The 70,957-nt window shown below is 44.5% G+C and overlaps 6 protein-coding genes across 9 annotated transcripts; 1 reads left to right on the top strand and 5 right to left on the bottom strand.

Moving 5' to 3' along the window:
* Positions 1–37,334: 37,334 nt before the first annotated feature.
* Positions 37,335–38,186, bottom strand: LOC120964850 (uncharacterized). Its single transcript, XM_040389836.1, has one exon. It carries the CDS (start codon positions 38,184–38,186, stop codon positions 37,335–37,337), a length of 852 nt encoding a protein of 283 aa, XP_040245770.1.
* Positions 38,187–44,869: 6,683 nt separating this feature from the next.
* On the bottom strand, positions 44,870–45,608 carry LOC109772598 (putative ripening-related protein 6). The gene is made up of 3 exons (XM_073499203.1): positions 45,553–45,608; positions 45,302–45,404; positions 44,870–45,244 (listed from the first exon to the last, which is right to left on the bottom strand). The coding sequence occupies exons 1-3, from the start codon at positions 45,606–45,608 to the stop codon at positions 44,870–44,872; spliced, it is 534 nt and encodes a 177-aa protein (XP_073355304.1).
* A 2,234-nt stretch (positions 45,609–47,842) lies between these two features.
* Positions 47,843–51,367, bottom strand: LOC109772608 (uncharacterized). Its single transcript, XM_020331290.4, has 4 exons — positions 51,171–51,367; positions 50,937–51,068; positions 48,929–49,330; positions 47,843–48,176 (listed from the first exon to the last, which is right to left on the bottom strand). The coding sequence occupies exons 1-4, from the start codon at positions 51,317–51,319 to the stop codon at positions 48,038–48,040; spliced, it is 822 nt and encodes a 273-aa protein (XP_020186879.1). The 5' UTR covers positions 51,320–51,367; the 3' UTR covers positions 47,843–48,037.
* Positions 51,368–51,451: 84 nt separating this feature from the next.
* LOC109772590 (uncharacterized) lies at positions 51,452–54,570 on the top strand. 3 transcript variants are annotated; one of them, XM_020331274.4, is made up of 6 exons: positions 51,452–51,653; positions 52,261–52,500; positions 52,701–52,770; positions 53,286–53,401; positions 53,901–54,141; positions 54,252–54,570. In XM_020331274.4, exons 2-5 carry the CDS (start codon positions 52,291–52,293, stop codon positions 54,138–54,140), a joined length of 636 nt encoding a protein of 211 aa, XP_020186863.1. In that variant the 5' UTR covers positions 51,452–51,653; positions 52,261–52,290; the 3' UTR covers position 54,141; positions 54,252–54,570. The 3 variants fall into 3 exon arrangements, with proteins under 3 accessions (XP_020186863.1, XP_020186864.1, XP_020186865.1); XM_020331275.4 differs by having other exon boundaries at positions 51,502–51,653; positions 52,267–52,500; XM_020331276.4 differs by having other exon boundaries at positions 51,506–51,644.
* Positions 54,571–54,686: 116 nt separating this feature from the next.
* Positions 54,687–58,571, bottom strand: LOC109772589 (cyclin-C1-1). 2 transcript variants are annotated; one of them, XM_020331272.2, is made up of 9 exons: positions 58,334–58,571; positions 58,115–58,221; positions 57,683–57,722; positions 57,052–57,096; positions 56,182–56,303; positions 55,981–56,098; positions 55,828–55,872; positions 55,098–55,245; positions 54,687–55,015 (listed from the first exon to the last, which is right to left on the bottom strand). In XM_020331272.2, exons 1-9 carry the CDS (start codon positions 58,363–58,365, stop codon positions 54,896–54,898), a joined length of 777 nt encoding a protein of 258 aa, XP_020186861.1. In that variant the 5' UTR covers positions 58,366–58,571; the 3' UTR covers positions 54,687–54,895. The 2 variants fall into 2 exon arrangements, with proteins under 2 accessions (XP_020186861.1, XP_020186862.1); XM_020331273.2 differs by having other exon boundaries at positions 55,981–56,095.
* Positions 58,572–61,108: 2,537 nt separating this feature from the next.
* On the bottom strand, positions 61,109–63,140 carry LOC109772597 (uncharacterized). Its single transcript, XM_020331280.2, has 2 exons — positions 62,967–63,140; positions 61,109–61,766 (listed from the first exon to the last, which is right to left on the bottom strand). Exons 1-2 carry the CDS (start codon positions 63,138–63,140, stop codon positions 61,182–61,184), a joined length of 759 nt encoding a protein of 252 aa, XP_020186869.1. The 3' UTR covers positions 61,109–61,181.
* Positions 63,141–70,957: the final 7,817 nt, after the last annotated feature.

Genomic DNA, 70,957 nt, shown 5'->3' with positions numbered 1-70,957 from the left:
CGTAACGGGCCTTGGGTTAGCGGGCTGTAAATGGGCTATATGCGAACAGGCCGTTAACAGGCTTTCCATGGGCCGGCCCGCCACCTTTTGACCAAGTCAAACGGGCCGGCCTTTTCACAGGAATGGGCCTCTGTTGGGCCGTGCCACGTGTCGACGTATCATAGGCGCCTTCTATCCAATGAGTGGATGACATCTGTCCCAGCGATGAGCCAACACGTGTTTCCTCCAGCCAATGATGATTTTACACGTGGAAAATCCCCATTGGTCGGGGCTGTTAACGGGTTATCGGATCCAAAACCCGACCCGATAGCTTAACGGCGTTCCGTTACGGTGGATTCCACGTGTCGGTCACCCTTGACGAAAGCACTTCTGTGACGCGCAATTTATCGTCATGGAAGTGGACACTTCCGTGATGGTAATTTTGGTAATGTCATGGAACACTTCTACGACAGCACAGGTATGACTATCTTGATTCTGTCATAAATTTGTCATGGATGTACATGCATGACAAAAAACGCGACCTACTGTGACAAACACGTATCATCACGGAAGTGTGTTTTTTTGTAGTGGTGAGAAGTAGTAGTACTAGTAGTTAGTGTGTGTGTCTGTGTCTGAGTACGAGCATGTACCAATACTACTAGTTACTACTGTAGTTTTTAGAGCAAATTACCAATACATTAGCCTAGACTAAATGGAAAAATTCCTATCCTAAGCATCAAATGGCATCTCTTTCTCTATAGGAATTGAGATGCATGTCATCTCACTTCCTATTATTTTCATATTCCTATCCTATGAACGAAAGGAGGCCTCTGTTGGAGTAACTACTGTAGCTAGCAGTACTGCTGGTACAATAGTTTTCTTCAAGAAGCGGAATTCAACGAAGTCATGATGGTTCCTTCGTCCGAGCAACTTCAAAGTGGGAAGTGGGCCTGTGATTTGACGGCTCATTAGTCATTGTTACTCCGGCGCGACGACCTGGGTGACTCTCCCTTGGAGTTCTGTGTGCATGGCAAGTGGACCAGGATGGTCGACGTCCCACATGTTGGCGAACGGAAGTATTCTTTCCGATATCGAGGACCAATGAAACCGCATGGTATAGTATCACTGCTGATTGGTTCGCAAAAAAATAGTATCACTGCCGATTTATAATTATTTTTTATTTCTGATGAATGCTAGCGTTTCAACTCTTACGACGAAGGGTGCTAAACACGGCACGTGCTGGATGTCCCACACGTCAACGAAAGGAGTGGGACATGAACAGCGTGGTAGAGCCCAGCGTAAAAAAACAGCGTGGTAGAGCGTCTCCACTTCTTCCACTTCTGGGTCGGAGACCACACGTAGTAGTACTTAGTGGTATGAACGATACAAATTGCAACCTGGAGAGAAAGACATGTCTAGTTGGAAGGTCTCGGGGCATACACGTAAACAAATATAGAAGTTAATATGTGCCTCCAACTAATATAGTAGTAGTAGAGTACTTAGGCACATACTCCATAACATCACCGTGCATTGCACGTACAACATTTAGTGGTAGTACGTAGTAAGAGACAAATGCCGCCCAAGAGTTCCCTTCTCGACCTACTTTTGGGTGTTTGGTAAAGTGTATGGAGGGTGCATGAGTCCACACTAGTTTAGCACAAATACACTAGAAGCATGCATGAAGAGGGGTGTTGAGTTGAGCATGCATGAAGAGGGAACAACTATGCTGAGACGAGAACACAACCGAACACACCCTATATGCCACGCATGTTCATACCATTTGTGCCTTTCTACTTCACTTACTGCGCTACATTACTCAGGTTCGTACGTCCACTCCTGGGTACATGTCCGTCTCGTAGTTCCAGTCCCACGTGTTCTTCATATAGATGGAACGATCCTTGCATAACACGTGCACCTTGATGCTAGATGTCTCGCGTGTTGGCAAAAGGATGAACAAAGCTCACGTAAAAAAAATAGAGTGGAAGAACATAGATTCCGGATGACCGAGAAGGAGCAAGGAACCTCGTGGTGGAGCGTCTGCACTCATAATATTTAATATTATTCAGCGATATAAAATTAACCAATCATCTCCACAGTGGACTGGAAGAGTACGAAACACGGTTGCCCAGTGTAGTTACATCATACTAGTACATGGCTAACCCACGCTATCACCATATTTCTTGGCTTCCGTGCGACACCTATCTCTAGTAATCCAGCAGCCTGTATCGCTTCTCCCTCCTCGTCTCTATCAAAGTGCGGCGGGCTGGCGTTTCTGCCGTCTATTGAGGTCGGTTAACTATCCCATGTTAGCGACATGCCAAGAGCATTCTAAAAAAATTCCTTTCACGTTCCATTTTCAAAAAGAAAAAAAATCCTTTCACGTACGAATTTGCCTGTATGCTTTGAGCAACTTGCATGTCCTATACTGCTCCTGTTTGATACTCTAACTTAGCTAGAGGTTAGACTAACTCATGACTAACCCTGAACTAACTGTAGCCAAAGAGGTGTTTGGGTTACAGGGTTAGATTGACAATAAATGCACTTCATGGAGAGAGAAAAGTGATTTTTCAGTGGTCCCAATGAGAACTATCTCCAGTTAGCACCTCTTGGGTGGGATATTTTTTTTGGTGGGTTCGGTGCAACTTGCTCCAATTTAAACCCTCATCTTGGATACTTTAGGGCTATTTGAGCCCCAACTAGCTCAAACTAACTCTAACCCATGGATCCAAACAGGGCCTATGGCCAGTCTCGACGCGGAGCACTTGCGTGCACCGGGAAGCGGCGCTCTCTCGGCCGTCGCGCCACTTCAAAGCCGGTGCCAGTGAGAGGTCGCCTCTGCTCTGGCCGGGCATTAATGCGGCACTGACGCTCCAGGGTGACGCTGACCGTTTCACGCGGGAAGCGCGCGCTGGCAAGGGAGTATATGTTTTGAACCGTTTCAGGTGTAGTACTGGTAGTTTGCAAAACTACTCAATTATTGCACTCAGTTTCCTAAGAAATTGTGGTAAAAAACGTTACTCCACAGCCCGCTTCCCTTCTCCTTCCTCTTCCACCGCCCGCGCACGTCTGCGGGAAGCGACCGGTCAACCCTTATATAGGAGTGCTAGCACAAAAAGATGCATGCATGACCACTAAAATTTCCATATTAAAGCGCCGCTCTGGCGGGAGTATGGCGTATGTTGTTACCTTCGGCCGGCCCATGGCTACCGGGCGACGGCGACCAGAGAAGAGGCAGCGGGAGGGGAATGAATGCAGCTACTGTTTGGGTTCGCCTTCCGGCTTAAATAAATGCATAGCATCACGTGTACCCGCGGGTGCACAAATTGTAACATACGTGTCTGCTTAAGTGGGCGTCACATAACTGGTGTGTGTGTGTGTGTGTGTGTGAGAGAGAGAGAGAGAGAGAGATTCTGAGAGACAGAGTGCGTGTGTGCGACTCTACTCTTCGGACATGTACTCAACCTTTTGCATCGGGATATAAGTATAATGGTATTTACTTTAGCTAGTGATTTACATGGCCATGTTAACGTGGTTGTGTCAAAAAAATGTCACTTCCTGCTCGTGATTTGCGTTATATAATTACAAGCAAGTTTCTCGTGCATTGCACGGAACATCAATATGCATTTTTTTACAGAACACCTGTTGTGATTGACCCATGCAGGAGTAATCCCATGTGTAAAAACTAATGATATCTTGAGAATTTTATCGGAAACTGGTATCTTGAGAATGTCATCGAAAAATGAAAGATGAGAGATAAGGCGAGGAGGAGTGGAGCGTGGTGGTGACTGGTGGTCGGAATGGGCGGAGGCATGGGGATGGACGGCGCCGGCAGGCGGCAGCGGCCACCATGCATGCTAGATTGTTCCAGAGACTTATTCCTTTTTTAATTGCTGAGCAATGAGGTTGCGGGAGATAATGATGTGGAGAGAGGTGCGGGTATCTTTTGTAAAATTATCATAGTTTGCTTTCTATCCTCAAATATTGATCATACGGTCTGTATTACAAGATGGCAGGCACACCATCACCGCCAACTCGTTTTTTATAAGGGTACAGATGATAAGTTTACTGACTACTAAAGTAAAGTGGAATTTGTCCATGTTATGCAAGTAAATAAAGGTGATTGTTTATCATACGGGTAAGGTTGGATGAAGGGTGGTAGGAACAAATGCTCCGCCTAGAGCATGTGTGTGTGAGATGGAGTCTTAGTGTGTGTGTGTGTGGGGTGTGTGTGCGTGTGAGAGAGAGAGAGGAGAGAGAGAGAGAGATGGAGTCTTAGTTTGTGTGTGTGTGAGAGAGAGAGAGATGGAGTCTTAGTGTGTGTGGGGGGGGTGCGTGCATGCATGCGTGCGTGTGTGTGTGTGTGTGTGTGTTTGTGTGTGAGAGAGAGAGAGATGGAGTCTTAGTGTGCGTGTGTGTGGGGGGGTGCGTGTGTGTGTGTGTGTGCGTGTGTGTGTGTGTGTCGCGGGGTCCTCTGTGGAGGATGTAATTTAAGTGTGCATGGCTTCATCATAGAGAGGTGATGTGTATGGCAGAGGCCACCAACGATGGGGTGCGGGACAGAAAATGCCCGTAGAGACGGAAGAGAAGGTGTGTGCGCGTGAGAGGAGTCGACATCGAGAGAACGTGTTTGTTCGAGAGACACCGAGGAAGACTACTATATATCGATGGTGCATGTAGGCGGGAATTAAACAAAGGGATGGTCTTATTGGTTTCGGGGATATAGGGGAAGAGTGAGAGGCGGGGGGTAGCTAGAAGGAGATTGTTAAGTGTGAGTGTGTGTTTTACCCATCCAGGCGGAAGTTATGTGCACAAAAGAGGAGAACGATTCGATGTGGCGTTAGGATTGAGGGTAATTAAATGTATGGAGACATAGAGACCTTGAACATGCATGTGTGAGAGGTATACATGTATAAGTGGGATGTGTGTGTGTGCGCGCACGCATGATCGAGATAAAAGAAAGAAGACATAAGTCATAAAATCAACGACATGGGAGAGACGGATCAGTATGACAATATGCATGCATGTGAGAATGCAGGGAAGAAGGGCCGACAATTGAGCATGTGTTTTTGTCTTTAAGAGATAGTGGCGTGGGCTGGAGCATGCATCTATGGCGAGCAGAGGGAGTGAGGCGCAACGATTGTGCAAAAGAGACCAACCTATAAATGCATATGTATGGAGAGACATATATAGTGTGGGTGATAGGAAGCAAGACTCCGTGCGAGAAAGAAATGTTGACGGAGAAACTACAGATAGATACAGAGATGGAGATGCTAGCTAGAGGGACATCCGCTAGTTTGGGTGTTGGAGATGACCGTCGGGTGGTTCAAAGGGTAAAGTTATATATGTGTGTGAGAGGGCACTTGACTACATGTAGAGAGAAACATATGTAGTGTGCGTGATAGGAATCAAGAGTGAGGGCGAGAAAGAAGGTTGATGGAGAAATAGATAAATAGAAAGATAAAGATGCTAGCTAGTGTGCGTTAGAGATAGGAGTCGAGTGGATCAGAAGGCTGGGTTATGTGTGTGGGTGTGAGAGAGATAGAGAGAGGGTGCATGTGAGTCACATACAAACAGATATCAGAGAGAAATGAGATCCAGAGAGACGGAGTTTTGTGTCTGCGAGAGAGAAAGATATTTCACAACGAGAGTGATAGCTAGAGAGACATACGAGGGAACGCAAGATATCTCTAGGGAGAGAGGGTGTGTGTGAGCGACATACAAGAGAACAATGGAGAAATATGAGACCCTGGGAGACAGAGTTTGTGTTTGTGTGTGAGAAAGAGATATTGAAGAGGAAGAGTCGTAGGTTCTCATATCTAAGGAGCGAAAGACATCTCTGTATGAGGGGTGTGCGAGTGGCACACATGGGAATAGTAGAGAGAAATGAGACCCCGGGAGACAAAGTTTTGTGTTTGTGTGAGAGAAAGAGATTCCACGTGGAGAATCATAGTTAGAGACACATAGCAGGGAGCGAGATATACTTAGAGAGAGATAGAGTGATGAAGGTCGAGGGAGAGAGTACCGTCAGTGTGTTACGAAGATAAAAGATCATTGTCGACATACAGGTAGCACGAGAGATACCTGAGAGACGATGAACGCGTATAGGTCCAGAGAGATAGTCCTATATAAGCATGAGTGATAGCTATATGAGACGAATATCCGGATTAAAGGGGATTCAAATATTTAAACTAGAGATCACGACATCGATAATATCATAACGCAAATTGGTGTATCAAACATGCATATTCATTTGAATTTGGGCACACGTGTAATGTTATATAGTTTATCAATATTGGTGATCCATAGATTCTTCAATTACAAACAATGCATGGTTTATATGCAATTAATGTCTAAACGGGATTATACTATATGTTGTGTGTGTGAAACACATTATACATGTTTGAGAAGTAAACAAACCCGCATGAAACACACATTAATTGGTGACAGTTAGCAAGGAATGCATACATTGGATTTCAACATAAAGTGGTTTCAAATATTTGAAAATCCAAATTGATGGATACAACCTTATGAATCTGAGATCATGCCATTTGTTAACCATATTTATGTATAAATGGTGGTGTGCTTTTGAAAGTATATATAAAGAAATGATGTATATAGAATGTAATTCCAATTGAAAATGTATCCCGCCCGAAAAAAAAATAGAATACAAACGGGATTCGAATTGAGTTGGCACGGTAAACGTGCACTCTGCAAAATTTGAACGAAGCGGGGAAAGTCGCAGTAACCGTCCGAAACCAAAATCTACGAGATGGAAATCACTACTGCCTATCCCTGCCACGCAAAGCCTATCTGCTGGATTTCTATAGGTTTCGATAGGGGTAGGTTTGTAATTTCACCCAAACGTGACGTAACCGCCTCTCACCCGGATTCATACACGGTGGGCGCCAAAACACAGTGTGTCCTCGGCCGAAATCGACTCCCTCCCCGATTCATATTCATACATGGTGGGCGCCAAAAACAAACTCTCGTCGGCAAATATTCGGTGTATGCGAGATTACCGTCCTATCCCCAACCGACTAATGTTGCTGTGATGTAGTAGAAATTTGAAACGGGGGCTAAGTTTGTAAATTTCCTCGCATTTGAGACAAAAGCGCCCTGAATACATGGTTCCCCCTTCCTCTCTACCTCCCTTTTCCCCATTCGTACTCCGTGGGCGCCAAAACACCCTCTCCACCCCACCCTCCTCCGTCCGCCGCCGTCCGCCACCCCATCCACCGCCGTCCTCCTCCACCATGCCGGAGCTGATACCCCGACGCCGCCGTCCATTACAAGAGATCGACCTCTCTCATCCACGGCTTCGGACCGGGATCCTTGCATCCCGTCCTCTCGCTTCATCCCCGCAGTCGTCCACCTTGCCGGCGCCGCTCCTACGACCGTCTCATCCACCGCGCCCCGCCGCCACCGTCTACCCTCCTAGATCTGCGTCCACGCTGCCGACAGCCATCGCTACCGCAGCACCGTCAAATTCTCAGCAGATGCATACACGGCGCCGCACCAGAGGCGGTACTCTTTCGTATTTGCTCAACTTATTTATCGCAGCAAAAAAATAGATCGCCACTGCTTTACTCTGATTTCTTGTCTTGGTTGCGAAGTTGCCTTTGTCCGGTTTGCACCTTCAGATCCTCCATGGCACGCTCAACACTATACTCCCAATGCTTATGGTTTTCCCCTTTTATATTCCACACTAGTTAAATCACAGTAGACTAAATTTCAAAATTGGGTCAGTCGATTTTTCAGAGCTCGCCGGAGTTCGCCGGTGCAATCGAAGGGGCTCGGGTGGTTGTGGGGCCTCGCCGAATGAAGAAAACTCGACGCGGGTGGGGGTTGGGGCGGGGGTGGGGGTGGGGGTGGCGGAGGAACACAGGCGGTGGGGGCCGGTGGTCCGGCCGGCGGCCCGTGCGGTGTTCTGTATGGGAAGAATCAGAGACGAGGAAGAAGAAGGGTTAGGAGACGTAGGATCTTCATCCAACCGTCTGAAATGGTCGAGAGACACCTGGGAGTTGCATTCTTAATGCGCTCTGGTTCATCATGTGTGGGCACTGCACAACCAACATTTTATTATCCAAAATCTGCTTGCTCTTCTTTACCATGTTCCTCTTCCGTTCTTCTTTAATATGTACTCTCTCCGTTCCTAAATACAAGTCTTTGTATAGATTCCACCATGGACTACATATGGAGCAAAATGAGTGAATCTACACTCTAAAATGTATCTGGATACATCTATATGTGATCCATAGTGCAAATCTCTACCAAGACTTATATTTTGGGACGGAGGGAGTATGATAGTAGTATAGTATGTTCCTTGTACTGAAGATGAGCAGGGACATTTGCAATGTAGAGGTCTATACGGTCGGTTGTGATGGACACTTTGAGCCTCTTTTTTCGTAGGATCTTGTAAACATAGGAATAGGATTTGTAGTGGCCTGCCCACTTGAATCCTATAAGAATAGCAAGGAAATGCGGGGAGCTGTGTCGCCTTTGAGAGTTACACTGATATTAACAGTACCGCACCTTCACTTGAAGAGAGCTGGTATCCGAAGCCTTTCCAGCCGTACCGGCAATACTAGCACATATATTCCAGCAAGTTCCACTTTGCTGATTTTACTCTGATGCTTAAGGTTTTCCCGTTATATCTACACTATGATCTGTGTAGCTGCTTTGTGTCGCACTAGCAGCAGTCCACTCTTGAAGCTAAACACTGCAATGACTTACAAAATTGGCACCAAGGCATTGAGTGCCATTCTGGATGCAATGAAACTCATACGCTCCCCACCTGTTGATTCTTGTTCAGAATATGATCCTAATGACTATTCTAACCTCGAGGAGTCAAAGGCAGATGGCCTGTCTTGTTCACCCATCAAGGTGCCTGTTCTAATTTGGTAATGTTTTATTGATTGCGGGTATCTTGCATATGTTGTCTTGCATTTCTTCTACTTTGTTGCACCGCCATCTGCTTAGTTTACTCATTATATATGTCGAGATGCCATGCCCATCCATTATCAATACATATTCCATCTGTCATCATACCATGTTTTTCCACTCAAATGATGTTCTTGTGCATCAGACATCAAAAAGGAAGAGGGTGATTGCCGAACCTGAAGGAGCACCAGCAAAGTCCTTGAAAAACGTGGTGGTGCCGGAGAAATCAGACAGCACCCCACTTATATTGGCTGTACAACCAGTGACACAAAACGTAGGACCGACTCCAGCAGACTGTACCCATACTTCACTGGCCACACCACTAGCCCCACCACACAGGACCTGCACTCCAGCAAAAGGTATACCGATTTCATTTGCCATAGCACCAGCTGTACCACAGAAAAATCCCACTCCGGCAAAAAGTACAGCAAGTCCACCGGCCGAAGACCTATCCCAACTGCAGAGACGGCCAATTCCTGCAGATTGGAATCCCATTCCATTTATTTCCAGTTTAAAAGACAATGCTTTCAATGTTTTTAGGGACTACGTGCATATATTCCCATCATGGGAAGATTATTGTGAAGACAAACACCATTTTCACATCTTCCTGTCCAACTTACGTGTAAGTGCTATTATTCATGGTTATTATTTTCCTGTTTTCTGCTGATTGAACACATCAATGATTTACATTACATTGTTGTAACTAGGCAAGGGTCAATCTGGATAGTCATGATGAGCAAAGCTTGCTTGTGCTTTTCAAGGAAGCATTGCAGCAGTATCGGTGTTACCTGAGGAAATCACACTTTGATGGCAAGTCTATAAACGAATTTCCGATGAAGTCTCCTGTGCTAAATTTAGAAGACATTGAATGGAAAAACCTTGTTATGCACTGGTCTCGTTCCCAGGATGAGGTACTGTCTATGAAATCACATGACAATTTGAACTTCTACTTTTCCGCATGTGCCTTACGGATCTTTTTTGCAGGAAATCTGCTCGAAGAAGAATTCCGATTTGACAAGAACGACAGGATATCGCAAATATGCTACCCGCTGCTTGCTCTTGTTAGTACTTGTTGTCCTGTATCACTGTACTTGCATACATACCTGGTTCATTATGTGACAGCAGTATGCATGATATCTTGCTTATCAATTGTTCGCTCCAAATTATCTGATTTGTATGAATGGTTACATTAGTGTAGAATATATCCAATGCCAATGTTTTTTAGCTTTGCATTGTTCTTGTAAGTACATGTCGTCCTTTATCAGTGTACTTATAATGACAGGTAGTTGTTCATGTACCATCACTCTGCAGCTTATTTTCCTTTGCCCTCCATTTTCTACACATCAGATCTATATTTACTCTTACCATAAGGTTGGTACTGAAGAAGTTTAGCTGTGCATTGCTCTTGGCTGTACCTTTTGCCTGTATCGCTGCACTTACATTTATAGCTACTTGGTTATGTAGCATCACTCTTCATCTTATCTTAAATATTCTCCATTTTTTCGTATATTATCACATCTATATTTACTCTTAACAAAATGTAGAATAAAGGCAATGCTTTTGAAGAATATTCTGTGGTAAACTTCTTGAATTGCCCCCCCCCATCAGCATGGACAAGGCCTTTATAGAGCCTGTCTTCACCAATAATGTAAGTTTGTCCATCTCAAGCCTTCAAACTTTGTTGTATATATTTGGTTAGGCATGACTGCAATAGTTGTTTATTTTTTGGTGTTTGCATCAAATTGCTTGTTTAAAGTTTATTATGTAGTTCATAAACAAAAGTTTGTCCTTTCTCAATTTAAGTTTTCAGTTGTACAACCAAGTTCCTTCTTCATACCATGTAAATTAAACTATATAGAGCAAGTGATCTTCTTTTGCACTGCATGTATGCTTCTGTTCTTCACCCGTAATCCAGTGGTGTGGTGAACCTACCCACTACAGCACAATGTCATATTCTGCAATGTTATGAACAATGTCATATCATTCTACTATTATTTAAACCGTCTCTTTATTTGCAAATCTGAAATGGTATAAATTGACAGCACACTAACCATTGATACTTATGAGTTCTTGATCTGTAATCCAGTGGTGTCGTGAAGCTGCCAACTCCTTCACAATGTCATTTCCTGCCATGTCTTGACCTGAACAATACCATATTGTGTTAATGCAATTTTAAACTGTGTCACTTTATTCGTCAGTAAGAAATGTGATGAATTCTCAGCACTGATACTTTTATGTGCAAAACCTGTCATCTATCTGCTTGTTTATCTTTCAGAGTGAGGAAGATATAAGTGTTGAACAAGCGCAGTCTCATCATCTTGCTCAGCTGCTTGCGCTGCAGCTCCTCAGCAGGGCTAACCTTTCTTGAACTCTATTGAAGTGTTGTCGGTTTTGTATATTATTTTGTCGGCGTGTTTATTTGCACTGGTGGCGATCTTTGATGCCCAGTGTATGTAATCTGCTGTCTGCTTGTGCCTTATTATCATAGTGGCGAACTTTGATGCCCAGTGGATGTAATATGCCGTAATTTCTTTATTGTATAGTCTAGGTTTTTTCTTATTCACGATGTTGCAGTTATTTTACTGTATATATATCCTGTCTTCGCAGTAAACCGGCCAAACCGTAAAATTACGGTACATAATCGGGCCGTCATGCAATCACGATGTAGGTTGGGCCTGAAACGTGTCGAACAGCTCACGGGCCGGCAGCAGCCCGAAATGAACCCCGACCCATGATTGTGCAAATCAAATCACGGGCTTTTAACAGGCCAAATTTGTCTCGGTCCTTGTTTGGCCCAATCAGATATCGGCTACGAGCAGGCCGGATGCAAACCGGGCCGTAGTTAGGCCCAACTATATGACGGGCTTTTAACAGGCCGAAATTAATATAGGGCCGAAATGTTAAACGGGCCTTTAACAGGCCAAAACTAATATCAGGCCGAATTACTAAGTGGGCCTTTAGCAAGTGGGCCCAAAAGCATAGTGTCCAGTTGACTGGCCGAATCTGATATGGGCCATAATTGAGCCCAAAGCCTCTTAAAGGGTCGGACCTGATCTGGGCCGTAATTTGGCCCAGAACGTGGTAGGCTTTTAACGGGCCGGATCTCATATGGGCCACTATTAGGCCCGGAGCGTGGCAGGCCATTAATGGACCGGATCAAATATGAGCCGGCATTTGGCCCAAAACATGGCAGCCAGTTAATGGGCCAGCCTACTAGGGTCCTCAAAATCTTGTGGGCCTACAGCTAGGCCGGCCCATTAATGTCGGCGAAATCTCGTGGGCCTTTAGCTGGGCCGGCCCATTATGATCTGCAAGAATCTTGTGGGCCTTTACTTGGGCCGGCCCATTATGGCACACAAAAATCTTGTGGGCCTTTACCTGGGCCGGCCCATTATGGCCTGCAAAATCTTGTGGGCCTTTAGCTGGGCCAGCCCATTATGGTCCGCAAAATCTCGTGGGCCTTTAGCTGGGCCGGCCCATTATGGTCCGCAAAATCTTGTGGGCCTTCAGTTGGGTGACCCATTTAAACTTGATGGGCCGGTCCACGTGTCAACATATCATAGGCGCGTCCGCCCATTGGATGAGTGACACCTGTGCCAACGCGGACCTGACACGTGTCTCCTCCAGCCAATGATGATTTTACACGTGGAATATCCCCATTGGTCGGGGCTGTTAACGGGTTATCGGATCCAAAACCCGACCCGATAGCTTAACGGCGTTCCGTTACGGTGGATGCCACGTGTCGGTCACCCTTGACGAAAGCACTTCTGTGACGCGCGATTTATCGTCATGGAAGTGGACACTTCCGTGATGATAATTTTGGTAATGTCATGGAACACTTCTACGACAGCACAGGTATGACTATCTTGATTCTGTCATAAATTTGTCATGGATGCACATGCATGACAAAAAACGCGACCTACTGTGACAAACACGTATCATCACGGAAGTGTATTTTTTTGTAGTGTCAAGCACTACTTTGCAAGGAGACGAGTACTGAGAGAGCTGCTTCTAGAGAGGAGGCTAAGATGGAGCAACTGGTGGTAGACTCGAACACTCCATTGTATGATGGTTGCAATCCTGAGGTGACCCGCTTGAGTTTCACTCTCCAACTCCTGAAGACGAAGGCTAAAAACAAATGGACCGACACTAGCCTCGATAAGCATCTCAAGTACCTAAAGGATGTTCTTCCCGCGGGGAATCTATGTCCTACTAGTGTTGATGAGGCCAAGAAGATCGTGTGCCCTCTTGATCTGCCGCATGTTAGATACCATGCATGCATCAACGATTGCATAATTTATCGGAAGGAGCACGCGGAAAAAACATGTTGTCCGGTGTGCAATGCTTCTCGATACAAGAAGGCCGGGAAGAAATGTCCCCAGAAAGTTGTATGGTACTTACCGATCACTCCCCGTCTCCAGCAGTATTTCGTAGATCCCAAGGAAGCAAAGCTAATGCGCTGGCACGCTAAGAGGAAGAAGCCCGACGATGGAGATGATCCGAAGCTGAGACACGTCAAGGATGGAAGCCAGTGGAGAGCGTTGAACAGCTTCTATCGGTATTTCGAATGTGATGCAAGGAACATCGTGCTTGGCGCGTGTACCGATGGCATGAATCCGTTTGGCAACCAGAACACCAACCATAGCACATGGCCCGTGTTTGTATGGATGTACAACCTCCCCCCTGGTTGTGCATGAAGTCGAAGTACATTCACATGAGCATGCTTATTCAAGGGCCTAAACAACCAGGAAATAATATTAATTTATATCTAGGGCTACTTCAAGAGGAGTTAGACACTTTATGGAAAACACCGGCCAAGACATGGGACGCCAACAAAGGCGAGTATTTCTACATAAGAGCCGCGCTGATCACGACGGTGCACGACTATCTCGGTTATGGATATGTCACGGACCAGGTGTGCCATGGATATTGCGGATGCATGCAGTGCATGGATGATACGACGCCTCAGCGGCTAACATCAAGGAAAGATGGCGGGTCTGGGAAAATCGTGTACATGGGGCATCGAAGATGGCTTGAACAGGACGACCCGTGGAGAAACCGTGGAGATCTATTCAATGGTCACGCTGAGCATCGAGGACCTCCACGTAAGCGGAGCGGTGCCGAAATCGATGAGCTGTTGAAAAACTGGAAGGAGTGTCCCGCGCCGGGAAAGACGATGAAAAAGGCGCCGGAGCCGCTGCTGAAGGTATGGAAGACGAGGTATGTGTTCTGGGACTTGGAGTACTAGCACAAACTCGATACACCTCATTGCCTTGATCAAATGCACATCTGTAAGAATGTCCTTGAGAGTTTTCTCGCGACACTGATGAACATGCCGGATAAGACCAAGGATGGGCCGAAGGCAAGAAAAGACTTGCAAGATTTGAATATCAGGGAAGATCTGCACATGCCGCCCCGTAAACAGTCAGACGAGACAAAGACGGAGACAGAGGCGCGGGAGAAGAAGGGCAAGAAAATAAAGAAAGAGGATTATTGCCCCCTTCTTGCTTCACCTTAAGTCAGGCTGAGATCGATCAATTCTTTAAGTGCCTTACCGGAGTCAAAGTTAGTTCTGGTTACTGTGGCAAGATAAGCAGATATCTAGACACGGACAAGAAAAGGTTCAGCGGGATGAAGTCCCATGACTGTCATGTGATGATGACGCAGATACTACCTGTTGCCCTTAGAGGGATAATGGACAAGCACGTCCGTGACAAGCTTATTGGTCTCTGCAACTTTTTCGACGTCATCTCTCGAAAGTCGATCTGTCTGAAACAGCTCCAAAGGCTATAGGAAGAGATCGTTGTGATACTGAATGAGCTTGAGATGTACTTCCCGCCCGCGTTCTTTGACGTGATGGTGCATCTGTGTGTCCATATTGTGGACGACATAATAGACTTGGGGCCGACATTTCTGCACGACATGATGCCGTTTGAGAGGATGAATGGGATCATCAAAGCATTCGTTCGTAACATGTCCCGTCCGGATGGAAGCATCGTCCAGGGCTATCTGACACAAGAGTGCATCTCTTTCTATGAGAATTTTCTATATGGTGCAGACCAGCCGCCTGATGTTAGTGTTGGTTTGCCCATTAACAAGCACGATGGGAGGCTCGAAGGAGAAGTTCACTCCAACGGTCGCACGGAACTGCACGTGGCATACTCAGATCGACGCAGCGACTTTGACATAGCAAACTTGGTAGTGCTACAACACCTAGACGAGGTAGATCCTTTCGTTGCACTGCACAAAGAAATTATCGCAAAGAAATATCGTGACCGGGGGGTATGCAGGACGGACGCCGAAGTTACTAGAGAGCACAACTCCACTTTCCTGCATTGGTTCAAAGAGCATATTATTGCTAATCCCCCGGAGGAGGGCTCTAAGGACGGATTGCTCATATATTCCTTAGCACATGGCCCCTCGCCCAACCTCCTAACCTATCAGGCATACGATATCAACGGATACACATTCTACACGGAGGCCAAAGATATGGACAGTGATGATCAGAACTCAGGGGTGACGATGGAATGCATGACCGGCAGCGACAACGGCGCAACTGAAAGATTTTACGGAAGGGTCGAGGAGATCTGGGAGCTTGACTACTCTGGACTGCACAACACGACGATGTTCCGTGTCAGATGGGCAAAGAATGTCGAAAGAGAAAACCGGAATTTCACTACCATGACTGTACCCGACGCCAAGAGCACTGCCGTGAACGCTATCACAAAAAATGAGCCATGGGTACACGCTAAGCACGTGACACAATGCTTCTTCATAACCGACCCACGCAATCCCAGCTGTGTTGTCGTGAGGAGAGGCAAAAGGAACATCATTGGAATGGATGGAGTCGCCAACGAGGAAGACTACGATCAGTACGGCAACCCAATGAGGGAAGATGATGATGATGATGAAGTATACGTCAAAAGAAGAATCAATACTACATTACCTAGGAAAAATCGTACTCCATGGAAAAGGCAAAGTCACAATGAGGGGCTCAATTATTCTTCAACGAACAAGAAGGGAAAGAAGCTGACTCAAAAACGAAAACGTCAACGCCGAGGAACCGTATGTTATCGGTCAAATGATGTAATATATATGTTCCTATTTTGTATACATATTTAACCGTCAAATGATGCAATATATATCGCCTTCAATTCCCTTCGATAACTGCTCTCGGAAAAAAAGTGAGAGAAAATAAAGGAAAACAAAATAGAAGGAAACAAACAGGAAAACTGTTATATAGGTACTGGTTATAGCAGCAGCGCTTTTTTGAGAAGAGAGCTACAGCTAGTCAAGGTCGCAGTAGCGGTTTCTACACGAAACCGCTATAGCTACCTGGAGTAGCTATAGCGCGTTTTGCCTAAACGCGCTACTACTGTGCCCACTTAACCCCGAAAATCCTCACTCCTCTCTTCATCCCGCCTCTTTTCCCCCAAATCCCCACACTCTCTCTTCCCCCGCCGCGCCGCCGGAGCCCTCGCCGCACCTCTGCGCTCGCCCCCGACGCCGACCGACCCCGGCGCCGGCTCCGGCCCCCGACCCCGACCCCGGCGCTCGCCCACGGCCCCGACCCCGACCCCGGCTCCGGCCCCGGCGCTCGACCCCGACCCCGACCCCTCCCAACCTCGGCCGTCGTCGGGCCTGCACCCTCTGTAAGCCCCCCACCTCTCCTCCTCTCTCTGGTAGCTAGGTTTTTTGGTTAATTTAGTTAGGTTTTAGTTAGGGCAGATGGTTAATTAGGTTATATATTTAGTTATGCATGTAGCTAGGTTTTTTCTTCAAATTCTATATTTTTCTTCCTTTTATATGCAAATTTGAAGTCGACATGTGATATGTGGACATCTGATGTTTTGGACATGTCATATTTGGAAATTTGGACATGTCATTTGGACATGATGATTATGTGCAGGGTAAATGATCCGAGTGGCCTATGTTACACCGGAATGTTGATTCATTTCCGTTCCGGTGAATTTCAGGCGCTCGATATGTCCATTTTTTAGCAAAGGTCATGCCGAAATTTTCCGTGAATTTTGCCATGATTTGTGCTAGATAGTAGGCATATCGAGTGCTGGGAAACGACATTCCGGCAAACATAGATTTCTTTTTTATGTCATTTCTCATTTTTTATCATAGTTTTAGAATTAAACGAGGAGACTTAATCATAGGAAACATGTCGAACAACGAAGAAACTGGGCCTTCTGACAAAGATGCAGAAGAGATGGATTATGAGGGTGAACAAGAGTACCTCGACTTTTTGACTGCTAAGAAAATGCAAAGTCAAGGATTGCAGGTCGGCCTCGATGATGGTACTGACGCCGACATCGACACCGACGGCGCCGGCACCGATGGCGGCGCTGAGACCGATGGCGGCGCCGAGACCGACGGGGAAGGTACCGGCGCCGATGCCGCTACCGAAAAGAAGAAGCAGAGGATACGAAAACCTAACAAACTAGGGATTGGACGACTGGTGATCAAAAAGATGGCACCTGGCAAGTTTGAGCCATTAGAGCCGGAAGAACCTCGCAAGTGCTATGGGAACCAAGTAGGATGCATCCTACGGGAATGCGCGAGCATCAACGACGATGACTTAAGGAGTAAAGAACATTTGACGCAGTTGCTCCTGACGAAGTTGCACAAGAGATTCAAGTTCCCCGACCGGGATGATAACATAGAAGAACCGTGGGATGATCCGAAGATGAAAAAGATTAACAATCACGCCATGGGCATGTTCAGCAATGATTTGGCCTCCTGGAAAGGGAGGGTGAAACGAGCTATTGAGGCTGAGGAACCCCTGTCCAAGATTCTGGAGGAAAATCCGACACTTACGGAAGAGGAGTTCGAAAAGTTCAAGGACACTTGCACTACCGAGGCAGCCAAGTCTAAGGTTGCGAAATTCAAGAGCCTTCGGCAAAGGAACACGGGGAAGCATCGCCTCGGAAGCCGTGGCTACCTCAGTAAAAGGCCCATATGGGATAAGGAGGACGCGGAACGTGAAGCCGCGGGTATCCCAGATCCCTTCGCGAAGTTCACCAACCCCTTGGAGCGTGACTTCATCAGGGCCCGCTACAAGTGGGACAAGGAAAAGAAGGTTTTTTACACGGACCAGATCACGAGGAAATTGATTAGACTACTGGTAATTATTCTTTTACCACCTTACATTTAGCTCCAGATCTAGTCGACTACACATTCCTAAACGGTTCACGCTCCTTCTGCAGGAGAAGCAACACCAGCTTGCAGCCGAAAGCCCTACTTCTCCGATGAGGCCCAAGTGGGACACCCCTCTCAACCGGGCCTTGAACGAACTTAAGGGACTCCCTTTGGGCCAGCGGCCGCAATATGGTCGTGTGCACGGCGGTGGAGACGGCGCCACGTGGAAGGTGTTTTACAACGAGGGCCCGGAGGCCAAGAAGCAGAAAAAGAAGTTTAGTCAGGCGGACATCGACGAGAAGGTGAAGCTTGCGGTCGAGAAAAAAGCAGCTGAGGACGCGAAAAAAACAACCGAGGGGAAAAATGAGTTGCTACAGCAGGCAGTCAATGCAGCTGTAACTGCCTGCAGAAATGATTTCGCTACTAACTTGGTTCCAGCTATCATCAACTGGACGAAGGAAAATCCAGACAAGACGGTACATGATTTCCCGTTGCCCAGTTTCGTCGGGAGCAACTCCGTGAACAACAACACCACCGCACCATCACTTGCTCACACAACCGGACCTCCTCTCGCAGTCGCTCCCGCTCATAGCAGCCCATCCTCAGTCACTAGCACGCTAGGTGGACCTTCGTCTTTGGCTGAGCTCGACGCCCTCACGGTAGTTACATGTCGCACCAACATATATATATATATATATATATAGAGAGAGAGAGAGAGAGAGAGAGAGAGAATATTCCATTTTCGTTGCCTTTCGGATGTTTTACGCCACAGACATGTGTTTGCAGGCCGAAGAAACCCCGTGCACCATACTCTACTTGATCAAAGGCCAGAAGGTGGACGTGGGAAAGGGGATGATAATGAACCCCTTGCAACCCACGTTCCACAACCACCCGATCCCCGTTGGGCACTTCAGAGTTAACTTGTCCAGTGTGAAATCGGGGCACGAGCATTTGCCTCCTCCAGGACAGCCTGTGGGAGAGGACGACGAGACCCAGCCACGGATTGGAAGCTGCAAGGGTTGGGTGCTGCTATGGCCGAAGAATCTTATCGTCTGGAGCCGGCCGAGAGCACACCAATAACCACACATCAACAATCATGTGAGGAGACCACCACCCCGCCTACGCAATTACCAGCTCATGTAGTGCCGGGTGAGAGCAGCGGACGATGTGATGAAGGGGGTGCAATAGTACTGGCTGATGTAATCAGTCCTGTAGAACATAGAATGGATGATGAGACGGAGGTCGACCCAATGGGTTTCCTCAATACAAACGCGTATGACTGTGACATAGATATGATGAGTCAACCATATGACGAATCGGGCTATCAACATGCTAATGAGGATATGGATGATCTGCCCGGGCAGGAAGGTCGTAGCAGGGATTGCAAAAAGTCTCTCTTCATGAAATCCTCACAGGACACGCCTGAAGATGCCGCCTCAACACAGGCTCAACTAGCCGAGGGTCGTACAGTGCTTAGCCCGGGAACACTGGGGCAGGGGTTAAGGAAGGGTCTGGAAGGTGTGCCCAAGAAAAAGGAGAGGAAGAGATCGGGGAAGATAGCTGCCTCCAAAAAAGCCAGAGCACATAGCAGCCAGATGATGGATTCTGAAGAGCGTGTACCCGTGAAAGGTGCGGCCATGTTCCATCTCACGGGAGAGCCGATGCTACCATCGAAACCGCTGGAGGCACTATCAGGGGATCTCAGGAGACTGCACGACCATGTGCTGTCGACTGAGAAAAGCCTACTAGCCTTGAAGGATCCAGGATATCCGACATACGCGGCTCGTGTGCCTGAGGGGAAGTGCTACGTCGACACATGGCCCGCGGAGGTGTTCTTCCTGCGGTTTGATCATATCTTTGAGATGTTTTTGACAAGGCAGCTCGATTTTACAATCGTCCGCCTTTTTCCGCTACATATGAGCTCCGTCATGAAGAGAGAAGAAGTCTCGCAAATCTGTGTGGCGGATCTATACTACATGCATGAGTCTTTCTTGAGTCTCGGCGACTTTGAGCGTGAAACTGCTAGGGACTACCTCCAAAACATCATGGTACAGAATAAGGACCAGGAAATTGTCCTCCTGCCTTATCATCCAAAGTAAGTCAGTTCCGGACAACCCTTTCGTACATTTCAATCATTCCTTCTCGCTCATATGGAGAATAATTTGAGGTGTATTTTCCCCGCAGCAACGGGCGTGCCGTCCTTATCGTTCTTTACCCGCGAGTCTCCAACGCCGTGTATTTCGATCCTTCCAGAGACTACGAGAAGAAGGACTACACCCACATAATGAATATTCTAGATGATGCTCTCCAAGGCTTCAGCATTAGAGGTGGCCACATGCAGATCAGGAAACAAAGGAACAAGAAGATGGGTTTCGCGCATAAAACTAACTTCTGCTGCATCCATGTCCCAAAACCAAGCAAGAGGGATGGATTCTACATCCTCCATCTCATGATTGAGTTCAACACGGATCACCAAAAGCTTCGCATGACAAGCAGAAATGATGATCATATCCACAAGTGGCTAGAATCTCATGGAGAAGGGGATTATAAACTTAGAGATGACTTCTTTCGCATCCAAAGGGACATTGCGACGATCATCATGAAAGAAGTCGTCGATGAGAAGGGGATGTTCCACCACGGCCCTATATCGCGAGCTGACGTCCGAACTCGCATAGGCATGCAACGTCAAGACCTCACGCCGTTCAAGAAGCTAGGGTCCATCCTTGATGATATGGAAGGATGGAACTTCTAGTGATTTACGATGCCGATGATGACGATATGTGTCGGTTGAAATTGTATACTTTCTGTAGCGATGAAACTTTGTGATGTCCACGGTCCCTGCCGAACTTGCGTAACGCTACTTTGTTTGTTTGGGTACGATGACCTGTGTACCTCTAGTTAATTAGTTTGCATACTGTATGTTGCATCTAGTTGCTAATTAACCTTTCTTTTTCGTGTTGCTCTAATATATTTTGTTGCATATGATTGTACATCCTCTTGATGAAGATGCATCTCTAACAGGTACCTAGTTTCTTGATGGCGAGATGGCGGTGCTATGTCGTGTACAAAGGGAAGGTTCCGGGGGTGTACAACAAGTGGCCTGAGTGTCAGGCGCAAGTGAATGGGGTCTCGGGCGCCAGCCATAAAGGCTTCAAAAGCAGACAAGAAGGAGAAGCTAGTTACTTGAGGTTCACGCTAGCGCGAGAGAGGACTCGTAACCGCCGCCTCACGTACTGCATAGTTCCACTCTCACTCATAGTGATAGCTCTTCTCGCGTATACCATTGTTTAGATGGATGACGTTGTAGTTGCAAGTATTCGAGACTTGCATGTATCGCTATTATCGAGATGATGACAAGATACCACTTTGTGTGATTTGATGATTATGATGAGACTATTTGTATGTATATGCTATGATTACATTTGTGGTCTCACAGCCATTTGTATGTGTATCATGATGACATTTGTATCTGCTAAAGATTCTTGTATAAAGCCTGTTCAAATACAAAACAAATATGCAGAAAAAAAACAAAAACTACTAAAATTAGCAGTAGCGAGTGGAGAAAAGTTAGCAGCAGCGCCACAGTACCAGTAGCGCGTCCAGGCAAAGCGCGCTAGAGCTATTAGCAGTAGCGAACTTCCACGAAGCGCGCTGCTGCTACACTTGTATAGCAGTAGCGCGGCTATGCACGCGCTACTGCTACGGGTTAGCTGTAGCACCTTATTAGTAGCGCCGGTCCCCGCGCTGCTGCTAGCCTTTTCCCTAGTAGTGATTATATCCTTAAATTATTTCCGTTCTCATTAAACGGTGATGCTAAAACATGGTTTAATTCTCTTGATCCTGGTTGTGTGTGTAGTCCCCAGGGTATGATTTACTACTTCTCTACTAAATATTTTCCCGCTCATAAGAAACAAGCTGCTTTAAGGGAAATATACAATTTTGTGCAAATTGAAGAAGAGAGTCTCCCACAAGCTTGGGGGAGGCTTCTCCAATTACTTAATGCTTTGCCTGATCATCCTCTTAAGAAAAATGAAATACTTGATATCTTTTATAATGGACTAACCGATGCTTCCAGAGACCACCTGGATAGTTGTGCTGGTTGTGTTTTCAGGGAAAGAACTGTTGATGAAGCTGAAATTCTATTGAATAATATGTTGACGAATGAAAACAATTGGACACTCCCTGAACCAACTCCTAAGCCAACTCCGAAGAAAAGGGGTATTCTATTTCTCAGTCTTGAAGATATGCAAGAGGCAAAGAAATCTATGAAAGAAAAGGGTATTAAAGTTGAAGATGTTAAGAATTTACCTCCTGTTGAAGAAATACATGGCCTTAATTCATCACCTATTGAAGAAACACACGGTCTTGTTAACCCGACACAGGTAGTAAAGGTAAAATCTCTCTATAGATATGATAAAGCTGAAACCCCGCCTACTAAGTTTGCTAGCCAATGCTTAGATGAGTTTGATAATTTTATGGTTAAGCAAGAAGATTTCAATGCTTATTTTGGTAGAAAATTAAAATGCAATGCTTATATGATTGAACACTTGAGTGATTATATGTCTAGAGTTAAAGGTGAACTTAAACTCATTAGTAAACATGCTTCTATGGTTACCACTCAAGTAGAACAAGTGCTTAAAGCTCAAAATGATTTGCTCAATGAATTAAATAATAAGAAGAATGATAATGTTGTTAGAGTTATGACTAGAGGGGGTAAAATGACTCAGGAACCTTTGTATCCTGAGGGCCACCCTAAGAGAATTGAGCAAGATTCTCAGAGAACTAATGTTGATGCATCGAGTTCTTCTAAGAAGAAGAAAAAGAAAAATGATAGGACTTTGCATGCTTCTAGTGAACCTGTTGCTGACACACCTGAGAATCCCAATGATATTTCCATTTCTGATGCTGAAACACAATCTGGCGATGAACATGAACCTAGTGATAATGTTAATGATGATGTTCATGTTGATGCTCAACCGGGCAATAACAATGATGTAGAGATTGAACCTGCTATTGATCTTGATAACCCACAATCAAAGAATCAACGTTATGATAAGAGAGACTTTGTTGCTAGGAAGCATGGTAAAGAAAGAGAGCCATGGGTTCAGAAACCCATGCCTTTTCCTCCCAAACCATCCAAGAAAAAGGATGATGAGGATTTGAGCGCTTTGCTGAAATGATTAGACCTATCTTTTTGCGTATGCATTTTACTGATATGATTAAAATGAATCCTTATGCCAAGTATATGAAGGATATTGTTACAAATAAAAGAAAGATACCGGAAGCTGAAATTTCCACCATGCTTACTAATTATACTTTTAAGGGTGGAATACCTAAGAAACTTGGGGATCCAGGAGTACCAACTATACCATGCTCCATTAAAAGAAACTATGTTAGAACTGCTTTATGTGATCTTGGAGCCGGTGTTAGTGTTATGCCTCTCTCTTTATATCGTAGACTTGATTTGGATAAGTTGACACCTACTGAAATATCGTTGCAAATGGCCGATAAATCAACTGCTATACCTGTCGGTATTTGTGAGGACGTGCCTGTTGTGGTTGCAAACGTCACTATTTTAACGGACTTTGTTATTCTTGATATTCCCAAGGACGATAGTATGTCTATTTTTCTTGGAAGACCCTTTTTGATTACTGCAGGGGCTGTTATTGATTGCAACAAAGGGCAATGTCACTTTTCATGTCAATGGTAATGAGCATACGGTACACTTTCCGAGGAAACAACCTCAAGTCCAGAGTATCAATTCTATTGGAAAAATTCCAACTATTACTATTGGAGGTTTTGAATTTCCTCTTCCTACTGTCAAAAAGAGATATGATATTCTTATTGTTGAAGATGTGCATATCCCCTTTGAGGTAACATAGTGTTATTCGAAATTTCTCCGGTTTCATGTGATTCAGAATGAGTTTGTTAACAAGACTTGATCAACCTTGTTAGTGGATTCCTTTTGATGAGCATGAGATGGATGAAGTTAGAAAGCACAACCTTCTGTACCCTCCTTTTACTTTATGTTATTTAGATTAAATAAAGCAAAAATAGTATATTCTGTCCGTTTTCTGAATTATCCGTGCAATAAAAAAACACCCCGAAAATAAAAGTTCTCCAAATGCCCTGAAATTGAAATATGATTTTTTCTGGAATATTTGAGAATATCTGGCACTGAGAACACATCAGGGGGAGCAAGCCCCTGGCCACGAGGTTCCAGGGCGTGCCCACCCCCTGGGCGCGCCCCCTGCCTCGTGGGCCCATGGTGGCTCCCCTCCACTTATTCCAGCCACCACACACTCCTTCTTCCTCCCAAAAAAATCACCAACCAGCTCAAGCACGAGTTCTAGCTCATTTTGCTGCAATTTTCGATCTCCTAGCTCAAAGCTCCACTCACAAAACTGCTTTGGGGGATTGTTCTTCGGTATGTGACTCCTCCAATGGTCCAATTAGTTTTTGTTCTAGTGCTTTATTCATTGCAAAATTTTGCTGCCTACATGACCCTGTTCTTGAGCTTGCATGTCAAATTTATATGGTCCCAAGTAGTTCTAATGCATGATATAGTCTCTAGGCACTTGTGGGAGTAGTTGCTATCAATTCTATTGAGTTTGGTTCACTTTTATTTTAAGTTACTAAAATTTTCAGAAATTTTTCAGAGGAAGAAATATGTTTAGGAAAATGTACCAAGGTGGTTCTTCAAGGAAGCAAGGACCCAGGCCCGCAATATGTGAGCCGGACCATGAACCACCAAGAGAAGCTCAAGTGCGGCCTTACGAATGGCCGTCAGAAGATCTCATGGTTCGAGCGGGAATTAAGGAGGAATTTGATGCATATGTGCGTAATGCTGAACTCGAGGGCTTCACGCTAGATAAGTGCCCTCAATACTATCACCTAACTGATTCCTTTGTGAGAAGGTTCAAATTTTCATCTTCACGCAATTCTCACACTGTCCTATTTGATATCTATGGCCAATCTTATACTATGGACTTAGAGGATTTTAGTACTGCTTGCAAACTTCCACAATGGGGTAGTGTTAGTGAGCCTCGCAAATATGAGTTTAGAGATTTTCTTGCTAGTATTACAGTGGGGGAATCTAGAGATGTAACACAAGCTACCATAGGAAGCATTCATTTTCCTGCTATACATTATTTTGCTCTCTTCATAGGTAGGTGCATAAATGGTAAGGATGAAGCATGTCACATGTGTGTCCCTGACCTTAGTGTTCTCAAGAGTGCTGTTTTAGGAGATAAACAATATAACTTGGGGGCCATTGTTGCACGGAGGTTGCATAATAATGATTTAAGTGGAGACTTGTTTGGTGGAATTTATGCAACCCGTGTGGCTAATTTTCTTGGAATACCCATATATGAAAGTGATATGGAATTGCCTCCCACTTATCTAGGATATGAGGCTATGGTTCGCCATCAGTTTATTGAGAGGAATGAACAACCTCTCCAGTACCGACTAATGTTTGACAGGCGCAGCATTTTCCATGTTGCTCTCCCTGCTCCTACTTTCTTTGACTTTCAGACAAAAGGGAGATTTATTATAACCAGGGAGGAGGCGAACGAGTATAAGAGGAGGACGGAGACAGCTCGTCTCCAAGCGGCAGCTCATGAGGTGATAGCTGCTGCATCACAGTATGACCCCAACTATAACTTTGGATATCCGCCAGGTCAGCCATGGCCATAGACCAACTTAGGCCAAAAGCCTAAGCTTGGGGGAGTACGTATTTCTCACCGACATTACATTCATGTTTACACACTCATTCCTAGTTGTCGGTGTTCATACTTTTTCACTGTAATATCCATGCTAGTTTATTTTCTTTTTCTCGCTTTCTTCTTGTGTGTTTGATAAACCTTAAGAAAAACCAAAAAAAATTAGTTGTAGGTTTTTAGTTAGTTTACTTTTCATGCTTGTAGTAGTAATAATTAAAAAGAAAACCCAAAAAGATTTCGTGTTCTTCTTTTGCTTGTTGGGAGCTTTCCCATGTAAATAGTTTTATTTCTTTTCTTTTCCTTGAGGGTCGATAGGAAAAGACCATAATGAAAATGTTGAAGTGGCTCCTATATGCATTATTGTTGATTTGACAAAGAGCCCATATTACCTTGTCTTCTCCTTTGTATCAGATGCTTGCAGATTCCAGCTTAGTCCAATGCACGTGCACTATTATTATTATTATCATCGTTCGGTCGTGCAAGTGAAAGGCAATTATGACGATATATGATGGACCTTGAGATGAGAGAAGCTGGTATGAACTCGACCTCTCTTGTTTTTCTAAATATAATTAGTTCATCGTTCCTGATACAGCCTATTATGAATAAACATGTTTGCAATGACAATTAGATATTATACTAGCTTATGCCATGATTAATTAGCTAGGAGTTTATAATGGTTTACCTTGCATGCCAACATGCTATTAAAATGGTTGTGATGTGGTATAGTAGGGTGGTATCCTCCTTTGAATGATTCAAGTGGCTTGACTTGGCACATGTTCGCGCATGTAGTTGAAACAAAATCAACATAGCCTCCACGATATTTATGTTCATGGTGGATTATATCCTACTCATGCTTGCACTCAATGTTTATTAATTTTAATGCATGTTCATGACTGTTGTCGCTCTCTAGCTGGTCGCTTCCCAGTCTCTTTCTAGCCTTCACTTGTACTAAGCGTGAATACTGTTTGTGCATCCAATCCCTTAAACCCCAAAGTTATTCCATATGAGTCCACCATACCTTCCTATATGCGGTATCTACCTGCCGTTCCAAGTAGATTTGTATGTGCCAAACTCTAAACCTTCAAATGAAATTCTGTTGCATGCTCGAATAGCTCATGTATCAACTAGGGTTGTCTGTATCTTCCATGCTAGGCGGGTTATTCTCAAGAGGAGTGGACTCCGCTCCTCACTCACGAGAAAATGGCTGGTCACCGGGATGCCCAGTCCCATGCTTTAAGCAAATCAAATCAAAATAATTGCAAACAAAACTCCCCCGGGATTGTTGTTAGTTGGAGGCACCCGTTGTTTCGGGCAAGCCATGGATTGATGATTGTTGGTGGAGGGGGAGTACAAACTTTACCATTCTGTTTGGGAACCGCCTATAATGTGAGTAGCATGGAAGATATCGAGATCTTTCGGTTGTTATGTTGACAATGAAAGTATGCCGCTCAAAATATTATTCATCTCTATTTCAAAAATTGAGCTCTGGCACCTCTACAAATCCCTGCTTCCCTCTGTGAAGGGCCTATCTATTTACTTTTATGTTGAGTCATTACCCTCTTATTAAAAAGCACCAGCTGGAGAGCACCGCTGTCATTTGCATCCATTACTATTAATTTATATTGAGTATGACTATGACTGGATCTCTTTTACCATGAATTACAATGTTTAGTCAGTCCTTGATCTTCAAAGGTGCTCTGCATTTATGTTTTGCGGTCTCAGAAAAGACTAGCGAGATACCATCTTGTTATATCATATTATGATTGTTTAGAGAAAGTGTTGTCATCCGAGATTTATTATTATTGCTCGCTAGTTGATTATGCCATTGAAATGAGTAAACATGAGACCTAAATGTTATTGTGAATATGGTTAGTCATAATCTTTGCTGAAAACTTGACTGCTGGCTTTACGTATTTACAACAACAAGAGCAAACAGAGTTTGTAAAAGTTTTTCTTTATCACTTTCAGTTTATCAACTGAATTGCTTGAGGACAAGCAAAGGTTTAAGCTTGGGGGAGTTGATATGTCTCCATCGTATCTACTTTTCCAAACACTTTTGCCCTTGTTTTGGACTCTAACTTGCATGATTTGAATGGAAATAACCCGGACTGACGCTGTTTTCAGCAGAATTGCCATGGTTTTATTTTTGTGCAGAAATAAAAGTTCTCGGAATGACCTGAAACATCACGGAGATTATTTTTGGAAATAATAAAAAATACTGGCGAAAGAATCAAGGCCAGGGGGCCCACACCCTGTCCACGAGGGTGGGGGCGCGCCTACCCCCTGGGCACGCCCCCTGCCTCGTGGGCCCCCTGGAGCTCCACCGACCTCAACTCCAACTCTATATATTCACGTTCGGGGAGGAAAAAATTAGAGAGAAGGATTCATCGCGTTTTACGATACGGAGCCGCCGCCAAGCCCTAATCTCTCTCGGGAGGGCTGATCTGGAGTCCGTTCGGGGCTCCGGAGAGGAGAATCCATCGCCATCATCATCATCAACCATCCTCCATCACCAATTTCATGATGCTCACCGCCGTGCATGAGTAATTCCATCGTAGGCTTGCTGGACGGTGATGGGTTGGATGAGATTTATCATGTAATCGAGTTAGTTTTGTTAGGGTTTGATCCCTAGTATCCACTATGTTCTGAGAGATGTTGCTATGACTTTGCTATGCTTAATGCTTGTCACTAGGGCCCGAGTGCCATGATTTCAGATCTGAACCTATTATGTTTTCATGAATATATGTGAGTTCTTGATCCTATCTTGCAAGTCATTAGTCACCTACTATGTGTTATGATCCGGCAACCCCGAAGTGACAATAATTGGGACCACTCCCGGTGATGACCGTAGTTTGAGGAGTTCATGTATTCACTATGTGTTAATGCTTTGGTCTGGTACTCTATTAAAAGGAGGCCTTAATATCCCTTAGTTTCCAATAGGACCCCGCTGCCACGGGAGGGTAGGACAAAAGATGTCATGCATGTTCTTTTCCATAAGCACGTATGACTATATTCGGAATACATGCCTACATTACATTGATGAATTGGAGCTAGTTCTGTGTCACCCTATGTTATAACTGTTGCATGAACAATCGCATCCGGCATAATTATCCATCACCGATCCAATGCCTACGAGCTTTTCACATATTGTTCTTCGCTTATTTACTTTTCCGTTGCTACTGTTACAATCACTACAAAACTATCACTGTTACTTTTGTCACCATTACCGCTACTATCATACTACTTTGCTACTAAATACTTTGCTGCGGATATTAAGTTATCCAGGTGTGGTTGAATTGACAACTCAACTGCTAATACTTGAGAATATTCTTTGGCTCCCCTTGTGTCGAATCAATAAATTTGGGTTGAATACTCTACCCTCGAAAACTGTTGCGATCCCCTATACTTGTGGGTTATCACTACCTGTGTCGGGTTATCAAGACCATGTATTTCTTCAATAGGTGGTAAATTCTTAACATCTTCAGCTTTAATACCCTTTTCTTTCATAGATTTCTTTGCCTCTTGCATATCTTCAGGACTGAGAAATAGAATACCCCTTTTCTTCGGAGTTGGCTTAGGAGTTGGTTCAGGAAGTGTCCAATTATTTTCATTAGTCAACATATTATTCAATAGAAATTCAGCTTGATCAACTGTTCTATCCCTGAAAACACAACCAGCACAACTATCTAGGTGGTCTCTGGAAGCATCGGTTAGTCCATTACAAAAGATATCAAGTATTTCATTCTTCTTGAGAGGGTGATCAGGCAAAGCATTAAGTAATTGGAGAAGCCTCCCCCAAGCTTGTGGGAGACTCTCTTCTTCAATTTGCACAAAATTATATATTTCCCTTAAAGCAGCTTGTTTCTTATGAGGAGGGAAATATTTAGCAGAGAAGTAATAAATCATATCCTGGGGACAACGCACACAACCAGGATCACGAGAATTAAACCATGTCTTAGCATCACCCTTTAATGAGAACGGAAATAATTTAAGGATATAGTAGTAACGAGTTTTCTCATCATTAGTGAATAGGGTAGCTATATCATTTAATTTAGTAAGATGTGCCACAACAGTTTCAGATTCATAGCCATAAAAAGGATCAAATTCAACCAAAGTAATTATCTCAGGATCGATAGAGAAATCATAATCCTTATCAGAAATACAGATAGGTGAAGTAGCAAAAGCAGGGTCATATTTCATTCTAGCATTCAAAGATTTTTCTTTCAGCTTAGCTAATAATTTCTTAAGATCATGTCTATCATTGCAAGCAATAAAATCTCTAGTAGTTTCTTCATCCATAACATAACCCTCAGGCTCAACAGGCAATTCATATCTAGGGGGAGAATCTTCATCATCACTTTCATCAATATTATCAGTTTCAATAATTTCATTCTCTCTAGCCCTAGCAAGTTGTTCATCAAGAAATTCACCTAGTGGCACAGTATTATCAAGCATAGAAGTAGTTCCATCATAAGTATCATGCATAGCAGAAGTGGCATCATCAATAACATGCGACATATCAGAATTAATAGCAGAAGCAGGTTTAGGTGTCGCAAGTTTACTCAAAACAGAAGGAGAATCAAGTGCAGAGCTAGATGGCAGTTCCTTACATCCCCTCGTAGTTGAGGGGAAAATCTTGGTTTTTTCGTATTTCAAGTTCCTCATAGTGATCAGCAGATATAAATCCCAAGTGACTCAAAGAATAGAGCTATGCTCCCTGGCAACGGCGCCAGAAAATAGTCTTGATAACCCACAAGTATAGGGGATCGCAACAGTTTTCGAGGTTAGAGTATTCAACCCAAATTTATTGATTCGACGCAAGGGAAGCCAAAGAATATTCTCAAGTATTAGCAGTTGAGTTGTCAATTCAACCACACCTGGATAACTTAATATCTGCAGCAAAGTATTTAGTAGCAAAGTAGTATGGAAGTAACGGTAACGGTGGCAAAAGTAACAGTAGCAGTTTTGTAGTAATTGTAACAGTGGCAACGGTAAAGTAACTAAGCAAAGATCAGTATGTGAAAAGCTCGTAGGCATTGGATCAGTGATGGAGAATTATGTCGGATGTGATTCCTCATGCAATAGTTATAACATAGGGTGACACAGAACTAGCTCCAATTCATCAATGTAATGTAGGCATGTATTCCGAATATAGTCGTACATGCTTATGGAAAAGAACCTGCATGACATCTTTTGTCCTACCCTCCCGTGGCAGCGGGGTCCTATTAGAAACTAAGGGATATTAAGGCCTCCTTTTAATAGAGTACCGGACCAAAGCATTAACACTTAGTGAATACATGAACTCCTCAAACTACGGTCATCACCGGTAAGTATCCCGATTATTGTCACTTCGGGGTTAACGGATCATAACACATAATAGGTGACTATTGATTTGCAAGATAGGATCAAGAACTCACATATATTCATGAAAACATAATAGGTTCAGATCTGAAATCATGGCACTCGGGCCCTAGTGACAAGCATTAAGCATAGCAAAGTCATAGCAACATCAATCTCAGAACATAGTGGATACTAGGGATCAAACCCTAACAAAACTAACTCGATTACATGGTAAATCTCATCCAACCCATCACCGTCCAGCAAGCCTACGATAAAATTACTCACGCACGGCGGTAAGCATCATGAAATTGGTGATGGAGGAAGGTTGATGATGACGACGGTGACGGATTCCCCTCTCCGGAGCCCCGAACGGACTCCAGATCAGCCCTCCCGAGAGAGTTTAGGGCTTGGCGTCGGCTCCGTATCGTAAAACGCGATGAATCCTTCTCTCTGATTTTTTTCTCCCCGAACGTGAATATATAGAGTTGGAGTTGAGGTCGGTGGAGTTCCAGGTGGCCCATGAGGCAGGGGGGCGCGCCCAGGGGGGTAGGCGCGCCCCCACCCTCGTGGACAGGGTGTGGGCCCCTGGTCTTGATTCTTTCGCCAGTATTTTTTATATATTCCAAAAATATTCTCCGTGAAGTCTCAGGTCATTCCGAGAACTTTTATTTCTGCACAAAAATAATACCATGGCAATTCTGCTGAAAACAGCGTTAGTCCGGGTTAGTTCCATTCAAATCATGCAAGTTAGAGTCCAAAACAAGGGCAAAAGTGTTTGGAAAAGTAGATACGATGGAGACGTATCAATGAGTAGTCTATCATCCTAATAAGCCAGGCTATCACATACACCCTCACTCTTAGGAACCGACGTCCTCGTCGGGCCACAAGAACGTTCCCTCTTGGCACATACGTCTGTGCATCCAGTCTGGCGCATGTGCCATGTCGTGTGCCACGACGGGTCATAAACGTCATGCACTACATGACCCCGCACCTTTCCGCAAACATTAGTGCAACCGCGAGGGTCGGCTCTGATACCAACTTGTAACGCCCCGGACACACCCGCCGGTGGTTGTTACCCCGACAGATCAATACTAGTCTTTTCTGTGCACTTTGTCCTCACTCGTGCGCACCCGGGAGCAACTTCCTGGTAGGTCACCCGTCCTGAAATTACTCCAAGCTGAGCACGCTTAACTTTAGAGTTCTGTCCAAATGGGCTTCCGGAAAAGAAGTTATTCCTTATTGATATGAGTAGTCTATCATCCCTAATAAGCCAGGCTATCACAACAGGTCATCAGATATGGTGGCATAGATCCAAAGAACCATCGTGATGTCAGCGTTCCTCCACACCACATCCTCGTGGAGAGGATCGGTATCCTACAGGATGTGGTCCTCGACGTTGAATTTGTCGACAACAAAGAGGAAAAGTTCGCGCCACTTGGAACAATTGTCGACCTCCACGCTCAACTTGAGCAGGGTAAGGATGTGATATTCACGTGATGCATGGAAGGAGTGGGGCAACATGAACCTGGGCGACGTTGGCGAGGGTGTTGGTGTTGTTGGAGGAGGGACGGAGGCGCCTTTCCCTTGAAGGGTCTTGCTTCCTTCCCCGTGGCGCCCGCCACCGCTGTCCCTCCTCCTGCCTGACGACACCCGTCTCCGCGATCTTGTTGTTCACCCCTTGTGTGCCAACGCCGACGCTCTCACCCTCGACAACGTTGCCAACATCGACGTTGGCAATGTTGGCAACGTTGCCACACCCCCTCCATGCATCACGTGAATATCAATCCTTTATCCCATTCAAGTTGAGCCTGGAGACTAACAAATATTCCAAGTGGCACCAGCTTTTCCTCTTTGTTCTCCACAAATTCTAGGTGGAGGACCACATCATGGAGGACACCAATCCTCTCCAAGGATGCGGTGTGGAGGACCGATGACATCGCACTGGTTCTTTGGATCTGCGCCACCATATTCGATGGCATGTACGCCGCCAGCTTGACCCCGTAGAGCACCGCCTACCATCTGTGGTACCAGTTGCATGCCTACTTCCGCAACAACGTGGCCGGGCGGGTCGTGCACAATGGCACGAAGTTTCAGGCTACGATGCAAGGTGACTCTTCCATCGCCGAGTACTATCGTCGTCTTCAGCCCCTCGTCAACTCCCTGGCGGACGTCGACGAACCTGTTACCGACCGCTCACTAACGCTCCAGCTCATCCATGGCCCGAGTCGCAGGTTCAGATGATGGCCACCTTGCTCCCGATGCAGGTCCCCTTCCCCACCTTTACTAACGCTCGTTCCAGGCTCCTCGGGGAGATCTCGCTCACAGATCGCAAGCACGCTAAAGCCAGCGTGGCTCTCACGATCGAGCATGGCCCCGGTACTCCCAGCTCCGACCATTAGTCTGGTTCTCGGGCAGATAAGGGCAAGGCTCCCGCCGACAGCCCCACCTTCGGTGATGGTCGTGTTGGTGACCGTGAGCACGGATGCGGGAATGGTGGTTCTTTGTCGAGCTCTTCCACCGGTCGGGCCTAGCTGACCAGATGCTCTGGATGGGCTACTTTGCGCCTGGGGATCGCCCATGTCTCCACAACAGTGGCGTAATCCCAGGGTCCCGCTTAACGCTGCTGGCATCCTCGGCCCCCAACCCAGCGTGCTGCACCAGGCCTACCTCTCCGGCCCGCCTCATGCTCAAGCCAGCTCTTTCGCCAGCCCGTCCAACTGGGAAAACTACTCCCTGATGAACGCGGCCTTCACCAACCTCCAGTTGCAGTAGCCCCATGCCGGACCCGAGTAGTTCATGGATTCGGGAGCCTCCTCCCATGTCGCCGGCAGTGGTAACCTCGACAAGCTCTCCTCATCTTCAATGCAAACTCTTCGGTATGGTCTTTGGCAACGGTTCTACCATCCCCATATTCGCTACTCGGTTCTACTAGACTCGGTAATCATCCTTTCCATCTTAATCAGATTCTCGTTTCACCTAATATTGTCAAAAACTTAATTTATGTTTGTCGTTTTACTCGTGATACTTAGTGTATTTTTTGTCTTTGGCCCTTTTGGCTTTTCTCTGAAGGACTTGGCAACTGGGAAAACCCTAATGAGGTCCAATATCTCGGGAGATTTTTATCAATTCTTTTCAAATAAAGACGACATGCAGACCTTCTCATTCCTCACCACTAGCAACATCTGCCATCTGCTATTGGGCCATCCAAGCCGTGCCTCTCTTTCCATTTTATCTCGAGATTTTCTTCTCACATGTAATAAATCTCAAGGTTCCTCTGTTAGTGAATCTTGTAAAATTGGAAAGCAATCTCGTTTACCTTTTGCTCTGTCTCATTTATTTACTACTGCACCATTCCAATTGATTCATTGCGATTTATGGACATCCCCTATGTGTAGTTTTTCCCGATTCAATATTACCTTGTTGTGTTAAATGATTTCACTGATTATTTTTTGACTTACCCTCTCCAATGCAAATCTGACACCTCTTCTACTTAGCAATGATTTTTTTGCGTTCGTTAACACTGAATACAACATTCCTATTTGGTGACTGTAGTGTGATAATGGTGGCGAGTTCCTCTCTTCCTCCTTGCACGACTACTTGTCCTGCACCGTTGTTTCGTTCCGGCTCTTCTGATCTCACACCTCGCCGCAAAATGGCAAGGCCGAGCAACTCATCCACACCACGAACGGCGTCCTACGCACCCTACTCATACATGCCCACAGGTCGCCAGAATATTGGGTCGAGGCCCTTCATACTGCCACACATCTCCTAAACCGGTGCCCATCTTCTGCCATCAACAAACTCACTCCATATTTTCTTTTAAACGACGTTCTTCCCACATATGATCACATGCATGTTTTTGGCTGGTTGTGCTTTCCCAACCTCACCCATCTTGCGCCTCAAAACTCTCTCTGCGATCCACACCCTGTGTGTTCATTGTTTACCCCGTTGGAGCACAAAGGCATTGTTGCCTTGATCTTCGTATGCCCCCTGGGAGCACAAAGGCTATCATTGAATGGATCTTTGTATGCTACGCGTTTTCATTTCACGGCATGTGGTTTTTAACGAGAAGATTTTTTTCCCCCTCCGCTTGCGGCACCGACCACAAAATCTGCCACACCACAAAATGCCCCACTGGATCCGCTGCATATCCCACCTACCTATCCCATCCCACCTTTCTCGTAAACATGCGACATACATTCGCTTCGGGATTGCCCTAGATTGTGTCCCCCTAGGATCACACGTGAGGCCCAGCCACTCCGCCCCGCGCGCCACACTCGCTACAAGTGCACTCAATTCCCCCGGTCAGCCCCGTGACTCAAGTTGTGCTGAGCCTACCCGTCGCTATCCAACCGTCGCCTCCCACCCACCTAGTTGCCGCGGAGACCAGCCCCACCATCCCATTCGCAGGATCTACCCCCCTTGACAGCTCACATGCACCCAACCCCGTCTTACCGGCTCCACCTCCCCTGCCGCCGCGGGCTATTCTGGTATAGCCACCCCAAAACAAACACACAATGCATACAAGGGCCAAATCTAGTTAATTTCTTCCCAAACAACATCATAATCTCTTCGCCACCACCTCCATAAGTAACAACCCCTCCTCCTACCGTGTGGCACTTACCGGCAGGCGGCAGGGCAGACCTACTGCGGTGGAGGAGTTGTCGAGCCATGAAGGAAGTGGGGCAACGTGCGTGTGTCATTATGGACGAACAGAGCAGAGGTGTGTGTTCTTTTGTATTTCAGCCAGGGCAATTTTGTCCTTTCACATCTCCAACCAATGGGCTCAACAGAATCACACAAAGGGTGTGTTTGGATGATTGCCAATACCTACCCTACCAATTATTTGGTCATGACCAAGATTTTGGTGCTTGTTTGGATGGTTGCCAATATATTGGCTTGCCCATAACTCTATGACAACTCTAGTTCAACTTTAGTCAATGTTGGACAATCATGCGCAAGCAAAAGCTTGACCAAAATATTTGCTAGCCAAATGTTTGTTACGGCTAATTTGGGCTCAAACCAAACGTACCCAAAGTATGGGACAGACTCTAACCAAGACATAGAGGTCGCAGCCATACGATAACCAAATTGTGCAAAAGCATGGTCTACTGTGTTACCACTCTGACAAGAAAAAATGAACTCATGGCTATCAAGCGAGGCAATGCAAGTAAAACACCAAAATGAGCGAGATCAGAGTCCCCAGAGTTTAGCGCTTAGACCAAGTTCAACCAACAGATTCTAGGATAGTGTGGAAGGCCCCTAGACCAGCTGAACCTTCAATTACAGCAATGCAAGGCATTGCTTCGAGGTAGAGCTTTCCTCGTGTGTACAAGTTTCCCGGCACCTGCCGCCACAAACTCTCATGTGACTGTGCAAACCACAAAGGCAACAGTGGAGCTAGGATTGAACCAAACCCCGGGGCAATTTTTTTCGTCAACATGGAAAAGTTTGGCACGTATAACAGCCCATAGCATTCCAAAAAAATACCCCATGCGAAGAACATACAAAATAAAGTTCAATTGCTCAATAAATCTAGAATAGAACCTATTTTTTGCAGGGATCTAGAATTCAACCTCAATGATTAACAATCTAAAAAAAGAGATAAAACATGAGAAAACTACAAATCATCTATACACTGACAATCAGACAATGCAAATGCATACACCAATTTCTATTTCCGCAAAATAAATCAATTCGAGTTCCATCAACACATCACACATACATAGACACTCCAATCCATTTTAATTTCAGTTCAACATTATAATCGTATATGCATTGTGACAATCAGACAATGTATATAGCAAATTCAGCAAAGACCAAACTTCCAGCGAGAGGAGAGGAGAGGCGCCGCGGAGGTAGGAGGTGGCAGCAGGACACACAGTCAGAGCACGCACAGACCGCCGGAAGCACGAGGCCTGGGCGCAGCGGAGGAGGATGTCGTCGCCTTGTCAGCTGCTCTGCTCGTCGCGGCCCGGGGGGGGGGGGGGGGGGGGGGGGGTGGCGGTAACAGGATGACAGCACGGCCAGGCTGCACGGGAAGGCCGGTAACAGGATGACGGCGACGCCAGCGGCATGCGTGCGTTAGGTTGTGCCGTTAGTTTTTTTTTTTTTTTTGAGGCAAAGGTCGTGGTGTTACTGTTTTTTTCTTTGAGGATCAGGTCGTGGCGTTAGGTTTTTTTTTAGACAAACTCGCAAAGCTTTTATTCACCCGTCACAAATGTTTACAGGGACGAAATCCAAATTTCCTAGGTGGCCTAACCAGACATGGCGGCCAAAACCCAGCGATAACGCATGCTTTGCAAGCTTGTGAGCCTCAACATTCGAGGTCCTAAACTCATGATTAATCAAACAAGAGGAAAAAACTCTAGAGCTGTCTATAATTTCATGTATCACGGCTCCATATTGTGCACTTGTACCTTTCTTGATTGCTTCGACAACCACCTTACAATCCGAAGCAACTGAAATATCGTGGAAGAGCAAGTCATCCGCAAGGGCCAAAGCTTCACGTATCGCCAAGGTCTCCAACGTCTCTGGGTCATCAACGTTGTTGAACCGGATCACCGACGCTCCTTGGTACTCCCCGCTGTCGTCTCTGCAAATGGCCGCAACGGTCCCGAACCGACCATGTCTCGCAACCGCCGCATCGACATTGATTTTCATATGATTTTCTGGGGGAGGAATCCACTCCGCCGATCTTGGGCCCGGTGCCTTCTTCTCCTTCTCTGGCTTTTCCAAAAACTGAAGCTCTGACAGGTAGTTCGATATGAAGCCATGGGTTGCAAAGGGAGTCTGGAAAATTCCCTCGTGTATTAACTTCCTCCGTGCAGACCAAATCGCCCAAAGAGTGACGACCAATGTGACAAGTTCGTCGTTGGGCAGCGACTCAAACATGGAGAATATCCACTCTTTTGCGTTGTCGTTTCGGTTCATCGCCATATGCTGCACCATCTCCTCCTTCGACAGAGCCCATATGCTCTTGGACAGGGTGCAGTCCAGTAGGGAATGACGCCAACTGTCCTGCGCCCCACACACCCCACAAACATTCGTAGTGGACATGTTTCGGTGCTGCGGTAGATCTCCTGTTGGTAATGAGTGTTGGGCAAGTCTCCAAATGAAAACTTTTAGCTTCGACGGCACATTTAACTTCCATAAGGCCGACCAGCTCTTCATCAGTCCCTGGAGATTGGAAGTATGCTCTCCTTCCTCTAACCATGCTTCTCTTCCACTCTTTATACGGTATATCAATTTGTATGCTGTCCTGACAGAAAAAAGGCCTCTCGGATCCTCGGACCACGCCCAAAAATCATCAACTTGACGGGTGCATAAGGGAATCCTTAGTATGGCCTCGGCATCCATTGGAACAAAGACTTGCCTTATCAGCTCTTCTCTCCAAGAAGCGGATGAAGCATCAATTAAGTCTGATACTAGTTCTGGAGGATCATGGACCAAAGAAGAAATCGGCCTCATCATACCCGCTCTGGGAATCCAATTGTGATGCCAAATGTTGGTCGAGCGCCCATCTCCTATTCGCATAATCGCACCAAGTTTCAACATGTCTCTCCCATCAACGATTGCTCTCCATATCTGAGATGGGTTTGAGCCCAGCTCTGCCTCGAAGATGGAGGAAGTAGGATAATAAGCTGCCTTTAGGATGCGTGAGCTCAAGGAGCGCGGCTCTGTCAGGCACCTCCAAGCCTGTCTAGAAAGTAGAGCCAGGTTGAAAACTTCCATATCCTTAAAGCCAAGACCACCCAAGTTTTTAGGATTTGTCATGACGTCCCAAGATACCCAGGCAGGTTTCCTCCTCCCATGTTTTGATCCCCACCAAAATTGCCGTATGATTGAAGTTACACTATCACATAGACCCCTCGGGAGCCGGAAGCACGACATAGAGAAAACTGGTATGGCATGTGCAACTGATTTTATCAACACCTCCTTGCCCGCTGCTGACAATAGTTTCTGCATCCACCCCTTCACTTTTTCCCACACTCTATCCCTCAGATAACGGAATGTGCCATTCTTTGACTGACCAACCTCTGTGGGCATCCCCAAATATTTCTCACTCAGAGATTCATTCTGGACCTGAAGGATGTTTTTGACTTGGTTCCTCAAAACCTCGGGGCAACCTTTGCTATAGAAGATTGAAGACTTTTCAGTGTTGATTCTTTGGCCTGATGCATCACAATAAGTACGAAGTAGGTTTGAAACCGCATTTGCTCCCTCCACACTAGACTTAAAAAGCAACAGGCTGTCATCCGCAAACAGAAGGTGATTCACCACAGGAGCTGTGGGTGCCACCTTCACACCGCCAAGTACCGATGACTGAGAACTAGTTTTTAGAAGGCACGAAAGGCCCTCTGCTGCCAATAAGAATAGGTAAGGGGAAATGGGATCTCCCTGCCATATACCTCTGGATGGTTTAAATTGCTCCAACTTTTCTCCATTAAACAGTACTGAGAAGGACACTGATTTTACCATCCCCATTACAATATCAGTCCATGCCAGAGAGAACCTAATTTTAGCATGATCACCTGTAGGTATGCCCACTCGACCCTATCATATGCTTTCATCATGTCCAGCTTCAGGGCACATAGACTATTAGTCTTAGACTTGTTCCTCTTCATGAAATGCAAGCATTCATAAGCACAAATAATATTGTCTGTGATTAGTCTCCCAGGCACGAAAGCAGACTGTTCTTCAGAAATAATATCAGGCAAGATTTTCTTCAATCTGTTAGCAACAACCTTCGAGGCGATTTTATATAAAACATTGCAAAGGCTTATTGGCCTGAACTGAGATAAGATAGTCGGACTAGCAACCTTTGGTATCAAGACTAACACCGTGTCATTAACACCCTCAGGGCTCTCCTCTCCTCTAATGATGCGCAAAACCACCGTTGTCACTTCATCCCCACATAGATCCCAATGTCTTTGGTAAAAATGAGCCGGAAAGCCGTCGGGCCCCGGGGCTTTAGTTGGGAACATCTGAAACAGAGCCGTCTTCACCTCAGCATTAGAGTAGGGCGCATCTAATGTGTCATTCATCTCCTGAGTTACCTTGCGGGGTACATGCTATAGTACTTCCTCCATACCGCTCACTCCCTCAGAAGTATATAATGACTTGTAGAAATCTTGGACCATAGCCCTCAATTCTGCATGATCCTCTGTTACAACGCCTAGGGAATTCGATAGTGCTCGTATCATGTTCTTCTTGCGTCTCAAGCTAGCCCGCATATGAAAAATCTGGTATTTTTATCGCCCGCTGACAGCCATTCTAACCGAGATCTCTGACGCCACATAAGTTCCTCCCTGTGAAGAAGTTCCACCAGTCTCTCATTGAGTTTCGGCTCGGCATGCGTAGGGCCAGTGCGGATTGGATCGCCCCGCAGCTGCTCTAGCTTAGCCTTGATCTGCTTCATTTCCTTCCGAATGCTCCCAAACGTATCTCTACTCCATGTTGACAGATCCGTGCTGATTCTGAGAAGTTTATCCCGAAAATCTCCTACACCATAGCCCGGTGCAAGAGTACTCCAACTATCAGTTATCTTCTCCGTCCATGCCTCGTGTGTTTCCCACATAGTCTCATATCTGAACATCTTCCTCTTCATTGTGTCATGTTGAGTACCATCAAACCTCAGAAGGATCGGCCCATGATCTGAGGTAGCTCCATCCAAATGATATAGTGTTGCTAGTGGAAACCGAGCTGTCCTAGCCGAAGCCAAGGCCCTCTCAAGACGAACCCTACAAAAGCTCCCTCATGTAACCCTCTTCTCAAAAGTCCAGGGCCGTCCCTGGTAGCCAAGGTCCATGAGCATGCACACATCAACTGCATCGCGAAAGGCTTGTATCTGCGCGTTGCTCCTATCCGCTGCTCCATCATGTTCCTCCGGAAGTAGCACTTCATTGAAGTCGCCAAAATAGAGCCATGGTAAATCGCTCATAGTGCTGATTCCCTTAAGGACATCCCAAGTTTGGTGCCTTAGATGTGTCTGGGCCTCCCCGTAAATGCACGTGATGCGCCAAGGATCCTGGCCCGTTTCTGTGACCCTAGCATCAATGTGGTACACAGAGTCTCCCAAAATTTCAACGTTACAATTGTTATTCCAAAACATACCAAGTCCTCCACTTCTTCCTTGACTGCTTATTGCATACGAATTATCAAAACCTAAAGTTCCAGCTAAAGCTTCTACACGTGCTCCACTTATCTGTGTTTCAACAATACATAGCACGGTAGGGGTAAACTTCATCACAAACTCGCGAATTTCTCGAACTGTCGCAGGTTTACCCGCTCCGCGACAGTTCCAACAAAACGCACTCATTGGGCCCGGCGGTCCTCCTCTAGGGAGTCCGCCAACTTCTTAACAGATATGTTGAAACCTTCCTGACCCGGGGTCACCAATCTTGTTCGCTTGGGATCTCTTTTTGGGGGTGGACTGATAACTGAGCTGCTCCCCACAGGCACTAAGGCCAGCTGATCGGGTCCCAAGCCAGAGCCATGCATGGAAGCTGAAGCGCTGCTGGCATGCCCTGTACCACTTGCCCTTTTACGAGAGAACTCCTCCATGTCCGTATCTTGAGTCGGTTCTGACTGATCTTCCTCATGTGTCTGATTCTCCCGACCATCCCCATCGAAGCAATTATTGCCTGGGTGTTGTCCTCTTCCACCCGTACGTCCTCCTCTGTGACCACCACGGCGGCCTTGGCCACCACTCTGCCAGTTCTCATGTACCAGCCCGCCCTCAGGTCTTTGAAGACTAAGGCAGAAGGTGGATGCACACCAGACCCGTGTTCTTTGAAGAGATGACCCAGCATCCCACATACTGCACACCAATCGGGCAACTTCTCATATTTAACCCGATAAATCTGACGCTTCCCTCCCCTTACCATTGACACAACATTCTTCAGAGGCTTCGTCACATCAATTCTAACCCAAACACGATGGAAATTACCAGCAAAATCCTGTGAAGGAGGTTCAGCAAACAAGACTTCTCCCACCCTTCCAACAAGCGGTTCGATGAGGTGAGCAAACAAGTCGGCGACGTCATGGATCTGGATCCAAATATCTATTGTATCCAGCTTGATAGTGGTCGGTTTCGTCACCCCATCATATGGTTTGATAATGACAGCATCTCCCCTGAAGTGTCATGGCCCTTCTTGCATCACCCTCTCCCAATCACCCATGCAAGAAAATTGGATGGTGTACAGATTATCTTCCAATGGCCTGAATTTGACCTCCTGGGCAAGGTCCCAAGCAGATCTCATGTTGCGAAAAAAACCACGTCTGGCTGTAGGTTTTGACTGAGTTCACCTTCACGATAGCAACCCATCTAGCTGCATCTTCAGGGATGTCGGCCTCATCGAAAACTACATCATCCAGATCCTCTTCCTTGAACCCAAGCTCTTGCATCATCTTCTCTACATCGCTAACCCCGGCAGCGCTAGGGTTTTCGTCAGAAGCCATGTTGTAGTCTCACCCGACGGATATCGGATCGGGTTGGAAACAGGGGAACCCTAGGAGCGCCCCGCTCCCACAAGCCAGCCCCTTCCCCCAACGATGAACGTGGAAGGAGCGGCGAAGGCAGGGAGGGGAGGTTGATCGGCGGCGACAGGGACAGCCAAAACTCCAGTAGGCGGCGGATCGCCTCGGAGAAAACCCTAAACCCTAACGAGAGGGAAAAACGATACGGATAGACAGGTCGTGGCGTTAGTGAAGAGAGAGGAGGGAGAACTAGGCCTGCGCTGCCCTAGCTGGACCCCGGGCCATATATAAGTCTGTATTACGCCCGACATGGGCCAAGAGTGCTGAGGGCCCAGCTACAGGCCCGTGCTCCGGCAAATTGGCAGTATTCTCGGGCTTTGTTTGGTTGAAGGGGAGGAAAACCCCACCACGTTAACAAATCCCCAAGTACACCTCAAAAGAAGCCCTAAAAAATGTACACCTAAAAAAGCCCAAGTTGCTAAAGAAAAAAAAACTGAGTTTGCCGGTAAAAACACTAAGTTTCCCTCAAAATAAAAAACCCTAAGTTCTTTCTCTCTCTCTAAAAAAACCTAAATAAATAAAAACAAAAATATACCCCTAAGAGGTAGCCTAAAAACAAAAACAAAAATAATAAACAAACCTCTACTGGGTCCCTTAAAAAAATCAACAGAGGTCGTGCGATCTTGTCTTCTCCTCCCTCCCTCGTCCTACAGCACCAGGCGGCATCGCACATCCTTGCTTCCCCGCTCAAATTTTCTTGCATGCAGCGTGTGAGGACGACCACCATTGTGAGCTTGGGCGATTGCAGCACCACCATCTGTTGTGAAGCGTCGTCGTCGTTGCTATACGGGCTAACATCGCCATGTTGAAAGTGTGCAAGCCTCTGAACCCTAGAACCCTTTTCACTAGTGATTACTTGTTATTCTAATATGAGGTAGTTTACCGATTGGCAAGAGAAATGTAGGTCTTTTATCCACAGGGAATAAGGGTGGCGCAATTTTGACCGGGTAGAGCAAACATGAGCCATTTTATCAATTATTACGTAAAATAATATGACTAATTGGTATTCTACATGTTAATATGATTTTTTTATTAAGCAAGTTTGATTAGGGCTGGGCATTCGGTTTAAATGGTTAATACGGTTTGGTTTATTCGGTGTTTTATAATTTCGGTTTTGAAGAAATGGAAACCGAATTAATCACACAATATTTAGAAACCGAACCATATTAATCATAATATATCGGTTCGGTTTATTTGGTTAACCGAAAACCAAAATACATGCACTCATCAGTATATATCACAAGAGCTAGCAACCTCGACATCAGTCAGTGCTTTATTCGGTCAAGCAAACTAGTAAACATAATTAAGTGTAAAATCACATGGGGCGTTACATGTATTATGTACGGAAGAATATGTGTGATGCGTGTAAACTATGCAACTCATGCACTAATTGATACACTAATTGCTAGTTACTTCCATAACCAAGCGCCGGGCATGCATACATACTCCTACGAGATATTGCATGGATAGAAATCTTAATAAGTACTCCCTCCGTCCCATAATGTAAGACTTTTTTTATATTAACGTCTTACATTATGGAACGAAGGGAGTACTTACTAGAAGAATACGGCCATCGACTATGTTGCATGCAAACAATAGTAAAATAATCTAAACAGATTCAATTAGCCATGTTAGTATGGCGTTACGGTAGGAGTACTAGTTAGATTGTGAGATTAGAAACTCATCTAGCGGCTGGCCGGACGTCTGCCACAACCAAAGTATTTGCCAGAGGACGCGCCCCCGCTGCACTTTCGAAAACAAGGTATTGCTTGGGGTATCGTACATATCGGTTTTTTTGATGTATTCGGCTTTTGGGCACTGAAAACCGAACAAAAACCAAACATCGAACAACCATAAAATTTCCCACTGAACAAAAAATCGAACCACCGAATTAATAGATAAATCGGTTAATATGGTTCAGTTCTGTTCGGTTTTTCGGTTTTCAGTTCAAAAGTGCCCACCCCTAAGTTTGATATAGGATAAATCTAAGACTAATTATTTTGGAACGGAGACGAATACATGATAAACCCGCACTACCATCCATACAGGTAAATTTATTCTGCTACGTACTCGACATATTAAGTACCTAGCGCTCGAGAGATATTATTTTAGCACACGCACACAGAAACAAGCAATCTAGAATCCCCTCCATGGTCGTCGTCGGCCGGCCGGCCGAGTCCGACGGCCGGTGAACACGGTTTTCAGGCGTCGGACCAGGTGACAGGCACGACGCCGACGTCGGTGTCGAGCCCGAGCGCCTCCCACACGGCGGCGGAGGTGTCGACGACGTCGTCCTTGCAGCCGTAGTTGGAGTCGCACTCGTCCACCACGCGGGCCTCCACGGTGCGCCCGTCGCGCTTGCTGGTGATGCGGATCGTCTTGTGGCACCGCCGCCCGCCGGCGTACCACCGCGTCGACAGCGCCGCGATCATGTCCTTGTTGCTGTGGTACTTGCCGTCGCACGCCGCCGGCCCGCCGCCCTCCTGGCCCTTCTCGAAGCCGTTCACCGTCATAATGCCCGGGGTGCCGCCGTGGCCGCCCGGGGTCGACGGGCAGTGGGGCTTCTTGTGCTTGTGCTGCATGCCCGGCTCGGGGCCGTCGTCCTCGGCGTCGTCGCACGGGTCCGGCTTGGCGTGGTGGTGGTGCCGGGCCACCGCGCTCGTCGACGCTTGCAGCAGGATCACAAGCGCGGCCACGACCACCAGCTTGGCGCTCGCCATTGCTGAAGCTCCCTGCCTTCTTGATTACCTGCTAGCCTGTAGCTTCAACTTGGCTTGCCGTGGGTACTGAACTAGTGGTGCTGACGAGTTTATATAGGCGCCCGCGTATGTGTACACATGTGCATGCATGGCGGCATTTGTGTGGCTCCTGAGTCCTGACCGACCTCTGGCGTAAGAGCTTCCGGATCAATGTCTTTTTCAGATGAGCGTACGTGGGCATTCGCCGAGTAAGATACTCTGTCGGCATGCTCGAGACAGGGCGTGATTAAAATGGCCCTGAGTGTACCTCGAGATGAGTTAGTTTGGATTACATGGTGTCGCCATTGCTCCAGCGTTAATATCTGAGGGCAGAACGGGGCATGTCGCTCTTCGCACAGAGATGGTATCAATTTTTACTACACAAAGCTGATTGATCGGAAAGTGCTTCGATATGAATGGGTTTGGGCATCATTACCGTTGAAATTTTGGAGTAAAAACCGACAAGGCAATGGGTGTATAGATCGACCAATCTCTTTTTTTTTTTGCAATAATAATTCAGGTCTATTATCAGAGTTCTCCGAAAGTATAAAGCACGTCAAACATAATAATAAATTATATCGAGACTTCAAGACAACCAAACGACCATTATCGCTGCCAGAACGAGCCGTCGACGCGCCGCTGTCGCCGTTCCCCTATTGGACCCGGCTTGAGATGACAACCGGGAAGTTTTCGTGCACGTGCCCCTAAAGACCAGCGCCCTGGAGCCGCACTCGTCGTCGTTGAGCCCTTGAATACATCTGAAGCAAGCCCGCAAAAAAAGGAATACATCTGAAGCACCTGGCAGCAAATATCGCCACACGACGAGGAACCCTAACCTTACCTTCCCAAGGAGATGGCAGGAATCTATGCTGGAGCTCCGTCGAGTCAACTACGTCCAACTCAAGGAGGATCGGAGACCAGAAGACAAACTCAAAGAAGAAGTGTTGCATCCGTTTGAGCACCGCACTTACGAGGACTAAAAAAAATCCTAACCTAAACTACCAACCGGAGCAGAGGCACCGGGATTCTCTTCCCCGCCACCGGCCGTCTGAGCGGCAGATAGAGGGGAGGCAAATCCACGGACTCGATCGGTAGAGTTTGGAGAGTAAAGTTTGCCCTAGCTAGCTAGGGTTTTCTAGTTAGGAGACGATAAGGCTTCGATCTCTCCATAGACCAATCTGTACCTAGCAATAGACTCCTTTTCGGGAGCGAAAGATAGGAGAGCACCCCTTCTCCCGAAGTTACGGGCGAACTCCCTGAATTAGGAATTTCATAGATAGAGAAGGAAAGTGTTGCTGTGTCAAATCGAGATTGTGTGGGTGTCCGCTCATGTTCGACGCTATCGAAAAGAAACGAGGTCAAGATCCGTTGTTACCAGTACCGACGAAATGGCACGATCTCAAACTTCTAGGGCGGCAAGGAGATTCCTCGACGAGGACTAGGATCTCCCCCCTTATCTTAGAAGGGTCGTCTGAGGGTTCGCCGCGCACATAGTGATTCATACAATAACATTTCATATCAAGATTTAAATAAATAACAATGGCAAGTATATACACCCTTTGTCCCATAATGTAAGACGTTTTTTGACACTTGTAGTGTAGTGTCAGAAAATGTTGTAGTGTAGTGTCAGAAAACGTCTTACATCATGGGACCGAGGGAGTATTTCATAAGAAAACTTGTGCATTTTAATAGTGAACAGTGCATGTAACACATGTTTTATTGTGTAGCTCACATGTTAAAGTATATCATCTTGGACTTTTATACGTATGCAAACAAGACAATTAATTTTTCGATTTTTGAATTTTCCAAAAAGGCCTCCATGACGCCTGAGCTACAAAACGACTTATCTGCGGCGCACCCCACTTTAAAGATAAAACACACTCGATTATTTCCCTCAGTCCCAAAAGTGTGGATACTAGAACAATCCCTACATGCCACTGAGTAGTTGTCGAACTGAAGTTCGAGCATCACCTTCATTGCCGGTAAACTGGAAAATCATCGCAACAACGATTCGGCAGGGGCCAAACGGTGATTAATTGTCACATCAACTCTTGTGCAACGAAATGACGCTCTCCTCAGTGGCAACGGCCTATTGTTCTCTAGTGTCATTTTTTGTACGAACTCTTCTCTGGTGTCATCGAACAGAGAGACATTAGCAAGCAACTTAATAATTAGAAACACACCAAAAAGTACCTAGTCCCTATGAAAAAATATCAAAGCATTATCCCTGAAGTCAGAAAACCCAAAGGTGATGTTGCACCAGCCCAAACAACATCATCAGTTGTAAACAGTAAACAAGGAGAGCAAATAGTGGAAGTGGATACGATTCCACAGATCCCTGCAGACCCTTCTTTTTTTACCTGAAGATCTATCTGGCAACTTTATCGGTCCCGAGAAGAGGGCAGACAAGCCGATGTTTTAGCACGACAGAAACGCTTGTTGTCCATTGAAACGATTCATCAATTTGCTGCTGAAAAAGACAAGCCATTCTGAACTAACTGATTCATGGGGTTGTTTTAGGCTGTCATTCATGGCACTGAGTATACATCCTAATGCAGATTGAGGTAATACCTTTACAAGATCAGAAGTTCAGAATAAGTGAAAAATAACAACCATTTCCGCTGCTATCTGTCAGGGCAAACTAGGAAGTCGAACTTTGTCGAAGGAGAGAAAGCTGACGCGTCCATTATCAACTTGACAAAATTTAAGAGGAATGCCGTCACACTTGCTTTCGATAGTTTCCAGTTCATCCCTTGATGGTGGTTTGTCTCTGCACCAAATTGAATAAACAAGAGCTATGATGGAAAGAAATATCATTCAAGAGATCATATGCATCCAACCACAAACTGCTAAGCCCAAATTCATATATACATGGCATTTTTTCGTGTCTCCTTGCCTACTTCTATAACTTTTATGATGTTCCGGTTCTGCAAATTTGTGGCTTCACGTGTTTCATTACCACTACATGCTTAGAATCACTAGTTATTCTGTTGGGAAAAAGTTTGTCACGAAAATGAGAACCCGTGATAAGTGGGACTGATGGTAATATGATAAGCATATAAATACAAGAAATCATGATTGATTGCACAGTTCGATTGCAAGACGTAACTTAGTAAGTAAAAATCCGATTGGACACCACAAATATCCTATCAGCTTGGATACTAAGCTTAAATTATATACATTAGCTCAATCATTATAACCACTGTGATAACAAAGCAAAGTATTAAATCTATGTGCATACAATACATTAACAACACAAAAGAGAGATATCCATGTGCACAGAAAGACAGCCAATAACACCTGATAGATAAATCGTGATGCCTAAATGTGCAGAAGTTTCAGAACATCCATTTCAAACCAGAAGAGATTAAAATCATATCAAATACACAATGAACAATTTATGCACTCTTGTAGAAAACCTTGTTATCCTACACTGCCATTTTAAACAAACCTTGTGAACTACTTTAAGATGAAAATGCACTAGTTTATAAGCACAAATGCATGTGAGAAAAGAAACATTACCTTAGCATAGATAGGAGGAAACAAGGGGCTCCAGGGGATGACTTTCTGAATTTGCTATTTGGTAGATACACTTCGAAGGATGGATGTAACCCATCTATGTGCATTTCTTTGAGTAATTTCGTGATGCCGTTGTGGACACCGTCGGCTCTATTGAAGCTCTGGTCAGTGTCAGGCATACGCTCCAGGGAATCAGTGGTTTCACAAGTAGGGTTATTCTTCATTGTCCAGGGGACAGCATAGCGTCCAATAATGTAGCCAAGCAACTTCAAGTGTTTGTAAGCCTGGAAGGCATCCCAGGAGCACCCGTATTTTCCTCCTGCAATCTTTCCATAGATTTCTTCCATTCCTATTGTCCCACCCTCATCATCGAGAAAAATCAATGCCCCTCTTTCTGCCAAAAACCTGCATAGTTTGGTCAGCCAACACACCTCAACTTGAAAGTCAAAGTATTTGAAAACAAAAGGCATGCCATGCAATGCATCCAATGAACGTTTGAGTGCTGCATAGTGTAATTAGTGCACACCGTTGGGTTAAACAAGCACAATCATATTGATTCAAGCATGAGGACTCCAGGACATTCTTTATGTGCATGATCCGAATTCAAAAGACTGCTATTACACATGTGGACAAGATTAGGATCGTGTCTTTGGCAAAAAGATGACATTACTGAACATCCTAATTCGCTGGCAGCTTGGCACATGGTTTGCCGTCCGAAAAGTAAAGGGGGCTTGGGGTTATTAGTCTGGAAGTCAAAAATGAAGCTCTCCTGCTCAAGAATCTGTTTAATTTTTGTAATCGCGCTAATATACCATGGGTGGACATGGCTTGGCAAGCATACTATCAAACTGATACACCTCAAGTGTGTGGTCGGGTGGGACCTTTTTGGTGGCGCAACATCTGCTCGCTCACGGATAATTTTAGAGCTATCACTGCATGCGTCCCTGGGGATGGTAAAACAATTATGTGCTGGAAAGACAGATGGATGAGTGATCTTGTAGCTGAGAAGATGCCAAGGCTTTTTTCATTTGCTCTAGACCCAGATATCTCACTTACGGAGATGATAGCTGCAACTTCAGTGGAAGACTTGGCAAGTTTCTTTGCAATCCCAGTCTCCCCTCAGGCCTACTGTGAGCTTCAGGAACTGCATAGTATCTTGGTGGAACCTCGTAGCGAGTATCACTTTGGCACCCAGCTAGATACTTGGACGTTTAAATCCTCCCAGTCTGGAACCTAGTCTTCTGCGGGATATTATAAGTTGATGTTCAGCTGTCTCCAGGTTGCCCGCTGTTTGAACTTATTTGGAAAAGTAAATGTTTGCCAAAACAGAAGGTTTTCATGTGGCTATTAACTGTGGACCGGCTTAATACAAGAGACGTGATAGATAGAAGACACTGGACGATTGAGTCTGGGGTGAATTGTGCTCTATGTCAAGTCAGTGTCAGAGAGTCTAGAGAACATCTGTTTTTTAACATCAGTGGCCCTTGCTTCATGGAAATAGTTTCATCTGCCTTATGGAACATTTGGAAGCAGCGTAATGATTGGATTTTTGATTAAAAAAAAAGCCTGCTTCACTTGTTGGTTGGCGCAGAAGATTGATTAGTGACCTGAACCTCATCACATTTAGAGTTAAAACAGTGGAAGTGGAGCCACTGAAAGCTTGGATTGCTTCTATTTCTTAAACCCTCGGTTTTCTCTAGTTTCCATTTTGTTCTTTTTATCAGTATAGGCTCCTCTCCCTTTTTTTTCTGTTCTGTTGGGGGCCATCTCAACCCCAATGTAAAATACGTATGTAAATTCCGTTTACTCTTCTTTTTAATGAAAATTTATACCGGATTCCCCTACTGTTTGCCCGTAAAGAAAAAAGAACTCCAGGACATGCTCCGCATTTCTTAGACGAAAGACGTCATGCACACGGCTTGATAAGAAGCCCCAACGGCCACGGTAGCATATTCACAGAGCAAATAACCATGCTGTAGTATTGCGGCATTTCGTCAAACAGGTAGCGTACCCGATCTCCTCGACATTGTAGTACAGCTTGCCGCCTCGTGTGACGCCGGTGGTCAGCCAGAGCTTCCCCTTGCTGTCCAACACCTCCGCCGCGCCGGCCTCCTCCACCCACCGCGCCCGCGACGCCACGTTCCTGCTCCACAACATATGCAATGCAACCCGCTGAACTATCCACAAGCGCACCGGCAGAAGCAACAAACAGATCAACCGCAAGAGGAGAGCCGAGAGCACGCACCTGAACTGGACTCTCGAGGACGTCGGCGCCGCGTCCGAGAGGAAGGGGTTGAGGTGGTGCTCCTCCCCGTCGTCCTCCACGGCAGCGGCGGCAGAGGCAGCCCCGGGAGCGCGGCCCCTTCGCCGCCGGTCTCGCGACGCAGCCGCCATGGACCGCTCCTTGTAACCTACCAAAAATTTCAACGACCCGTCACACTGGAAACGGGCCCCCAGAAAAGGCAGGCCGCACACAGACGTGGGCCAAGATAGCGGGCCCTGACAGGCGGGGCCCAAATGGGGAAGAGACGTGTGTGCCTTTTTATCGCGAGACCTCGTCTTCTACCCCCTTTCGCATCCTTTTCATTCAAAACAGGCAGGGCAGGGAGAGGGGAGGAGGTGGAGGCGCCGAGCGAAGGAAAAAAAATCGAGTGCACTCGTCGGCGGCGCGGCGCGGCGGCTGCCTCCTCTGCTCGTCCGATCGAGCTCGCTTCGTCGGGTGAGCGCGGTACGTCCCCCCGTCTCGGCGCGTATCTTCTCCGCTCGTGGCAATTTCCGCTGGATTTGCCTCCGCGGTAGGCGCCGATCCAGCGAGGTAGTTGCGGGTCGGGAGCTGTTCTTCGATTGGGTCCCCGCGCGGGTTCCCCGACGATTCTGAGGCGGAATTCGTCCATTTCTAGCCAGATTCGCCGTCGATTCGGTGCGGCTACCTTAGGAATTGGGAAATCAGGGGCATCTCTGCGTGCGCTGTCCTGCTCGTTTCGTGCTCTAGCTCGCTGTCCTACGGTTGCTGAGGGTCGTGGTGATGGTCCCCGGCTGTGGGATTCAGCAAGTCGTTAGGTTTATCCCCCGATTTTGTTACTGCTCGTGGTTTCAGTTCACTGCCCCGGATGGGACTTTTTTAGTTCAAATTTCGTCTCCAACGAGTGGTTGGATTTCGCATTGTTGGTCCTCGGTAGCTTTGTCGAGATGGTCCAAAGTTTGATCTGAGCATCGATGTCCTTGATTTATTTATACTGCAAAGATGGTCACAGGGTAAAATGCTTGCTGATAGTTGGCACTTGACAGATAGTTTATCGTAAAAGCAAGTAACTGTTGAATCACATCTCTTTCAGTCTCAGGTCGATTCGGGAGCTGAAGGGAGCATGAGTACTGCCAACGGCACACGGCGTGCCTCAAGAAGGCAATCACAAGATGCTGATAAGGTCGTCGTGAACTTGGTCTCAACCCCCCCAGCGGCGGGCAGCCGTCGTGGAGTATCGACCTCTAACGCTGGCGCGCGCACCTCACCCATTGACGTGGAAGCCCTCGAGGATGAAGTGCAGGTCGTATCAGCTTCACAAGTGCCTCCTCAGGTAACTTTGCGAGGCAGTAAGTTCATAGTGATGTTTAAGGACCATGGTGTATACATTCACTTTTCAAATAGGTTCTGTACTTCCTATGATTCTGACGCACACAAGCTCTTCATATTGAGGAAGAGTATCACAACTTGGTTATTACATGAATGTGATGCACCATTTCTGGCATTTATATCGAGTCTTCTTGCATTTTGCAGAGGCGGAACCGGAGACCTAGGAGGCAGCCTGTGACAGTAGTTGATCTCGATGTACATGCTACCCGGCAAGGTTAGTTCGCTACTTAGTCTTACTATGTTGCATTCTGTAGAGTTGTTTTGGCTTCTAACATTACGGAAATTGTTTGGTAGTATATTCTTCATCATTCCATTATCCTCTGCCTAATCAATTCTTCTGGAATTATCCAATTTATAAAAAATCACGTATATCATGCTGCTAAGATGACCGTAAGTGCTGATTATACCATGTGACATAAGTTTACTTTCTAGTGGGAACAGACATATATAAGCTATGCTGAAAATTGGACCCGTGGCTTTCTTTTGTGGCTAATTTCCTATATAATAACTTTCTGTTGCAACGTGATACATATATATTGATGCTGACTCTGGGAACCACAACTGGAAGTTGTAAAATACTCCCTCCGTTCCAAAATAAGGGACTCAACTTTGTACTAAAGAAGTTGAGTCACTTATTTTGGGACAGAGGGAGTATTTGTCAATATGCTGTCTGACTATATATCACTGTCATTTAAGCCTCCTTATCTGCCTCATTGTTTATTCAATCAGGAGTGTCTCATGATGATAATGCAACAGTGCTTTCTCATAACACAAGGAACAAACGCCCAAGAGTTGCACCTGTAATAGACATCTCTCCAGAAACAGGAGAAGGGTCCAGCTTACAGGTATTTAAATTTTTTTTTGAAGGGATTAAACCCTCTTAGCTTTAAGTCCAGTTTGATGAATGATTAGTGATTACTTATTAGTTGTTCTCTACTTTGTCCTTTATGTGAATAACAGCTGGTATCTAGTGCATGATGCACCCCTTTGTTCGTTCTATGGAGTTTTGCATTAAGTTGAAAGAATTTCTCGTTGTATGTTCAAGGCATACTTGCAGTTCTCTGGTGATGTCATATAGACCTGTCCAGATTGTTCTCGAGTGGCCAATTGTTAAGACTCTTGGTTGGCACTAAATTTTTTGCAATTGTTAAATTTCAAGAAGCATTTTGCCGTCCAGTTCCTACTAGCATGTTTACTTTATAAGTAGTGTATACCTTATGCTATAGGATATTTCCACCTAAGAAAGCTGCTCTATACATTCAATCCTGGCGATCCAGTTCCTACTAGCATGTTACCTCGTGATTTGTGCTAAACTCTGGCTACCTCGGTTTCCATTCTTGTCAGTCAAAAAATGCGGGGGAAACTAGCAAAGAGCCTGTGAATGTGGCTCCAAAGGAACCCATCTTCACCTGCCCGGTGTGTTGGAACAAGTTGGATGAGCCAGCCACAACAATGTGCGGCCACATCTTCTGCACAAACTGCATAAAGCAAGCCATCCAGTTCCAGAAGAAATGTCCTACCTGCCGGAAGCACCTGAAGATGAACAATTTCCATCGCATTTACCTTCCTAACACCTCCCGTTAAGGTGAGCCCTTTCAGTTTCTATACGCCATAATCTGTTGAGCTTCAATTTCATCAGATACAGGTCCGTTTGATGTGTTAAACTGAACCTCTGACTTTGAAATCTATTGTCAGGGTCAGGAGTCCTCCTAGGGAGAACCATGGTGGATCTTCTGCTGGGGAGCATTGTGTACCATCATCACCTAGATGAATGTATGGGAATGGGTCGGTAGGAGTTCATCGTCCTGATGACCGGACTGGATAACCTTCTGCCTGAAATGGGGTTAACCTGATAAACAGAGTGGATAGCTTTCTGCCTGAAATGGGTTTAACAAATTTGCCTGTAGCCTTCCATTATATTGTTTGCGGCAACTTAAAAATGTTGTATGTATTAGGCTAATAGCCTTGTACCCTTTTCTTCTCCATAGTTGGTCGATGTAACTGCGTTTTGGTATTTCTGTTCAGTGCCGTGCTATGTTATGAAGTGACTGCCCTGGCATTTTATCAGCTGCCCAGGTAGGTATGGCTGAGGACGTAGATGATCTTGTCCCCAGGGGAACTTCACAGTCATGCCAACAAGCGGAACTTCACTGAAGTAATTTTGTTTTGTAAATACAACAGTTATAAATGTCAAGAATCACAGACTATTACAAGCGCATCCAAAACTATTCCCTATCATCATGGGTTTCTTCATTCTGAAAAGATGCATCACAATTGGTCCGCTGATCACTTGCAATATTAGGTCTAAGAATTTACTATTAACTAGAACAACATCTACTTTAGGCCTTTGCTGGCAGCTTGTTCATTATGGGGCTGATCTTTTCGTCAGAGAGACCCCTTTGAGGGTCAACCTTGTAGGTTTCGTAGAAGTCCAGTATTTCCATTGAAATATTCTTCACCTGGGTATTGCAAATGAATCTCGATCAATTGGATGGGTATTATGAGGGGGAAGAGGGGGGGTATTCACAAACATGCGCTTACAATGTTCATATCAACATGAAGTTCTTCAAACCATGAAGTTGTATCCTTATCTTTAAGAACACTGGCAATGTATATACAAGCCAATGCAATCATATAGGGAGGCTGTACGAGAATAAGGTCCATTTTGTAAGTATCATTGACAAGGCCCCTGCAAGTAACCATGACCGATCAGAATAGATATATGCCAAGCTGAAGATTAAGCATGATAGAAGCGTTTCACTTGTATTTGTTTTCCATGTGATCCCAGATAAAAGCTATCGCCTTATTGACTGAGTAACTGTGCTGTAATACATCAAATGAGAAGGAAAACCCAGCTGAGGTACTTCTATCATATGTCCCTACAATCCTACAGGCTACAGTTCTATCAAGGATATTCAGAACATCAATGCCAAATGTAAATACCGTTGATAAACTCAAAATATATACTAGGAGAAATCCTGAAACAAGGACACCAAAAGACAAGTCTGCTTTCTCTGGGACTAACATGCTCATGTCATAAAAACATTTGTCTAAGAAAAGCTACGGTAGATGCTTTGAGTGACATTTGGTGGTTAAAATCTAAATATCTACTGTAGCTTTTCTTAGATAGAAAGGTCAACAAAGCACAAAAATAATAATAATGCGTCTGTGGTTGAATTATAAAGGTCTAGAAGTTCAATTCCAGAATAGCAGCATTCACAAATCAATTTAATGCTACACGGCATAGTTTCATTCATGAAGCAGTGCTTACCAGGCAAACTGTGTCAGGTCTGTTACGCCAGCATCCTGCAATAAACTGCAAACGGAAAATCTCTCTTAGGGGAACAGACTATAAGAGGCTCCCTACTTCCATTGAAATGTCATTTGTTACTCGTATAAGATACCACAGGAAACAGAATCATACTGTAAAAGAGGACGATAAGGGTGGTAAACAACTAAATAATAGTCAAGCGCTTCCAGGAGCTTCATTTCCATTTCAAGAATATCCTTAATTTCAAATCGGTACTTATCATCAGAACCTGCTATAAAGGGGAACCACTAAACCGTTAGTGCAGCTCTTCCAAGTAAACTGTGTACCTGTATGATCATGATTCATGAGACTTACCACACATCTTTTTTATGTAGAAGACGAGAAGCCTTGCTTGCACTGTGCTCTCCTCTACCTTTGATGCTAAATATAAACAAGCTGGGGCTACCAAACGAGGGTCATACTCACTCATGCTCTTTCTGTAAAAAGATTCAGCATTAGGACACGAGTATACCTGCTTACATAAAGTACTAAATTTGGTTTAGAGAGAAATTGAGAAACAAGCAAACGAAATAAACCTTCATGTCCAACTTTTGCTCACATAAAGTATAAAAACACGAGTTTGATCCTCGATGTTCAGAACACTACCAGTTGAAACTTATAGTTACAGAAAATTTCCATAGTACTAGGTTTAGCTGATACGCATGAGTTCTGATTGAAGCAAGTTGGGAACCATTATAATAAATAAAGTATACAAACACGAGTTTGATCCTCGATGTTCAGAACACTACCAGTTGAAATTTATAGTTACAGAAAAGTTCCATATTAGTAGGTTTAGTTGATACACATGAGTTCTGATTGAAGCAAGTTGAGAACCATTAATATCTAGAATATCACGAGTTCTGATTGGGTGATTGGAGCACCGTGAAATCTTACAGGGTTCTGACTGAAGCACTGAATTTCCCATCAGAACAAATAAAGAAACAGCAAAACGTCATACAGTCATAGTATACGATACATCCAGTAAGTTGACCATCTTAGATCCTAGGGGAACACAGCACCTTACAGCCTAAAAAAGTAGTATCATAGTTTCCTTTCTCCAGCTAATTAAAGCGATAGTCAAATTTAGGCAAGAAATCAGAGATCAGAGGGGTGGGGCACTCTTTCTTTGTGATGAATAGAAAGAAACTACATATCCCATGTATCCTTGTTAGGTGAGAATCATACCTTGTATAGACACGCCTGAAGTAAGTGATGGCAGTAGCTATGACTCTGAAATAGCAATGATTTAAGATCATCGGGATCATGAGTTAATCCCAGAAAAATCGAGAGGAAAATGTACTGCGTGTTAGTGGACAAATGGCAATTCTAATCTTATAAGAACAGCCCCCAACAACCGTATGATTAATAAACAGTACACATAAAGCACAACAAACAATGCCACTGAGCTAGCGAATTCTTTTTTATTTTATGAAAGCAGGTAATTTATATATCAATCTTGAAGTTCAAACAAACTATGCAGAAATATTATAAGGAAGATGAAACCTGATGAGCGAAAGTATGAATGTGTTTCCCGTAATACTGTAATAAGTCAATACTTTGTACGCTAATATGTATAACTCTTGTCCATATGGAAGTAACCACTTCAGTAAAGTAACTGAAAATATTTATTAGTAGATAGACGCAAGCATTGTTTTCATTTCCTTGGCAAGTGTAAAACACTGGAGATCTCCCTTGGTTAAGCGTAAAAGGAAAGCATGCTAAGTCCAAAATAGCCTAAATGCAGAATCGAAAACAAATATGACATTACAGAATCGAAAACAAAAGTGCAGGCCAGGCAGTGGATCCAAGGTCAAACCTTTGTCTAACTTTCACCTGCTGCGCCAACCGCCATATATCTGAAACCAACAAATGCTTTACTCCGTAAGAACAAAATATTGCAAATCAAGTAACTCTAAAGTGATAATTTGTGGCCGCTGCAAATGGAAGGAAATGAATTGCACTGGACCCATGCTGATGGTATGAACTGCCAATTAATGAACACAAACAATTGCCACAACTTGAGATCACAAAAATGCTGTTATAAAACAAGGAGATCACGAATTTGTATTTCTGAATCAGCAAATTAGAACGAACATTGTACGAGCTGTTCGCTCTTGATTCGACGGGTACGGTAGGGAATTGCTCAAAATTTGCGTCACATTGAATATTTACACTGCAGAGAAACTAAACTAATTTGCATCAGGGGAATACTACTCTGCGAGCAAGGGACGGGGAGGAGCTCACGTACGGGAGGACATGTGGATCTTGACGAGGCGGAACTCCTCCGTCGTGATGCCCCGCTCCCGGTCCGCCGCCGGCACCACGTCCACGTCCTCCGGGTCCAGAAGCTGCTTGCTGCTCACACCGGATCAAGCGCGCGCACACAACACGCCAAATTAGATGCTTCAATCAATCCGCGCATCACGGGCAAGACCGAATCGATCGAGACCGGGAGCTGGAGACTTACGAGTGCGACGACGCCCAGAAGTTGGCGGCCATCCTTGGCTGGCTACGCCGGCGAGCCTCGCCGGCCGGAGCGGCGGAGCCTCCGCGAATTCGGAGTTCGGAGAAGAGGGGAGCACGGCACCCGAGCTACAGCAAAAGAAGGATTGCGACTCGCGAGTTTTTTTTCCGGACAAATTGCGACTCGCGAGGTGGTACGCAGTTCCGTTGGGGCCGTGCTTAGGGCCAGTTCTTTTGCTAGCTTTTTTTTCTTTCAGAATAAGCTGCTCCCTATCCAGCTTATTTTAGAAGCCCAACCAAAATTTTCTTTTTAGAAGCCTACTAGTCAAGTCTTAACTACTAGGCTTCTAAAAAAATAAACTTGGTTGGGCTTCTAGAATAAGCTGGGTAAGGGGCAGCTTTTTGCAGCTTATTCTAGAAGCCACCAAAAGAACTGGCCCTTACGCGCCTTATTAGGGGGTGCTGGGGTAGAACTCACCGGAGAGCCGTTGTGCGGACCGGCTTGGGCTGCAGTTTTGAGCAATTGGACAAATTAATATGCTTTTCTTTTTTGTTTTGGCAAATTATGTCACTAATTTGACTAAAAAAATCATGTCACTAATATGTAGAATCAGGGGTAACCTGTCAATGATACAAAGTTTTCATTTTCTCAAATCGCTAATGGTTTGGTCGAATTGACTGGGGGCTTTCTCTTTTTTCATACGTGAACAATTCTTCTAGAGTAGTGAACATCTTTTTTTGCGAGTATATAGTCGTGAACATCTCTTATTAGGCATGAACATTTGTCCCGAAATATATGAATATTTTATAAAAAATATGTGTGTGCATTTTATTTGATGAATAATTTTTTTGAAAAATATGGGAATCATTTTTGTAAAATAAATAAATAAATGAGTACTCATTTGCTAAACATGAATATTTCTACTGTTTTTATCTACGTTTTCTTTTATCTTTTGCGAGATATATACATCAACATTTTTTAGAGAATCATGAATGTTTCTTAAAGATTCGTTTGTTTATCATACACATGAAAAAAAATTGTAGTCCAAAATATAACTAAAAGTTAAATAAAAAAGAGAAGACAAAAATAAAAGTGAAAACTTAGAAGACATAAAAAATAAAATAACATACAACAAAGAACAAGAGAAAAGAAAGAAAAATGGAATTCAAGAAAATGCAAAAAAAAAGAACATACTGGTACAATCAGAGTTTGGTAGCTCCCAAATAGACCGCAAGAACACACCACCGAGATAGACAATAAGTAGACACCACAAAAATATGGATGTTTCCCTTCTCCTTATTGCTCTCAACATATGTGTACAGTTTCAAAGCCCTTCTCAACTGAGAAAGGTGTTTTGGCTCTCTAATGTCTCGGGTACCAGAGTTTTCAAAAACAAAAACATATTTTGAATCTTAGATAAAAGAGAAAAATCGACATGTACATCTATGTCTGATCCACATACATGTAGCTTTTTGTTAGTAAATATTTTCACTTGTTGGCTGCACAAAAATAGTTTTGTCTATGATGGTGAATACCACATCTATTTAGATCCACATTTTTGCCTTATTTTATGTAGCCGTCAAATCAACATTTTTCTATGAAAGTGTATTTGTGATTGTGGAAAAACTTAAGAACTTTCTAAAATTTTAAATTTTGGTTTTCTATAAAACTTCAAGGGACCCAGGCACCCGAGTTCATTTTAGTAAAATTCGCCCCGAACCTCAGTGTATAGTGATGGCCTATAGAGCAACTAGGGAAGTGCCCACTCTGAAGCACAATAAAACACCATGTGCATTTTCCCTCAAAAGAAAACACCATGTGCATTTCTCCAAAGCTAGGATGTCCTAAAACTGCTTCAAAATTTTAGAATAAAGGATCATTTCCAAATACTCCGGTCTAAACATGCATACACTCACAAGCCACCCGGCATCAATACCAACCCCAGTCCTGAGTGGAAAAAAAGGTCTAAACCGCAAAGTATCACCTAGAAAATCGAAAACCCAATTCGGTGCCCTGCACCCGGTCAGAAAAAAAAAATCAAAATAAATACTTAAAAATTCAAAAAAAATCAAATTTTTTTGGTGTGATAGATAATATTATGCGTGAGGTTCGCTCCAAATTCCAACTTATTGGACATCTGAGAAGCTCCCAGAAAAAAAACAAATTAGGTCTAAACAGTACACTTTTTTTACAGACCCCGAATTTGTCTTTTTTGCTGAGAGTTTCTCAAATGTCCAAATGAGTTGAAACTTGGAGCGCACCTCACGCATAAACTTATCTACCACACATAAAAAATGAAATTTTTTGATTTTTTTTAGTATTTATTTTGATTTTTTTCATCAGGAGGGTGCAGATGAGCTCGGGAGCAGAAACGCCGCACTCAAAAGCTCAGCATAGAGTGCAGCTACCCTGGAAGCCAGGCAAAGTGCAACCACCACACGCATGTACTGCTAAATGCCATAATTACATATAATTATTTCACAAGGAAAAACTCGAGTCCAATTTTAACAGCATAATTTCGTCATGACCGGCTTCCATACTGAGTTTAGATGTACAACATACATAATGAATAGTTGACAAATTAGAACTGAACATGTAGCTGGGAAATATCCTCCATATTTTTTTACCTAATCCGTGTTGCCAAAACAGTGGAAAGAAGAAACAAAATGTGGAACACAGCAGGACTGTGGAGCATCCGTGGCACCTGCGCTGGACCGAATATGTGAGTAGATAGTACAACAGTTTGATTACACTCCAAGCTTGTCACAAGCTCACGACTTGGGTCTGCCTATGTACGTCGTTAATCCCTTGGTCCACTCATCATGGACACACGTTTACGGTCGGACAAACCTTAGCCAGGAAAGCTACCAGGCAGCGTCGAGCGTCGACCCCAAGTCACCTTCACCGAGATCAGCGCAAAATCAGTTTTTATCTCTCGAGTTTTATGCCCATGGGTCTTCGCCTTGAAGGTACAACGACGTTGGGACTCGGATCCGGATGATGGTGCGCATACCTTGAATTTCAAACGTATGGAAGACCACCTCACTACGGCAACCACAGACCTCTTCAGGGCACAAGACTTGACAACAACGCCATCGAAGAGCCGGTTCTCGTTATAACACCCACTGGTAAAACATCCGAGAGACATATGGAAACTGCTATGCACTTCCGATATGAGAACCTCTACTGTGGCCTCAACCGCGCTGGAAAGATATGCTAAAGTTATGGCAACCGCACCGCCACAGTCGCCAGAGATGTTAAATGTGAACGGCCGCTCCGATGTGCCCCAAGGGCTTAAGATTGTTGCACCGTCAATCACCTGTAGGTCATCTCCTTCTTGCCTGCCTCTCTTGATCCTCATGTCATACTCAATTAGACCATCATCATCCATATATATCCCTCGCTTAGGGCCACCAGCCATGCTGATGAGAGAACCCTACAAAATTAATATTATATTTAGTGGTTCTTCATATAAAAGTAAGACATATCTAAAGCTAAATACTTCCGTTATGATGGTTCACATGTAAAAATATTTACTTAAATCTTGCAACTGATAACCAAGATCTTTGTCATGCATTCAACAAAATGGATACAGAGTGCATAATGGTGTGACCGGGAAAATTGGCCCTATTTTGATATTTATTTACATAAGTCTGATGAAAACAGAAAAAACCAGAATGAATGTTCTAGTGATGGGGTCCTTGATCTTATTTTTATTCATATGCCTACAAACAAAAATAAATTAAATCATTTCATGCACTGTACTACAAAGCAACCATGAACCCAAAGCAACTCTGTTCGATTTGTTTGGAATACATCACACTCCATTAGTTTAATTATTTAAATTTGTTCCTATAGTGAATCATCTTTCATACAACTACAGTACTCGCTTATAAAATCCGAATTATTATACTACTCCCTCCGTTCCAAAAAAAAGTGTCGTGGCTTTAATTCAAATTTCTACTAAAGCTGAACTAAAGCCAAGACACTTTTTTGGATTGGAGGGAGTACTATTCTGCTACTTATGAACAGACTAATAACATGGGGAAGCATTTTTCCCGCAGGTAAGACAAAATATTTACATGAGTTATAACAAAATAAATACTCATGGAACAATGACAGTAAAGTAATCATATTTCTAGTTCTTAAGAAAAAAAGAGTGAAAACTGAGATTTTTTGTTTACTACAAGAGCACAAATAATACAAAATTCACAATCTACCCTAACTTTAATGATGTAAAACAAATAGGCTGTTGTACTATAATAATTCCAGCCCTATATTACGAAGTGAATAATTAATGTAGTTCAACATAAAGATAAATCTACTTAGCCCCATTGAATATCAAGGTCCATCTACTTAATTAACACACAAATTTGATATTTTTGTGTTCGATGCTGTCTAAATCATAGACTCAGGAGCGGTTTGCCCTTGTGGCAGTGTCCACCTAACGGGCCTCGTGGGTGAAACTATCCAAATGTGTGATTGGGACACTAGTCCATGCTTTTAATGGGCAGACACAAGTTTTTATAAGTTCATATATAATCAAGTGGGTTAAGCTGGCAAACATCAATGAGGGGGGGGGGGTGTTAGGATAGACTTATTCTTGAAATAATTGCATATGAGTATTGATGTGCACCTTCTCCACAATGATGGGATCATCCCTGCTAATATTGACGACATAATTAAGCAACACATCTAGATCATCCCGCACTGCTATGTATCCATACAACTCTACGAAGTCATCATCCTGAGGAATTTTAGCCATAGCTAATGAGAAAATTTGCAGCATGCAAGAAGTAGGATGTTTCATGCCTAGCCGAGCTTCATAAAAAGTAAAGTTATATTGTTAGTTTTAGCTGCAATTAATAAAGTAAGAGAATACATGCTGTTCAAAATGTAAAATAATTGTTTGATGATTATTTGACCACCTCACTTAGAGGCAGTGGCGGAGCTACCAGCAGAAAGCTGAGCGGGCCAGGTTACTGAACATGGCCGTAATCTTGAATTGTTGCTGCTGAGTAGTCTTATTTGTCCGTGGGCTTAGGTATAATTTTTGTTTTTTGGAAAAGCTGGGCGGGCCACGGCCATGTTTGGCTCCAACGTAGCTCCGCCGGTGCTTAGAGGGTCCATATGGACACATACGCACCGGTGCAAGCCCTCTCAACTCAGTTGGGGGGACCGAACCAACACCATTCCGTGGCTATGATCAGGGGAAAAAAGATTTTTATTGTCAAAAACTTTGAGGATTTGAGTTTGAGCACTAAGCAAGAAAAACTTATCACCACTAGTTCAAATTCCTTTTTATGGCATCGGCATAGCTACTCAAAGTGATCATTGGATCATATAACACTAGAAATGTCCTTAGCATTGTTCATTTGCAACATTTTTGGGGGTCGTGAACCATCTTCCAACTAGAATCTTTTGGGACAAAATTTGATCATCACTAGATTATAGGATTACCAAACCCACTACAGGGGTTGAGATGCACTTACATTGTAATTCTGATACATTTGGACAAACAATCTACATGCTCATGTGTTGTCGCACATGTGATTTGTTTTCATATTGCATCCCTTCTTTCATAAGCCTGTACCATCATAGTCCTTAACTTTGTGCGGGATACTTTTCTCTTAGAATACACATCAACTGAATCAATTATTCGTCATCCATAGTATTGATGACAACTGTGTGGCAATTTCCTAGTAAAATAATAGGTAATTTTGATGACGACTCGTAGGGTGAATGAATTGTCACTAGCTGAGATCTTATGAGAGTAAATGTAAAGATTAATGGAAGCAACTTAGGTCTTTTTTAGATATTTTTTTGATTCATTCAACAGTGAAGTACCATAGGTATCTAGGAAATAGTTACTTCCAAGTGAATCTTCCCTAGATACCTAAAATCCATTTTATTATGATCCCTTTCGCGAAAATATAGATTGTACCAAAGATGCAAAATTGTTTTCTTTTTTCCAACGGTTAAGATATAATAATACATGGGAGCTATAACACAAGAAATACCTATCGGACAACAATAATAATAAAAAATCTTACGTGTGCTTATTAAGAAAGTGAAGAGTGAAAACTGAGCTTTATGACTACTAAATAATTTGAGAGCACAGATAATACATCATTCGCAAAGTATCCCACATTTAATAATGTAAAAGACAATAGTAGTTGTAGTATGCCATTGACATGATGTAGTGGTCCAATCGCATATGTTCTATTCACTTGATATTTTTATCCTTATACTACTAAATGTATAATATAATGTAAAATAGAGATAATAAGTCTACTTAATCAACAAATATCAAGGTTCATCTACTTACACACTTATGTACAAGATCTCGTATCCTAAATATGGTGTGCCCTCAAAACATACCCATATGGGCGGTTTTCTCCATGTGCCAATGTCCACCTAATGAGCCACATGGGAGTGGATAGTTTTAATGGAAAGCACCTCATTTTATAATTAAGAGGGTTAAGTGTAGGATTGTTTAGTCTAAGCCGGGGAGTGGGGGCGGTGAATTGACTACAAGAAAACCAAAGGGACTCTATCCCCCATTTTAAGTTTCCTTGCAATTTTATATTTTTCTGCTGGTATCCTAGAAACACCCTACACATGCTAGTCTAATAGAGTATGGGCACAGAAGACAACAAATTGCACTAGTAGAAGGCAAAGGTTAGAGGAATGCAAACATGAGATGGCTTGATGAAGATTTTCGCGTGGTTCGAATAGTTGGCACTATCCTACTCCACATTGATGAAAGCTTCAAACTACTATGGTTTTAGGATCACGAAAATCCTGGCTGTGAGTTCCACGGTGGAACGAGGGCACGAAGGACTAACCCAGTAAGGGTCCATGATGGAGCAAGCAACCTAAACGATCATGGAATACAATCATAAAGGTCTAGCCTCGCTTGGGGTAGATCTTCATGAAGTAGGCATTCTCCAAGCCCATACAAACTTCTTAGTTCCTTCACACCTGAAAGGCTTCCGAGCACACCTAACCGATGTAGGAGGAGCACACACTCCAAAACTAACAAGATTGAGGTTGTTTAGTGATGAAGCTCTTACTCTTGTGCTTCAAAAGATAATTTCATATACACTCAAAACTATGGCAATTAGTCCCCGACCATTAGACAAAACCCTCTGCTCCGTAAGATCAAGCCCAAGAGGCCACCACTAGCTAGCCCGTTGCAACCATTAATCGACCATTGGATTAAAGACCCGGACACATGCCCGGATAGTTGGACAGAAGGCACCGTATGCATGTACCTAAGTGAGGAGATGATTGATTCATTCACCCGATCTCATCGTGTTCCTAGGGCAAAGCAAGTAGCCGCCCCTTGCAGAGGTCATACTCTTCGTTGAACTTTGGCTGCCATGATGATGTTGTTGCTGCTGCATGTTCGTTTGTCACACGTCCCCTACGGTCGTACCTCAGGTATACCGTATATTGATATTATAGTTTTGTTTATACACAATATTGTTTAGTAATTTGTAGATTATGGTAAATAGGATTACATAAATACACTACAAAAAAATACACTTCCGTGATGATACGTGTTTGTCACAGTAGGTCGCGTTTTTTGTCATGCATGTACATCCATGACAAATTTATGACAAAATCAAGATAGTCATACCTATGCTGTCGTAGAAGTGTTCCATGACATTACCAAAATTATCATCACGGAACTGTCCACTTCCATGACGATAAATCGCGCGTCACAGAAGTGCTTTCGTTAAGGGTGACCGACACGTGGCATCCACCGTAACGGAATGCCGTTAAGCTATCGAGTCGGGTTTTGGATCCGATAACCAGTTAACAGCCCCGACCAATGAGGATTTTCCACGTGTAAAATCATTATTGGCTGGAGGAAACACGTGTCGGCTCATCGCTGGGACAGATGTCATCCACTCATTGGACAGAAGGCGCCTATGATACGTCGACACGTGGCACGGCCCAACAGTGGCCCATTCCTGTGAAAAGGCCGGCCCGTTTGACTTGGTCAAAAGCTGGCGGGCTGGCCCATGGAAAGCCTGTTAACGGCCTGTTCGCATATAGCCCATTTACAGCCCGCTAACCGAAGGCCCGTTACGCCCTCGAATTAGGCCCAGTAGCGTCATCTAGGCCATCCAATATGATTCCAGCCGTTTTCACTTCTGGCCCATGTATGGCCCATGACGTCTTTCGGCCCATATGAGGCCCAATGTAACTCTTGGCCTATTAACGGTCCGTGCTGAAACTGGCCCGTAATGAACAGTGTATTACTTTACACCCATTAACGGCCCGTGGTGAAACTGGCCCGTAATGAACAGTGTATCACTTTATACCCATTAACGGCCCGTTATTCCGTTGGGCCGTTTCCAGCCCATGTTATCTTTCGGCCTTCTCAGAGCCCATTTATTCTTGGGCTATTTTCCAGCATTCGTTTACTTACGGCCCGTTACTGTCATTTTCTGCTTGTGGGCCAAATTCAGCCCGTCCTTACAGTCGGCCCGTTTGTGGTCCGTTAATACGTTGGGCCGTTTTCATAGCGTCATCAAATACGGCCTATTAACGATGGCCCGTTATGGTCGGCCCATGAATGGACGATTCCAACTCTAGCCCGTTTACGGCCAGAATGCGGTCTGTTTGGCCCATGTTTCGCCAATCGATCATACGGCCCGTATAAGGCCCATTGATGATACGGTCCGTAGAAGGCCCATTGTTTCTACGGCCCGTAGAAGGCCCATTGTTTCTACGGCCCGTAGAAGGCCCACTGTTTCTACGGCCCATAGAAGGCCCACTGTTTCTACGGCCCATAGGAGGCCTAGTGTCACTACAGTAAATATTAGCCCATGGTTATTGTGGCCTAGTTTTAAAAAATCGGTTATTGCAGCCACTAGCAAACCGCAGAAAAACAACTGCACTGACTACAAGCAAACAAATAAACAAGACAACAAGGAAATAAATAAGCAAACAACTTACACTAGGCTATCACGGCTATTACACATATTACATCCACTGGGCATCAAAGTTCGCCACCAGTGCAAATATAGGGAACACAACAGCATATAAACGCCGTAGCAAAACAAGTCCAGAACTGAAACCACTTCAGAAGAGCTCAAGAAACAATATCCTGGGTACCCATAATGCTGGCAAGATGCTTAGCAAGCTTATTAACTTTCTCTTGTTTGGCGCTTAAGTCCTCCAGCGCTTGCTGTTGCACCAGAAAATATGCATCTGAATTCTGCAGGGACTTCCTCAGTCCTTTGGCTTCCTGTCGCATAACATCTGATCGATGTCTTTCAACTTGAAGTTGAGACTCAAGAAGCCGAACTGATTTAGGCAACGAGTTCGAAGAGCTGGTGCTAGCAGTGGTAGCCAGTAACTCGAACACTACATCAAGACAGGACTTTGGGGTTGTCTCAGTGTCTTCAATATAGTTTTTATCAGCTTTCTTGGAGACCAACAGGGATGTCTCACTATCTTGAACCTTATCTGCATTACTTCCTTTACCATTGCATAACAGGGTACTCTTCTCCAATATTTTATCCGCGTTCTAAAAGAGAAACAAACAAACACATCTCAGGTTTACAATGTAGTATATGAAACTCATTTTGGTAAACCAGTTCAGTAGTAAGGTGGACAGGATAACAGCATGAAACAAACATATATCTATGTAGTATGGTCACTGTATGGTCTATATCATTCTAGTTTATGTTGCCAAATCAAGATAGATACAGTTCGAATCATATCTATTTAAGACAAAGCAGCATAGACAGAATATAAGTGTGGGAAACTACACAGCAATAACAACACTTGTAATGTGCATGGCATGAGAACATAACTGTTTATTCAATTGAAACTGAAATCAACATAGAGCAAGTTACAACAGCAAACAGCCAAACACGTTGAAGAAACAGGTTTAAAACATACCTGTTGCGCCATTGGAGTTTCAATTGCATCCTTCAAATTTGAAATTAGTTGGTATCAGTAAATACAGTGATGCAAGAGCAAAGTAGTATGAACCATAGCTACGGAACCTGACCTGAGAACAATTCTTCTTCTGCTTTAAGCGTTGACTTCGGGTTCGGAGTGGTGTTCCTCGTGATTTGGGCACTGCAGTTGCCTTACTAACTGCTCATGTTTGGGTGCTCTGTGGTGGAGACGGTGCTGTGTCAACGGGAACTGGGTGTCTATCTGCTGGGGTTGGGGTTAGAAGGGGTGTAGCTGGTTCTCTGTCCAACTGGGTAGGGGTACAATCTGCATGAGTGTGAGTTATGTGTGGTGGGGCTGGTTCTTGTGCAAGTACAACCGTGGTTCTATCTGCATCGACAGGTAGCACGATCTTTTCTGAAGACTGTGTTTTTACTCCCACAGATACTGCCATCACTCCCTCCAATTGAAATGGCTGATAAACAAGAAAAGTAATTGAATGTACAGACATTGTAAGATAGACAGGTGCAATGGATAGTAGGGAAGAAAACAGGGCATGAAATAATTCACATTTATGTTGTCTAAGCAAACAGAATAGCAGGACATAATTTCACATATATGATGGCTAATTAAACAGGATAGCATGACACAATTTCACATGTATGATGGCTAACTAAACAGGATAGAATGACATACCTCAAAATATGATGACTATGTAAACAGGATGACATGATATAACTATACGATGTGTCTATTAAAGTGGTTGGCATGCCATAAATCACAAACATGCCGTCGATGGAAACACGATGGCATGATATAATTCACGGATAGAATGACATAATTTAAAATATGATGACTATGTAAACAGGATGAGATAATATGACTATATTATGTCTTTAGAAAATGGGTTGGCATGCCATAATTCAGATACATGCTGTCTATGTAAACATCATGGCATGACATAATTCAAATATATGATTTATATACTAAGGAAGTGAGCAGAGGGCAATCGCATATATGATGTGTCAATTAAGGAGATGGCATTCAATATTGTGTATATGATGTAAAAACTAAGCATTGCAATACAACATATGCATTATATGAGTAATATAACCCTGCCAAGTTTGAGCATACACCTCAGGGGGATAATAGGACTGGTCATCTGCCTCTGAATCCTCCTCTGAAGAGCTATCTATAACCAGCAAGATATCTGCTTCAGCAGGTAGCATTGTCTGCTCTGAAGACCTTGTTTTCACTCCAGATTTCTCCATCACCAATTCAAATGGCTGATGCACAGGAAGAGCAGTTGAATATACAAACATTGTCGACAAAAGCAATGAGAAATACAAAAAAGGACGGCATGATATAATTCACATATATGACGCTTGCCTAAACAGCATGGCATTGCATAATTCACATACACAATGCCTTGCAACAAGATAACATTGCATAATTCACATATATAATGTCTTGCAACAAGATGGCACTGCATAATTCACATATATGGTAATTAGACACTAAACAGGTGGCATTCACACAAAGCATGTCTAAACTAAGCAAATGACATAGCAATGCAAGATACCATACGCACGATATGAGCAACATAACCCTGCCAAGTTAGGCCATGCACCTCAGGGGGGGAATATGACTGGTCATCTGTCTCTGAATCCTCCTCTGAGGAGCTATCGTTAACCAGCAAGACATGCGCTTCGTCAGATAGCATTGTCCGCTCTGAAGACCTTGTTTCCACTCCAGATTTTTCCATGACCGTGCCGAATGGCTGATGCACAGGAAGAGTAATTGAATGTACTAAAATTGTTGACAAATTTAACACGTAATAAAAAAATGATGGCATGATATAATTCACATATAAGATGACTGGCTAACCAGGGTGGCATTGCAAAATTCACATATATGATGCCTGGCTAGACAAGATGGCATGCATGATTCACATATACGATAAAGAAACTAAACAGATGGCATTGACACAAAGCATGTCTAAACTAAGCAGATGACATCTTTAATGTATACAGTAAGCAATGCAAGGCACCATATGCATGATATTACCAACATCAGCATGCCAAGTTAGAGCGAAGACCTCATGGGGTAAATAGGAGTGGTCTTCTCCTTCTGAATCCCCCTCAGAACAGTTATCTTCCTCTTGATTATGATCCGAAATGGGTGGAGGGGGGGCTGCCTTTGCGCCCACCATGGAACGACATCTGCATGAAATTTTATTGCCACGCAAGGCTCGTCTCTTTTGCTCTACATGATCAGTTCCATTGTGTACAATAACTGGCATGCATAGGAATAAAACATAGTGAGATTATGTAAGGAGTGCATGCACAAATCCAGAGTGATGGTAGCAAACTGTGGATAGACCCAAAACCAATGATAGCAGGAAGATAATAGCTTTAGTTAAAAAATACAGATAATGGCTCCTTTAATGTTTGTTTGCACCCAACATGAAACTCATAGTAGACACCGGAGATTAACCAGATAGTAGACAGATAGTACTGATTGCTACCCCAATATGTACCCCACAACCATTTAAAAACTCAAGTTTCAGCATTAGTTTGGACCTGACTCGGAGTCTAATAGGTGAACACGACGATAATGTAGCATGTCATCATATTAAGCGACGCATTACGTAAGCAGACACGGAAGAGTGTGACCTCTCTTGCGGACCCGTGTAGTCCTCAA

This window comes from Aegilops tauschii, chromosome 5 (assembly GCF_002575655.3).
Source record: "Aegilops tauschii subsp. strangulata cultivar AL8/78 chromosome 5, Aet v6.0, whole genome shotgun sequence".
Taxonomy (NCBI): Eukaryota; Viridiplantae; Streptophyta; class Magnoliopsida; order Poales; family Poaceae; genus Aegilops; species Aegilops tauschii.
This window is presented reverse-complemented; position numbering and strand designations above follow the sequence as displayed.

Excerpts from the sequence above, each read along its gene's own strand:
- LOC120964850 (XM_040389836.1), bottom strand. The coding sequence starts at position 38,186 with ATGTCCACTACGAATGTTTGTGGGGTGTGTGGGGCGCAGGACAGTTGG.
- LOC109772598 (XM_073499203.1), bottom strand. The coding sequence starts at position 45,608 with ATGCCCACGTACGCTCATCTGAAAAAGACATTGATCCGGAAGCTCTTA. Across the intron at positions 45,405-45,552 it reads CGGAAGCTCTTACGCCAGAG|GCAGGGAGCTTCAGCAATGG; the intron begins GTCGGTCAGGAC and ends GTAATCAAGAAG. Across the intron at positions 45,245-45,301 it reads TGGCCCGGCACCACCACCAC|CACAAGCACAAGAAGCCCCA; the intron begins GCCAAGCCGGAC and ends CCGGGCATGCAG.
- LOC109772608 (XM_020331290.4), bottom strand. The coding sequence starts at position 51,319 with ATGGCGGCTGCGTCGCGAGACCGGCGGCGAAGGGGCCGCGCTCCCGGG. Across the intron at positions 51,069-51,170 it reads TCCTCGAGAGTCCAGTTCAG|GAACGTGGCGTCGCGGGCGC; the intron begins GTGCGTGCTCTC and ends GTTGTGGAGCAG. Across the intron at positions 48,177-48,928 it reads TTCCTCCTATCTATGCTAAG|AGACAAACCACCATCAAGGG; the intron begins GTAATGTTTCTT and ends AATTTGGTGCAG.
- LOC109772590 (XM_020331274.4), top strand. The coding sequence starts at position 52,291 with ATGAGTACTGCCAACGGCACACGGCGTGCCTCAAGAAGGCAATCACAA. Across the intron at positions 52,501-52,700 it reads CTTCACAAGTGCCTCCTCAG|AGGCGGAACCGGAGACCTAG; the intron begins GTAACTTTGCGA and ends TGCATTTTGCAG. Across the intron at positions 52,771-53,285 it reads TGTACATGCTACCCGGCAAG|GAGTGTCTCATGATGATAAT; the intron begins GTTAGTTCGCTA and ends TTATTCAATCAG.
- LOC109772589 (XM_020331272.2), bottom strand. The coding sequence starts at position 58,365 with ATGGCCGCCAACTTCTGGGCGTCGTCGCACTC. Across the intron at positions 58,222-58,333 it reads TTCTGGGCGTCGTCGCACTC|CAAGCAGCTTCTGGACCCGG; the intron begins GTAAGTCTCCAG and ends CGGTGTGAGCAG. Across the intron at positions 57,097-57,682 it reads CAGGTGAAAGTTAGACAAAG|AGTCATAGCTACTGCCATCA; the intron begins GTTTGACCTTGG and ends TTGCTATTTCAG.
- LOC109772597 (XM_020331280.2), bottom strand. The coding sequence starts at position 63,140 with ATGAAACATCCTACTTCTTGCATGCTGCAAATTTTCTCATTAGCTATG. Across the intron at positions 61,767-62,966 it reads ATCCCATCATTGTGGAGAAG|GGTTCTCTCATCAGCATGGC; the intron begins GTGCACATCAAT and ends TTAATTTTGTAG.